Source organism: Agelaius phoeniceus, chromosome 14, assembly GCF_051311805.1.
Source record: "Agelaius phoeniceus isolate bAgePho1 chromosome 14, bAgePho1.hap1, whole genome shotgun sequence".
Classification (NCBI taxonomy): domain Eukaryota; kingdom Metazoa; phylum Chordata; class Aves; order Passeriformes; family Icteridae; genus Agelaius; species Agelaius phoeniceus.
The window spans coordinates 16,796,203-16,854,310 of record NC_135278.1 but is presented as its reverse complement, the minus strand read 5'-3'; the positions used below and the strand labels follow the sequence as shown (position 1 = coordinate 16,854,310).

The following is a 58,108-nucleotide window of genomic DNA, read 5'->3' as shown; positions in this document are numbered from 1 at the left end:
ACGTCCAGGGATCCAGGAGCAGCCACAGCTGCTCTGGGCACCTGTGCCAGAGCCTGCCCACCTTGCCAGGAAACAATTTATAATTTCTTCCTCAAATCGACCCGTAAGTCATACAAAAACACACGTGCTTGCAATGAAGCGATTTGGCTCAGGAGGTGGAATGCCGCCATGTGACTGTAGTTAAGAAGCTTAGTGATGGATGTAGGTGCTCGTAGATGTATCTATATATTCCCTACTGCATCCCGTAGCCTTGCTCCATGGCAGGCTCTGTGGATGAGCAGGACACCAGGGCAGTGAGGGATGGTGAGGCCGAGGGGCTGGCGGGTTGCAAGGGCACGGACCCGGGACAATCCCCGGGCTGTCCCCGAACCCCGCGCTCCCTCAGGAGGGTCGGGCGCTCCCCCAGCCACAGCCGCCCCTCTCTCCCTCCCTCCCGAGCGCTCCGCTCCCTCAGGCGGGGCCATCGCTCCTCAGGCGGGGCCGCCCTTCTCTCCCGAGCGCTCCGCTCCCTCCCGCCGCCGCCGGAACCCCCGCAGCCGCTCCCGCCCTTTCCGCCGGCGGCGCGCGCGTGACGGCGCCTCCCAAGATGGCGGACAACCTGCCCACAGAGTTCGATGTGGTGGTGGTGGGCACCGGTACGGGGCGGGACGGGCACGGGGGCAGCGCCGGCCCTGGCAGGGCCGAAGCTCCAAGGGGCGGCGGGGGGACGCGGGTCCCCGGCTGAGGGGCGACAGCGGTGTCTGGGGAGGGCGGGCAGGGTGTGCGAGTGGCTGCTGAGGTACCCCGGGGACGTGTCCGTGACATTGTCCCCAGCGCTGCCCCGGGCACCGCAGCCCCGCTGCAGGGCTGCTGCTCACACTGCCTGGCCAGGCGTGCTTGGAAATGGAGCTGTTACGGAGGGCCCTGTGCGGCTGCCCTGAGGAGGATTTGCCGGGACCCCGGCCTTGTGACCGGGCTCAAACCTCACAAACCGCACCTGAGATCGGGGGCTCCTCTAGTGCCTCGGAAAGCCCGGTCTGACTGACTCTGGCAGCCCTTAGTCCCGAAATCCCATCCTGCTGCTCAGGTTTGCTTTTGTGCAAGGAAAACAGCTCTGAAGAGCTGAAATTCTCTCTCGTTGCAGTATATGTGCTATAGGCTGATAATATATTTTTTACCATATCCTGCAATACAAATAGTTTAAGTTTTCAAAGTTGTTTTTCTAATCTCCGTGCCTGCTTTATAAATAACACAAAACTCTTTGAGTCTTCCTCATTAAAGCACATTTCTCTGTGTATGAATGATTGCATAAACCAGACACTTAATTCTCATCTTTCTGCACTGTCTGTATCCTGTACAACTTCATCCCGTTCAGGTGAATAATGATGGACACCTGGAGTGTCTCACTCACTGTAACTTAGCACAATATAACTACAAGAGAAAATTTTAAATACTCCTTCAGAACTAAGATTCTTGGTGCTTGGGTAGCAAAATAATCTTGAATTATTGGAATAGATTTCTGTTTGTAGAACCCAGTGAGAGTGACCTGGTTCAGATTGGTCTTGATAAGCCTTAAATTCAGCATGGAGCTCTAGTCTTAAAGTGCATCACTGTTTATAGGTCCCAAATTTACAGTCAGATTTGGTTTGCCTTTGTAAAGAGCTCAGGGTGTTGTTTGGAACACAAATGGGAAGGCATTTTTAATGTTACTGTTTGCCATGTGAAATTAGGAACTCTGGTTTTGGAGTTTGCTGATCTGTGAAATTATGTCCATGGGAGTTAAGATTCCTAGCTCTTAGAAATTGAATGAATGAATTTCTTAAAGAAATTGCTGATTTCAGTGTTCAGCAGAAAAAAAGCAATCCCCATACAGTGTATGTATAATTGTTTAAAAGATTTCTGATTTATATCTGGAGTTTTTGAGTAATTATAAAGCCATACTGCCCCCATTGTTTTGACCAAAACTGTGCTAAAAATATCAAATTTAAATTCTTGAGCAAATTAAGAGATCCCTTCTGTGTCCTAACTCTATTCTGTGGAGTGGTTTGCAGTAATGAATCTGACATTTTTTAGATGTGTTCAGATTTGAGAACATTTTGAGTGTGTGAGAAGTTTGGTTAATAGTGAAGCTGAGTATCCAACTGTAAGGATGAAATATTTAACATTGTGTAACTTCTGTGATTTTTGGGGATGATCCATTCTTTACTGCCATGAGGTAAATATGCAGAAGCTCAGAGGTTTATGAAAATGATATTAATGTTAAGCTATTTCTTATTCTAGCCATGGAGGGAACAAGGACTGTCTGTGCCACAGAGAGCAGGTCATGTGCAGCCATCAAACCCAATCTTCCCTGCTTTGAAGTGAGGTGTGATATTGGAGCTTTGGTGCTGCAGGAGGGAGGTTCTCTGAGCTAAATTCTCTGAAATATTGCTGTATTTGGGGGTGTTGATTTATATTCAGGGATGCCTTTTTGCCCACCTGGAGAGAGTACTGCTCTAACTGATTCCAAGATTCTCAGAGTTCTGCACTTCAGGAGTTGTTTTGTCTTTGCATTCCTTTTAAATAAGAGCATGCACAAGTGGTGATTAGCACTGGTGAGTGACTGAGGGTTTTTAATCTGTATTAAATTTCTCAGTGTGGAAGATTGTTCAGAGTAGAACTTTCATCTGTCTTCTCTTTGGGAAGTGGCTCCTGAGGGAATATTTTTTCCCAGTCTTCAACTCTCTTGTTTCTGTTGCTGTCACCAGTGCTGAGTGTACCTATGAATATGCAATTGTCATACCATAATAATTACAATGTTTGTGTTTAATGGGATTTTTAATGCATAGTTGTATTAATTTCTGTATGTGTGGCCTTTTCCTGGTTTTATAACTCGTGCATCTATTAAATTTAGTAATTAGACTGAGTGGTAACATAAGATTTGAATTTGTTTTTATTTCAGGCTCATTTAACTGTTTCCCTGTAGTGAGCTTAGTGCAAATGGAACCTCAACTAAATTTGAGTCATCAGTGCTTCAGTTAATGCCTAGGTTCAATTAATTCATCAGTATTGCTATGGGAAAAGGAAGTTTTCTTTTAGAAGAATTTTTTTTTTCCTTAACTTGCATGAGCAAGTTTAGAGCAAGGTGGATGTGGGTACAAAATTACTTCTGGTGGGTACAGCAGCTGAGGTTTTGCTACACTCATGGAATTTATATCCATGGTTCTAAAGGAAACTGGATTATTGCATGACATGAAACTGATGAGCAGAGCTTGAGGTTTTTCATGGCCAGCACAGCATGAGAATGGAAGCTGTTAGGACATTGTTTTGCTCTGTTTCCTTTTTTGTGGCAGCCTTGAAGTCACTCTCCCCTCCCTGTCAGCTCCAGTCTCTCCCATCCCCGTCCCTGCGTTTGGAGCCCAGTGCTGAGCTCCAGGTGCCCATCAGGCAGGCAGGGTGGGTTGGGTGGATGGTTCCTGCCAAAGCTGATATTCTCCAGCATCATCAGCCCTCAGAGCAGCTCTGCTCTTTGGGGAGTCTCTTCTGTGATTTTTATTGCTCTAGAAGCAGAACTGGGGGATGCTGGCAGACCTTTGTCCAATAGGAAAATCCACAGGCAGAACATTCAGCAGTGCTGAGTTTAGGGCAGAAAGGCCTGGAAGTGCCAAGATTTGCAGCTTTGTGGCCGTGCAGAGTGGTGTGGATACAGGTGCAGGGTCATGTTTGCCTTGGAATTCCTGCAGTGAATTGGATTGTATTCAGTGTGGCCTTCTTGTCTCTGACACTCCCCAAGAGCTGTGTTAACTGCTGGGAAAGTTGTAAAGGATATGGCTCTTTGAAAGGTGTTCTATTGACAAGTTTGTCTGCCAGTAATTCTAATTTTTTTTTTTCTAAAAAAGAGTTATTCTTTATAAAAGCAGTCACAGTAAATATTCTAGTTCTATGCAATTTTCTTTCCATTCTGGTTTTCAGTGGTTATAAATAACACATGAAATGACTTTCAAGGTAGAAAGCAGGAATCCATTTTGAAATATTCTATAAAATAAGGAGTGATTTATGGTTTCATATGATTTTGGCTGAAAGCACTCGGGCTTTGCCAGGTCATCAAAGTCCTGTCAGGAGAATCTATTATTTATTGTTAGATATGCTGGGAGTGGGGTGAGTACTTCATGTTTATCTTATGTAAGTGTAGTGTGTTAGGGAAAATCACTTCCAGATACCAACACAATTTTAAAAATATACCTTACTAGTAAACTAAGCCAAATATTACAGATGAGAATTTTCAAGTAAACACTGAAGATTGATATAAAAAAATAATAACTCCGAAGAGTTTCATTGTTGCAGGATATTTTTAGAATGTGACTAAAATCTTTTGTAATACATCATTTGGGCTGATATTTTGGTTGCATTATCTTATGTAAGTGCACAGTCTTCAGTTTCTATCAGTGGCTGGTTAGAGCTGATGAAGGCTCAATGGAAAAGCAGCTGAAGATGGATATTTTGGATGTCAGTGGTCACTTGGACTAACCCAGTGGCCCTGTCTTGTAATGTTCATGTCTGGCAGGAGGAAATAGACCCACATTTAGTAATCATTTGTAGATAAGTCATTGCCTGTCCATTCAAATGTCAGACACAGTGAACACTGGCTCACAGTCCTGTCCTGTGTCCTCTCTGTGGCTGTCCCCTTCCAGTTTTGTTACTGCTCTCCACATGTAAAGGTACCTTCATCTTCTTTACTGATTTTTTTAACCTGATTGAAATGCAGGGGTTGTGTTCTGGTCTGGCTTCCAGTGTGGATTTGGGGGTGTAGCAGAGGTGCTGTGGGAGGTTTAGGCTCCCTCTGGTAGCTCAGGTTATTTCCCAGATACTGTGCAGTGCCCCTGGCTGCTCTTGTGGGAGAACTCATTGTTCTCTGAACCCTTTGTTGTCCTTCTCAGCCTGTGTTCTGCATCTTTTCCAGATCATATTGCTGATCCTACAGAATCAGAGCCTGTAGGACTCTACTGTGAAAAATACAGAGTAGGTCATCTGCATACCAAGGTGAAAAACTCCTTTAGAAAAAGGCTTAGTAAGGTACTTTGAAATTGCAGTGTGAATGAGGAGCAGTGCAGCTCCAGGCCTGTATCCCAGCAGGAAATGGCTCCAGTCCCGTGCAGGAGCTGCTCTGGGGCTGTGCCAGGGCACCCTGGGGGTCACAGCCCCTGCTGCTACTGCAGGAGGAGGAGAAACTGCCTCAGTCTCCTTTCATGAAATGTTCACAGATGTGCAAGGAGAGCCAGCTCTCTTCCCATGGGGAAGCAGCAGTGAAAGCAAAGATCAGGCTCTGAGCTGTAGTTTGTGCTGGAGAACATTGCTTGGTGTGAGTATAATTTCTAGTAAGAAGTTAAATTTTTATTTCAAGCCTAGGTACTTGTATTCCTTTCCTAAATGTTCATTTACACCAGCTGTGAGATGGAATGCTTTTCATTGCACACAGTTATCTGTGTCTCATCAGAGGAACTTGGCAATTTCAGTGTAGGAGAAGAAACTTTTTACTTGTGGCTTCTTTCTTGACCAGTAACATGTTCTTACTTTTCTTAGTGGCTTGGCATTTCTATGCCATACTCTGTAATGCAGAAGTATTTTCTGATACTGCTCTGCAATATGAGCAAATATTAAACTTAATAAATTTTAATAATCTTTATCTTAAAATATTACATGCAAGAAGTATTTTAATTTGCAATTAATTATGAAATTATTTAAAAATTTCACAAATACCAAAAACACACCACGAGTATTTTGTAGTGAGCTCCTCCAGAGTCAGCTGCTCTTCTCTACTTACAAGTTCAGATGCAAACAAAATGTATTGCAGCTGGTGAACTGTCTGACTCCAGAAGATTGTTTTGAAATTGTCTGTGTTCCAACATTTTTATCTATTTCCCTTCAACATTTTATATTATGAAAAAGCCACTTGTGATTTATTTAGTAGATGGAGTGAAGCAAATTAAACATTTAAGCCTTTTCAAGATGGATCTTGTGTAATTCAGTAAAAACTTATCATCTGGATGCCTGCAAAGCAGTTTGCAGTGAACAGCTCAGCCTAGGGTGCTCCCAGAGATCTGGAGCTGTTTGGTTTGGAAATTGCTCAGGGCAGTGACTGCGTCCCTTGCAGGGCACTGCCAGAGGCAGCACCAGAGCTGCTAAGCAGGAGGCACAGTGTGTAAGCCTAAAATTAACTTTTGATCACACAGAGGTGAGTTATAAGTTTTCATTATTTTGTAAGACTTCAGAAATTATTTGGCTTTTAAAACTGAATTAAAGTTTTCCACCTTAGCGTTTATCTCAAACTTTAATTTTGTTGTATTGGAACTAAAAATAGAATTGGTTTTTTTGATAACTAAATAATCTGTAGCTAATTCCTCTGTTTCTTTTTTACTTCTAAAACACTATTCTAGAAAATGAGAGTATGGCTGATTTTATTTCATTGGGAATCTCCAAAAATTCATGTAATGGGGATTATCTTGGTCAGAGGTTACTGGAAAAAACCGGATGCAGACCTCAAGGTCAGCTTGCAGCAGGCACCTCTTAGAGATTGATGGAGATGAACCTGCCTGGGATGTGTCCAGCAGGGCTGGGATGGAGGCAGTGCTCGGGCAGTGGCAGCGAGGGTGAGTGCTGGGAGGGGCCTGTGCCTGCAGAGGAACCTTGCAGTCAGCACAGGAGTGTCCTGAGCCCGGTGCTTGTGCTGCCCGGGCCGGGCTCCCTCCTCCTCCTCCTCCTCCTCCTCCTCCTCCTGCTCCTCCTGCCCCGGCCGGGCTCCCTCCTCCTGCCTGCAGCTCCTTCCAAGGCAGCCCTGCAGTCTCTCCCAGCGCTTCCCAGGGCGTTGTACAGAAACATTTGATGCAAACCTCAGTTTCCTCTGCCTACTGAAGTGGCCATGCCACCATGTTTGTTTTTTTAATTAGAGCTAATTATTGTTACAATTCAGTCTGCTTGCCACTTTGTTTCTTTCCAATGGGAAGCCTAATGCAGGAGGACGGGTGTGCCTTGTAGTGAGGATCCAAACACATTTCAAAATCTGAATAGAATCCATTTTAGGGCTTTTGAGGAATCGAAGTTCAGATCAGGAGGCTGTTTCCAAGTAAGGACAGTTTCTAAAAGCACACATTCCTCTGTTGCTGGATTATCTGAAGGGAACCTGTTTTGCACAGCTCTGAGTGTCCTGTCAGAGGCAGTTCAGCTTTCCATGCTGTGATTCCATAAACTGCCATTTCTCTAAGCAGGCTTTTCCAAGTTAGTTTTTTTCCTGGATAGAGAAGGACAATGTATAACTGTATTGTAATTGTCCAGAACCCTCTTTCTTGGAAAAGGCTTTTGTTCAGTAACCACCATGCAATAGAGGTCACAGGTAGGAGTAACTTGCATTTGACAAAGCTGCCTCTTTTCCCTGTGCCCTTGTTTCTCTTGGAGAAGAGAACTCAGAAACTGGTGTGTTTCAGAATTCAGAACTGCCATGTGACAGTCTTATTTATTTCTTGGATTTCCTGAGGTGTTGTCCCCAAGAGCAAAGGGTCTCCTGTTCCCAGGTTGTTGGGAGCCTCCCCAAAAGCTGGGATGTGCTGGCCACGCTCCACTCTCACCACTGGGTATGTGGGGGACCACGCTGTCTTAGGAGCACAGGGTTGGTGAAGAAAATTGATGCCAGCTTTCAAGAGCAAGGAAGCTAATTCAGGGAACAATTTCATCCAAGGTTAATGGAAGAACAGACCTCCAGCACAGTATCAATTGGATCAAGCTTAAAGCAATCAGTTATGCCCTGGTAGCTATAACTCGGCCCAGGTCAGCCAGGCAGCACTGGTGATGTTTTACAACACTTTCTCAGTAGCTTTTATCAATAAGGAAGGAGAAACAAGTTTCTCAATTCCATTTCTAGAGTAATACTCTCTGTGCCCCAATGAGGGAAAGAAAAGCTTTTTTGGGAGCTCCAAACACAGAGTAGTTGTAGATTCTATTCCAGATGGTTTATAGAGGGAGCAAAATGAGCCATATATATAAACATGGGGGACAGCTGAGTGTGGAGCCCTCACATAATGACTGTGTGCTGCCAGGGCCTCATGGCAGTCCTGAGGTGTGTGCTGCACTGAGGTATTGTCTCCTTGCTCACAGTGGTCTGTGTTATGAGCTCTTGGTTCCAAAAATTCAACTTTTGGCCTTTCTGGGCTGTGAAACAAACATCCCAGGAACTGCTACAACTCTTCATCCCTCCTTCTGCCCCTGGAGGTTAATTCTGTGTTAAACCTTCACTTGCTGTGAAAGGTCAGCAATGCAAAACTATTTTCATTTTTTTGCTTTCTCAATTCAGCAAAGGATTTTTTTTTAATCTATCAAAAAAGTAATCATTAAAACCAGAAATTTTGAAGGGAAGTTGTAGCTATTTTCCTGGAAAATTTGCCATCCCTGTCTTACACTTCCTTCTTTGTATGGATAGAAATATTTATACTTTTGGACACCACCATGGAACTGCTCTCCCAAAAACTGACCATTTATCTGATTTGGAGGGAGGTCAGGAGGGGCAGATGGTGAGGGGAGAGGTTGCACCTCTTTATTTTGATGATTGTGTTGGACTTTGCTGGTTTGAAGAGTTGGTGAAACTGTGGCCAGGTGTACCCAGCTCCCAGGGGATGTTTCCTAGACTGAAGGTTTATTTGTTGGTGAAGGCCCTGTTCTGTGTAAGGAACAGACAGCACAGGCCTGGATTTCTGCTGGGGATGGTGTTTGTCATGGAGTGAGCCAGAGTGGATTGTGCCCTTCCACAGCTGCTTTTTCCCCTTCCAGTTCTGTCTCTGCAGCTGCTTCTGGTGCTGCTGGAAATCAGATCAGCCAAACACTCCTTGCACTTCTTTAATCTCATCCCTTAATTGAATACATGGCCTAAGTGTCTTTAATACCAGTCCCTAGGATTTTAATTGCTGATCCTGATTACTTGCTTAAACAGCCAACAGATCAGTGAGAAAGAGATTGGAGGGCAGTTGGTGCCACAGAGCTCAGGTGGTGAGCTGTCCTGCTTTTCTGAACCTGCTCCAGGCTCCAAGGCCTGTAACTGGGTGAGCTGTCCTGCTTTTCTGAGCCTGCTCCAGGCTCCAAGGCCTGTAACTGGGTGAGCTGTCCTGCTGTTCTGAACCTGCTCCAGGCTCCAAGCCCTGTAACTGGGTGAGCTGTCCTGCTTTTCTGAACCTGCTCCAGGCTCCAAGGCCTGTAACTGGGTGAGCTGTCCTGCTGTTCTGAACCTGCTCCAGGCTCCAAGGCCTGTAACTGGGTGAGCTGTCCTGCTGTTCTGAACCTGCTCCAGGCTCCAAGGCCTGTAACTGGGTGAGCTGTCCTGCTTTTCTGAACCTGCTCCAGGCTCCAAGCCTGTAACTGGGTGAGCTGTCCTGCTGTTCTGAGCCTGCTCCAGGCTCCAAGCCTGTAACTGGGTGAGCTGTCCTGCTTTTCTGAACCTGCTCCAGGCTCCAAGGCCTGTAACTGGGTGAGCTGTCCTGCTGTTCTGAGCCTGCTCCAGGGTCCAAGGCCTGTAACTGGGTGAGCTGTCCTGCTTTTCTGAACCTGCTCCAGGCTCCAAGCCTGTAACTGGGTGAGCTGTCCTGCTGTTCTGAGCCTGCTCCAGGCTCCAAGCCCTGTAACTGGGTGAGCTGTCCTGCTGTTCTGAACCTGCTCCAGGCTCCAAGCCTGTAACTGGGCATGTGGAACCTGGTGAGTGGGAGCAGACATTACAGAACAGCCCCATTTATTTATTGAGCTCCAGTGGGATCCTGTGTCATTCCAAGCATGTATTGCTGGTAGAGATACCACAGCCTTTTGGTGTGCTTTTTTGCTACATTTTTCCTAAATATAGGGAAAACATACTGATTTGGTAGAGTGTAATTGCATAAGGTGGGAGATTTTCAGAGGGATACCACTCTTAAGGACAATCACAGTCCTTTTGTTCAGTTTGAAGTGACCAGAAATGCCCTCAGGTAATGCCTGTGTGCATTACCAAGGATGTGGGTACAGAGCACCCCACTAAGCTTTGGCTGTCATTGTGCTGGCAATTACTCAATCTGATTATGAGAGCAGCCTGTGGAGAGAAGATGCTGGTGCCAAACTTTAACTCAGCTGTGTTTGCAAGTGGTATGTACCATACAGTTGTTTAAAAAATAAAAATAAAGTTGCATTTAAGAGGGTCAGCAAAACGTTCAAGAGCACAAAATAGCATTCATTATTTTAGTAGCATGAGACTGTTAACAATTTCAGCGACTCAGATTGTAAAATTTCTTTTGTTTGAGCTGCCTGCTTCTGACCAAGTTGTACCATTATTGCACTTTCTCACATATCATTGCATGGTGAGTTCTCAAAGCTGCCTGTGTCATTGCAGGTCTGCCTGAGTCCATCATTGCAGCAGCGTGTGCCAGAAGTGGCCAGAGGGTTCTGCACGTGGATCCGTAAGTTACTCCAGTCATTTCCCTTCCTCAGCCAAACCCACTGCAGGGTTTCTGTGCTCTGTCAGTGTGGGCTGCAGGACTCCTGTCTCTTCATCTGGCACCCAGTAATGTTATGTTTCTGTCTCTGCCTTATTTTGGGGGTGTTATTTCCATCAATAGAGCAGGCAGTTTTTGGAAGCTGGCTCAGGGATTTGGAACATGAGTGCTGTGGTGAAGGATGCTGTGATGGCTCCTTCTTTGCTACAGGCAGGAATGGCTGCAGCTTTAGTGCCCTTGCTTCTCACTCCTGGCAGTAATTATCCCATTCTCTTGGTGGGAATGACTTGTGTTCTTTCAGGTTTTTGTTTTCATTGGCTATCAAAGTCTGTAATAGTGTGGGCCACTGGAACTTTGATTTCTGTTATCCATGCCTGGTTTTAGCTATGATGAATATTACCTTTTAACAAAGTAAATTGTTCCCTTCATTAATGATCAGAATTATTAATTAATTTTTTTCTCAGTGTATGAAGAAATGAGATTTGGGGTTACTGAAATAACCCCAAATGTGATGTGCTACTTAGATGTGCTACTTTGATTAATCTTTGCAGGGAACAAAGGCCTGAGTTAAGCCAGGCACCAGGTATTGCTCACATATATGCATAAAGTCTTTGTTTATAGTTTACTTGCTCTCATTACCTTGTGTACCTTGTTTTATTACTTTTAATCTCCAGCCATGTTTGCATTTATCATAATATACTGCATAGGTGATTATGGGAGATAGTTTTGAAGTGGCCTATTATAAAATACTGAGTTCTGAGTTTGATTTATAAACACTGTCCAAGCATTGCCATCAGCAGTAGCTAATCTTATTCAAAATAGTCACTTCACTGCAGTGTTGCCATAAATTGCTGTAGACTGATTTTAAACTGAAGTTAGCTTCTGCCAACTAGTAATTGAAGGAGCTCTATTTCTCTGTGCCAGCTATCTGTCTCAATAAACATAAAATCTGTGGTTCTTCTCAGAGAGCTACATTTGCTGTAGATATTAATGAGCTGTTGACATGTGAAATTTCAAGGATATTTGTTAAATGATTTAGAAAAGTAATTTGCAATTTAAAATGTGGAGATTGGCACTTAGTTTAAATTTGAAGCTGCTGGAGAAAGGTAGATCAAGACTAAAAGTGGATTACTTGAAGTGAATATGCTTCCTATACTAATTGTACACATGCAAAAGATTTTCTCCTAACCATTCTCTCAAGTTTCTGCTTTTGATTCTTTATTTCTTTGCCTCTTTTAATTCTGTATCTGTAGTTATGCACCAGTTTGGTTACAGAGCATGGGGCAGTTGGGGTGAGGCATGTTTAGCTACATTTTGTATTTGATATTCAGCATCTGGAATACAACACTTGTAGGCTGCAGTTTTATTGTCTACATTCTTCCTCATTGACTTATTTATCTCTCCACACAGAATTTAATTCAAAGGCAAAGGAGGATCAAGATGCAGAATTTTAACTTCTCTGAGAAGCAGAGCAAGCTGGGCAGTTCCTGACCCCTGTTACCTTTCCTATTTTTTTGGCTATACTTTGCCTGTAGAGCACTTGAGTGTTCCTTATGTCCAAAATTTTCTATTTGAGCATCCAAAACTGTGCTGGGCCTTATTCCTGTCCCTCCCCAGTCCAAGATCCCTGTCTGTAGCTTGTTCCACTTCCTGCTAGACAATTTGTCTCACTTTTTTTTTTTTTTTTCCAAACTTGTGAAATATATGTTTTAATAGACCCTGTGTCTTCATACAGCCCTCTTTCAGATCTTTAACTGATGTGAAGTGAGGGAGCTGTGGGAGTACAGCAGCCAGAGAGCAAAACAGGTGCTTCTCTAAGCAGGTCAATTTCTTGCAAGAAAAACCAAGAAATTATTTAATTTCAATAAGGAGAGCTAGGCAAAAAAATTGTTAATTCTGGTACCTTTTGAGCTTTTTTGAAAAAAGTCCTTTTTTCTGTTTCTTTTGGTTTAGGATACAATCTCACAGCAAAGGTGTCAGAGAGTAAAACATGGTCTCACTTGGGCCATGGTAATTCCCTTTGGTCATGTTCATATCCCAGGATATAATATTATATAATGTAATGTAATATAATGTAATGTATATAATATAATGTAATGTATGTAATGTATATAATATAAATAATGTATATAATTAATATAATATAATTAATAAAATATAATATAGTAGCACAAGTGACTGCCACCATCACCCACTCTTTTGTTGGGCTGAAGGATCTCAGGAGCTGTTTGGGTTGAACCCCTCCTGGAAGCCAGGCAGCTCCTAAAGCCCATCACTGGGCCAGACTGGGAATCTCTGATCCATCTGTCTGTGCACTAATAGGTGGCACAGGAAACTTTATGGGTTTGAAACAGAAATCATTTTGTGCTCAGATCCTTGAAATCGATGTGGCAGTAACTTCCTGTGCAAAAGACAGCTGCTCTGATGGCTCAGGACTTCTTCTGGAAGATCAGGGCCAGGACAGTCACATTGAGGCAGCTCTGGGGGAAATCCTGAGGCATCAGCAGCTTCTGTGCAGCAGGAGCAGCAGCTCTGAGTGTCACCCTGGGGGCTGTGCCATGAAGGGCCAGCTCCCCAACAGGCAGCAAATGTTCTGCAGCTCTTGGCTTCTCAGTGGGAATCTCCTGCTTGCACAAGTGGCCAGGTTCTAAAATTGCATCTGTCTGCAGAAGGGCACATGAGATATTGTCTTGGTTCAGGTTGGTAATCAATCAGAAAAACTTTGTGATTTCAGTGTTCACAATTGAAATTTGCCAATTATTTCAGTCCTGGTAACTGAAGTAAAAAGTGAAAAGGTAACATAGGAGAAGAGAAAGGTATTTGCAGAGGTAAAATTGTACTTTAGCTACATTTCCAAAAGTTTGTGAAACTTTTTTCTGCTTTTAGCACTGAACTGCAGATTAGAGATTTGAAAATTATGAAGGGAAAGGAGCAGTGTTGTAATTCAGGTGAAATCCAGGTAACATGGGAGGAGTTGAGCAAATACAATTTAGGAAAGAATGTATGGTAGGGAAGGAAAACATCTGTGCTCCAACTTGGTAGAAAAAGTATTTTCCACCTGTGCTGTTGCACCTTCAAAATGATTCCTGTTCTTAGTTAGAGAATAATTGGATTATAACCCTAAAAAAGGGAGAGAAAATCCATCTTTGTAGTTTGCTAATATAGCAAGAGGGGAGCTTAGGCCTGGAGATTTTGGGACAATATTTTAGCTTTAATTAGGCTTTGATCTTGACCAGTACTTAAAGGAATTCCTCAGTTCATCTTCAGGGCAATTCTAACAGAAATACTTGGTTACAAAGGAGTCCTAATTGTAAAACCATTAGTCAGCTCTTCTCAGAATTCCTCTTCAAGACTTGCTATAAACTTTGCTCATTATGTCAGTAATCATGTCTGCTCTGTCTTCCTTCTGTAGTGTTTTCAGATGAGAAAATTAAGCAATCCTGATTCATCATGTAGTGCAGGGAAACTAATTAAAATTCCAGGATAAAAAAAAAAATCTGGAAGTTGCTACTTGAGGAGATGAATATTTGAGGTGGCATTACACACTTGGGGAGGGTGCTCAGACACCAGGAAAGGAGGCACAGCTGTGGTTCATTTTCCTTTGGAGAGGGCTGTGCCAGCTCCTCACAATGGATGGAGCTCCACACCAGGGTCATGCAGTGCTTTGTTGAACACTTTAGGTTGCCTCAAAACTGGGTAAAACAAATAATTTCGAAGGAAAACCAAGCTGATGAACAGAGGAGTGTTCACATGAAAGATGTCTGACAGCTCACAAACTTGTGTAACTTTCTGTGAAAATAATGTTAATTTCTCTTACTGACTGTTTGAACTTTAAATAGTCTAAATATGCATGACTTAATATAGGTGGAGAATCAAGGAACCCACTGCTAATTTTAGGCAGTTTTTTTCTGGGATTTCTGTGATTGTGGCATTGCTTGCTCCAACAGCTATATATTGTATTCCATATTCAAGAAACTTGCAACCAGAGCAGCACTTTCCTGAAAAGAAATCTTCATGGCCATGGTTTTTGGAAATCCCAGAAATGATAGCTAATACATGGTTATTGAATTTTTTATTCTGTAGAATCTGAAGAAACATGAAAAAATTACCTTGCACCATTGACAGCTTAAACAAAGCCTGAAGTTACCATCCCATGCAACTGTCAGTGTCTTTTAGAGATTGAAATCTGACAGAATGGGGCATTTCATAGATTTAATCCTCATTGCTTTGTGTTCTGGATGGTTCTAAACAGCAGTAGCTGTGGAGCTCACCATGTCAGTCACACAGAGTCAGGATGAGCTCCTGTTGCAGAGGGTTGGAGTTCCTGCTTGGGAGCATCTGCAGGAGGAGCTGTGCTGCTCAGGGCACGGATTGGTACCACACAGAACTCAAAGCAATGGGGATTCAACCTGCAGGAGGAGCTGTGCTGCTCAGGGCACAGATTGGTACCACTCAGAACTCAAAGCAATGGGGATTCCATCTGCAGGAGGAGCTGTGCTGCTCAGGGCACAGATTGGTACCACACAGAACTCAAAGCAATGGGGATTCAACCTGCAGGAGGAGCTGGGCTGCTCAGGGCATGGATTGGTACCACACAGAACTCAAATCAATGGGGATTCAATCTGCAGGAGGAGCTGTGCTGCTCAGGGCATACATTGAATCCCCATTGCTGTGTGGTACCAATCTGCAGGAGGAGCTGTGCTGCTCAGTGCATAGATTGGTACCACACAGAACTTAAAGCAATGGGGATTCCATCTGCAGGAGGAGCTGTGCTGCTCAGGGCATAGATTGAGTCCCCATTGCTGTGTGTTCTGTGTGGTACCAATCTGCAGGAGGGGCTGTGCTGCTCAGGGCATAGATTGAGTCCCCATTGCTCTGTTCTGTGTGGTACCAATCTGCAGGAGGAGCTGTGCTGCTCAAGGCATACATTGAATCCCCATTACTGTGCTCTGTGTGGTACCAATCTGCAGGAGGAGCTGTGCTGCTCAGGGCATAGATTGAGTCCCCATTGCTGTGTGGTACCAATCTGCAGGAGGAGCTGAGCTGCTCAGGGCATACATTGAGTCCCCATTGCTGTGCTCTGTGTGGTACCAATCTGCAGGAGGAGCTGGGCTGCTCAGGGCATAGATTGAGTCCCCATTGCTGTGTGGTACCAATCTGCAGGAGGGGCTGTGCTGCTCAGGGCATACGTTGAATCCCCATTACTGTGCTCTGTGTGGTACCAATCTGCAGGAGGAGCTGAGCTGCTCAGCGCTGCCCACACTGCAGTGCCAGGCCTGCCACACCACCATCCCTGCTTGGAACCACCTTTATTCAGTGAATGCTGCGTTCTGTTGTCTTTGCAAAGATGTCCTATTTATGTTCTTCACTCTTGCCTTGCAGGAGCTGAAAGACTTTTTCAGGTCAGTTTGTAGTCAGGAGCAATTAGGCAGTGCTCAGCAGACATCTGTCCTTCATATGCTAAGTAAGCAGCGAGGTCCAGAGCGGCAGCCCCTGGTGCTGAGCGGGGCTGACACTCCTGTGAAGTCTCTGTCAGTGCAGATAAGCCCTGTCAAAAGCAGCCCATTGTAAATCTAGTCAGGAGAATCTAACCTGAATTTAGCTTTTCACTGGTATCACACTGATCTCTACAATTTAAAAGTGGAGGAGGTTATGATAAGATTGATTTAACAGCCTTCACATTATTCTTTAAAATGCAAACCCTATCTTCCTCCCTATAGCTATCTGTTCAGGAGGGTATTTTTGGTATCTTTGAGGCTTCTGAAGTGCCAGTACACATTGCCAGAAAATAGAGTTAAATCCTGAAATAACTTTAATTTTGCAAGAACTGGTGACTTTTTAAAATGTAATTACTCTATTATTTTTCTTCTCAGAGTTGTTAAGTATTTAAGATGTGCTATGCATGACAACAAAAGCCAACTAATCCAACAGATGTTTAGAGAAATATTGGTAGAGAAATTCTAAAAAGAGAGAGCAGAGACTTTCTTTTCTCAACAGCAGAACTATTAATTTTCTGTGATTTAAAAGCAGTAAATAATCTTTTTGCAAGCAAGAAGGTGGCAAATAGAAACTGGGAAGTGCTCAGGGAGGGATGATCACTTGGTACAAATCAGTTCCTTTGGCTCCACCTGCAGTACATGCAGTTCAATAAGTGTTTTGCCAGAGCAGCTTCACAGTCTGTAATAGGCAAAATCTGTTGTGTAAGCAGTAGGTAAACAATAAACTGCACTTTGCTGTATTTGACATAGTGGATAAGAGAGCCAGTGTTGGCCAAAAAGCAGTATTATCTCTATTTTCCTTTTCTTCACACCATCACATGTGTTGTTCTCAGCATTATCCATTTACCCTGCAAATAATTTGATTTTGAACTATAGTGTGTTTGGTCAGAGATGCATGCAAGAAGGAAAATGGAAATTTTGCGTTTCATTAAGAGTTGCAGAATACTGATTTTTATCTATTCTGCATCTGAAAAATCTTGCCATGTGAAATGTTTTGAATGTATCATACTTGGTTGTTTTTTTCTTTAAATCTGGGAAAGTTGTTTTACCTGTCCAACAGGTTTTCCTTTTGTTTTTTTCTTTACAGGAGAAATTACTATGGTGGAAACTGGGCCAGCTTTAGTTTTTCAGGATTATTGTCCTGGATTAAAGAAAATCAGGTAAAAATTTCCCAAATTGTTTCTTTTAGGCCTCCTTACCATTGAATCTCTGTTGTTTGCATGATTTATTTCAAGACAAATCACCTCCTTGCTTTTGCTCTTTGGTAATTTGACAGATCAAAGAGGTTTGTAGCTCCCAGCTTTGCTGGTTGGGCCTCACCCATCTGGCCTGGCAGCTCTGATGTGCTGCCTTGTCAGTCTGATTGAGACCAGCCTGGTGCTCAGCCACACTTCTGCCTTCTTGAGCTTAAAGAGAAGCAACTGCACCATTGTTTCAGTTCCTTTATGATAATCTGGTCTTTTTATTTCCTCTTGGATTATTTTCCTCTCTCTGATGTTTCAGCCCTTTTGTTTGTCTCGTTTGTATTCAGATGATTCTTCCTTAGAGGCAGAAAAGTGGGTGCTGGATCCTTCCATTGAAATGTCCTGTAACCAGGACAAAAAGATGAATGCTGATAGTGTATTTTTCAATGACCAAAGTTTATCTGATTCATGGCAGTCCACTAGGAATCTTCCAGGGAGGATATTTATTGAGGAGATGGAGCACCAGGCCTGCATTAGCAAGTGCTGCTCCGTTATTTACAGAAGTGCTCAGAGCCTGTTGGGCCGTAGAAGATGGAAGTTCCTCAGCTCAGCCTCAGCCCTGCTCTTTACACTGTGCTGCCTCCTGGCATAAGCAGGGCACTTGCTCAGTGCCAGAGCTTCATGTTCTGTGAGCTGTGTTGGATGATTTAGAGATTCCTGTGTGCACAGATTAATCCAATCCCCCAGATCACCAGCTTTTTCCATATGGTTTCCATTCAAAGAGTTTTATCACAGAATCTGGAACTACCCTGGCTGTGGCAAACCTGTCTTTTAGGAGATTGTATTCCAAGTTACATTCAGCTCTCTACTAAAGCCTTTATTTCATTTTACACTGTATTTCAGATTAATAGAGCCAGTGCTGTAGTACAAATGTTGGCATGGTGTGATAAAGTAACCGGCTGTAACTGTTTTAACTCAAAAAACATAAATAGAAAAAAACATTAGGACAGTTAACAGGGTTTTTTCCCCTTATATTAGATGGTACATATTATTTGTGTCTAGAGAGATTTATAGTTCAAGAACAGCTTGCACAGTACAATATGTAATTTTATACTTGTTCTTTTAAGCAAAAGACAGATCTCAGTGATGAATGTGAGGACTGGAGAAAACTGATCCTTGAGGATGAAGAAGCAATTCCTCTTAGCAGCAAGGATAAAACTATTCAACATGTAGAAGATTTCTGTTTTGGAGAGTAAGTAGAAAAGTAGAAATTCATGAGCAATTTTGTATGCCCAGGGTAAATGCTCATATTGTGCTTTGGTTTTAAGTGTTTCACCATGTGCCATATTACACATTGTCTCAAAAAGCAGCCCTGGCCTCTGAAATGATCTCATGTCCTTGTGCTTTGTTGAAATCAATTCACTGAAACAACCTGATCCTTCCTAAATGACCTCTCTGGGTGCAGTGGAATTTGTTGGCCAACTTTGTGAGTTTGTGATTTACTTCTGAGCAGAAAACAGAAGTGTTGCATTTAGATATTAGCAGTAGTAGGCAGTTGTGCACTGCCATCAATTAGGTTTTCCCATTCTTAATTTGCCTAAAAGCTGCTGTTCTCATAGTCAAAAATTAAACCCCTAAATCCATGTAAAATGAACCACATACAAAAGAACAGCAACACAAATGGACAGCAGTTCTATAACCATGAAATACTTGTGGTGAAATGATAAAGTAATATTTGTCCTTTGTCCTTTTTATATGCAATGAATTTAACTTACTGAAGTTAAATCCACTGAGTATAAATTTAACTAACTGAACTGTGTATTTATTTATTCATTATTTTTTATCTTCTGGATTTTGTACTGAACTGAACATTCTCCAGAATTCCTGAGAGGAAATTCTTTGAGATAGTTCTGTAAATTTAACCTTGAATCCCTTAGAAAATGCCATAGGTAGCTAAATGAAACATCCTCATAAAGATGACACATCCTCGTAAAGAAATACAGATTTCTGTCTGTAAACACCATAAGTAGGGGAAAAAAGGTGTGAATTGCATAAATACAATCTGAAGGTCACAGACTGAGACTCTTCCAAGGTTCAGTGCTGCACAGTAATGGTGCTTGACTGGATTGCAAGTAAAATGTAATGCTTATTTTAAAGCAATAGCACTTGGATATTTTAATTGTCATCCTGTTGTCATAATAAATAATGTTCAGAACCAGGATTAAATCGGATGGAAAGGTTTTGTAGTCTTTTAAATTTGTGTACAATTTTTGACTGATAGCTGGCTCCCAAATGAGTCCCTGAGATTTCACTGAGATTTCACACTTAGAAGTGAGATTATACTTGGGTAAAATTAAGCTTTTAAGCATTCAACTTAGCTCAGTACAGTGCTGTCTGTCCTGGTCATCACCAAAAAAACCCCATTTTCCCCAAGGAACAAGGAGAAGATTAATAAACCTGGCAAAGAAAAAGTTCTCCAAAAGAACTTGAAACTTTCTGAGAGTCAATTACTGCATTTCTGAGAATTTACATGTTCTGCCTAGATTCTGTTGCTTTTGCTTAACTTTTGTAACTCCTATGAAGTAACCATTAAACATTTATTTTGAAAGAATAAACAGCTGGGTAGCAGTATAATATACACAGTGCAAATCTGAAATGAATGGCCTTAGAACAAAGTGCATCCATCAAAGGGAGAGAATACTGTGTCTACAACAAGCTGGATTGAAAAAAGGCAAATGGCTGAAAAATAAATAGTGAACACCTGTGCTGAATAAATTAACCAGCTGGTTGGCAATTTTTCATTTGACCTATCTGAAGGGGTTGCTGTTACAAGGCATTAATAAGACACATTCATTTTAAGATATTCCTTTGTTAGTACCATTAATTGATGAATGGTGGAAGATAATATTCTAAATTTACACAACAATTTGTCTGCAGATGTATTATTTTTTTCTGAATTAGGAGAAGAATTGTCTGTACAGAAGTTCAATTTGAGTCATTTTTATAGACAGTTCTTACATTATTCAGGGATATTTGGTCCTATAGGAAGGATGTCATGAATTTAGATTATATACAGTTTTTGGGCTCTCATTATAAAAACTGTGGAACTGCAAATCATGGAGATTTACCCATTCTTTAATGGAAAGTGAATAGAGATTTAAAATATGTAAATATTTCTGTTACTGCTTTTCAGAGTGATACAGAAAAATACAGTGTATTATGATATGAATCCAAGTTTATTTTGATTTTAAAAAGTAATAATCAAGTATGTTTAAAATAAGATGAACTGTTCATTGAGATTGGGAGAAGTTAGAAACAAAACCTTATTCTGAAATTTTGTTTTATAAAGGATGACTTAAATGAAAGCTTCATTCTTAGTTACTGAATTACTGGTAAGAGCTTTTGCAGTTTTCACAAACACTATGTTCCAAAATCCTAAAACAAACCCAAAATCTAAATAGAACCCTAAAATTTAATTGACTTTCATTTTTCTTTGTAGCAGAGATTACTTTTTTGAACAACATTTGACAAAGTACTTATCTCTTTGATATTTTATAGTTACTTAATGCTGGCAATCTGAAGCAAAAAGACATAATTAATGTACAGAAACAGCCTTGTCTCATTAGTGCTTCCTTATAGCAGTTCTGTATTTCCCAGGGCAATATTTTACCCCAGTCATGAGTTAAGTGCTTCCTGGTGACTGTGCCCAAGCTGGGAGAGCACTTCCAGACTTTTCATGAGTCCATGTGAGCTCCAGCAGTTCATAAATGAGGGGCAATTTTTAAAGGATCCCAGGTTTTTGTTCCTTTTTGAACAGAAATCCTGCTCCTGCTCCCATCTGCAAGGCTGCAGGTGTGTGAGGGAGCATTTTGGTGGTGATGCTGAGCAATTCCTTGCTGCTCTGGGAATTTTAACCATCCTGTTAATACTCTGTGTTTGCAGGTCACCTTTAAAATCATAGTTCATTAGTTTTCAGGCAAGATTAAATAGTTTATTCAGTGCATTAATGGCTTGTGGTATAAAGATTAAAAGATAGTTTGGAATTCTTGCTGAACTCCTTTCACTTGCAATGACACTGATTTGATTCATCTCAGTGGTAGTGTAAACTAAACCAAGTTCAAAAGTCCTGCTTCCTAAGGCAGGTGTCACTGAAGTTCAACATAAAACAAGAAGATGAGATTAAAAATGGAGGGCTGCTTTATAAGGGGAATTTTAAAGAAATGTTGTGGGCAGGAAATGAACTGTGCAGAGTGAATGTAATGTGGGAATGTCCCTCCTGTGAGTGGCTGCCTTCGTGCCCTGTGCATGGATTTGCAGCACTTGCATGACAGCATTGCTGCTTGAAGGACTCATTGGAATGGAAGGGCAGAGGGTCAACAGGAATTTGGAAGTTTTACTTCAGCTTTGCATCCAAGTGTCTGGTCCTCAATGACCCTGCTGGGATCATGGCTGCTGAGGAGCTTGGTTGTGTAAAGCTTGTCTGTTTTCTTCAGGACAGTATCCCAGCTTCATGGCCTTAATGCATATTTGCTTTTCAATTTCATGGGTTTTAATCCCTAGGGAACACCTGATCAAGTTACTGGTTTTATTTCAAAATAGTCCATTTCTGTGGTTGATGTAGCTGTGTATTGTTTCACCATGAGGGCCTTGATTTTCATTTTGAGATCCTTCTATCCTTTGAGTATATGTAAAGTAAAACCTTAAATTTTTGTTGGTTTTTTTTCTCCTTAATAAAAATAGTCTCTTGAATGATAGCTTTGCAGCCAGAGTTTGTTAGTGGGTGGAATACCTGAATGGGCCAGGATAAAGAAATTCTAATGCTTTTCCTAGAAATACTTGAGGTTTCTGCTCTGGCACTAATTCAAAACTTCAAACAAGTTTTTAAGACTCTTCAAAAAGACTTTTCCCCCCTCTTTTTCCCCTCTGTGTTTTTAATCAGTCAGGATTCAGCTGAAGGTGTTGAAGAAGCTGGTGCACTGCCAAAGCTGCCTGTGTTTGGAGCCCCTGCTGCCCAGGGGGAGTCCCCAGGCCCAGAGAAGGAGAGTCCAGCAGCAGAGGGGATTCCTCTGGGAGCACAGGAGAGTCCAGCAGCAGAGGGGATTCCTCTGGGAGCACAGGAGAGTCCAGCAGCAGAGGGGATTCCTCTGGTGTCACAGCAGAGCCCAGCAGCAGAGGGGATTCCTCAGGGATCACAGCAGAGTCCAGCAGCAGAGGGGATTCCTCTGGTGTCACAGCAGGGTCCAGCAGCAGAGGGGACTCCTCTGGTGTCACAGCAGAGTCCAGCAGCAGAGGGGACTCCTCTGGTGTCACAGCAGAGTCCAGCAGCAGAGGGGACTCCTCTGGTGTCACAGCAGAGTCCAGCAGCAGAAGGGATTCCTCTGGGATCACAGCAGGGTCCAGCAGCAGAGGGGATTCCTCTGGTGTCACAGCAGAGCCCAGCAGCAGAGGGGATTCCTCAGGGATCACAGCAGAGTCCAGCAGCAGAGGGGATTCCTCTGGGATCACAGCAGAGTCCAGCAGCAGAGGGGATTCCTCTGGGATCACAGCACAGCCCAGCAGCAGAGGGGATTCCTCTGGTGTCACAGCAGAGTCCAGCAGCAGAGGGGATTCCTCTGGGAGCACAGCAGAGTCCAGCAGCAGAGGGGATTCCTCTGGGATCACAGCAGAGCCCAGCAGCAGAGGGGATTCCTCAGGGATCACAGCACAGTCCAGCAGCAGAGGGGGGTTCCCCAGGGTTGGAGACAGAGATTCCAGCAGTGGAGAGCCCTGGAGAGGAGCCCCAGAGCTGCTCTTTGGCAGCCAGGGCAGCTGCAGGGGATGGGGCAGGAGCAGCCCCTGGCCCTGGAGCTGCTCCCAGCACGGCCGCAGGCGACTCCGCTCCGCAACCGGCAGAGACAGAAGCTGCACCCTCTGAAAATGCTGCTCAAGAACCAAAGAAAATCACCTATTCCCAAATTGTTAGAGAAGGCAGAAGGTTTAATATTGATTTAGTTTCTAAGGTAGGAATGGAATGACGTTTTTTTGTGTAAGTACATTTACTTTGCTTAAAATGCTGACATTTGTTTTAAAATCCTTCACGTTGAGGCAGCACCTTTGAGGCAAAATAACCACTCTTGAGAATTTAGAATTGTTACCACTAAAACAAATATGAGTCATTTAATATGTGACCTTAAGTGTTCTTGAAATAAATGTCATGAAATATAGCACTTGCGTAGTACAGGCAAAATGTCTCATTTTAAATAGTGCCATTTAACAATTGTATTTTTAAACAAGAAAAAGCAATCTGCATGCAGATTTTTTATCTTTTTAAAAAGAGAAAAATTGTTTTTTACAGCACAGGGAATTTTTTTCAAAGTTGAATGCTTCACTTTACATATTATGCCTAAAAAGATTTTTCAAACCTTTGGAAACCAAAAAAGAAACTCTCTTCACGAATTCATTCAATTCTTGTGAAGACACTGCAAAATCATTATTGCAAACTTCATGTTCCAAATATGGATCCCACTTCCTAGCATCCTTGCAATGACATCTTGAACACCAGTCAGTGGGTGGTGGTTAAGCAGATAATGCTATTTTGTGTCCTTTTTATACTCTGGCTGTCCCACTGTGGGACATGGTGTTAACTGCAGCAAATCCCAGAAATTCAGACACAAGAGTGGTCAGCAGGGCAAGGCCAGGAGTTTGTGCTGGGGAACATCAGCGTCCCTGTAGTGTCCCTGTTTGTGTCCCAGGAAACCTTTATCCAGAAAGCTCCTGTGTGATCTTGCAAAGTCTGTTCCTCAGGACCACGAGACTTTTCAGTCCAGACAAACATTTTCTGTTCATAGTTACATTTCTGGCCCTCCTGTATTTCATCATATATTTGTAGCTTCTAGAAAGATAATTAAATTATATATGACAGAATCTTAAATTGGGAGGCATGGAATTGACCTTTGCAAAGGTGCCTCTTGCTTCAGGGGATTTGGGGAGCAGCTGGTGAGGATTTTGTTGGGTACTTCATTGATCTCTTCACCCACCAGTTCCTCTCTGCTCCCTGTGCAGTTGCTTTACTCCCGGGGCCTGTTAATTGACCTCCTCATTAAGTCCAACGTCAGCAGATACGCGGAGTTCAAAAACGCCACGCGCGTCCTCGCCTTCCGAGAGGGGAAAGTAGAGCAGGTACCAGAAAATCGTGTGCTGCATGTGTTTCATCTCATCTCCTCAAAGTCAAGAAGCTTTAAATTGGTTTTTGAGTGTTTTTTTCCTTAATTATGATTCTAATTTAATTTCTGGAAGAAAATATGTTTGTATGTGTTATCTAGAAATACGAAAATAAAATCAAACCGAACTAAAATAAGGTTGTGCAGTCCAGCACATTGACATAAATCCTTACCTCAGGCTAACTGTTTAGGCCATGACTGATTGGCAGTTAATTCTTGAAAATTCAGAGATTTTAGGTTTTAAGATTGTGACTAGACTTGATTTGTCTTTGTTACATACAAGAGAAGTCAGTGTGATAATAGCAACAGGAGATATTGGCACAGTTAATACAAACTCTAGTGATTTTCTCTGCAGTTAGAGATGCAAGTGAAGTTGAAGGGAAATTAAAAAAGATTTTTGAATATTCTTATTTTAGAAAATTGGTAACTTTAGTTTCAATAGAAATTAGGGGACATAAATATATAAGAAAATAGCTGTAATTGAAAACAGTAATTTGTTATTTAATCAGACTGTTATTGCTTGATGCTTTTACATTCAGAGTGTAGAAAATATTTGAAATTATTAAAAAATACTTTGCAGGTGCCTTGTTCTAGAGCAGATGTCTTCAACAGCAGGCAGCTGACCATGGTGGAGAAGAGAATGCTCATGAAGTTTCTGACATTTTGTTTGGACTATGAACAGCACCCTGAGGAGTACCAAGGTAGTGTCCCATTGAGCAAGGCCCACTCCCTTCTGAGGGCTTCCCTCAGGGAGGCACAGTTCTGAGAGCTCTCCTGTGTTTTCACCTGGTTTATTTTTACAGATTCATTTTCAAAGTATGCTTTGACCTTTTTGTGACCTTTTCACTTCAGCGTTAAATTCTTCTACTTAAGCACTTGCTCTTCTAGTTCCCACATCATTTATTATTTACATTTTTCTTTAACAGCAAAATTATATATTACAGCAAGGTTGCAAAATGCTTTTTGTCATTTTTAAGTGTTTTCCTCCCTTCCCCCAGGTATTTTTTAAAAGAATGTGATGTATCTGAATTTTCTGTCTGTTTTTTTGGATTACTAGGTAAACCTTTACAATGCTTTACAACAAATCAGAAATGGAGAAAATGGAATTTTTTAACTATGAAAGTAAATGTAATTTAATGCTCTTTAGTTGTAAAGGGCAAGTTCAAAGTGCTTTTATCAAGTGTTGGCTTATTTAGATGAGAGGAAATCAGAAGAGATTTGAGCTATAATGTGTGAAGAATAACGAGCATCGGGTCAAAGAGGGAAATCAGCTCAACAGGAGGAAGGTGCTTTGGGCTTGTGCTCCTCAGGGTACAAAAAAATGAAGTGGTGTCCTCAGTTCTTGGAGTCTAAAAGTAAATTAAGGCAAAGAGAAAAAAATCTGTCAAAAAGAAATAGTGAGGAAAGAAGAGTACAAACATCAGAGAAAATTATTAAACACATGCAGGAGAAGAACAGTCAGTATCAAGATCTGGTGAGATTAAGAAAAGGAGAGTCTGTAATGAACTCCAGAAAATCCTGAAGGGGGAAAAACTCATTAGGCTGAAGTGGTTTATTGATTACAGGTGATCTCAGTTTGCTGCTGCTGGAAGAAATGGAGGTGCTCAGAGCAAGGATATTGGTGGTATTTAGAAAATTTATTAAGTAAAAAAAGGAGATGCCACATCAATTTTAAATGAATCCATTGATTCATGTACCTAAATAACATTAGATTTATTTTACTTACAGAGACAGTTAAACAGTTTTTGTTCCTACATTTTAAAATAGCCTGAGAAGTAATTGAGAATATTTTGAGTCAGATTAGGCTAATGTAAAAACTTAAGAAATGTAAAATTGCTCTTGATGAGATCATTACATTCGTGGGAAGGCAGACTTTTAATAGGAAGAGCGTGAAGAATTTTTTTAAAGCTTTTTTTTCTGTAAAATATGGAATTATATAAGAAGTTTGAAGTGAGGAAAACTTGAGAATTTTTTTAGAATGATAAAACAAAAAAAAAGCCCTTGTCATTTTATAACTTTGTGCATGGCTGTACAAAGAACAGTAAGATACAAGATACAAGTAAGATGCTTGTAATAAAGCAGTGGTTGAATCTTGAACAGAATATATAGCTTGATAATATTGGGCTCTGCACTGGGCTCTGAACTAGTTAGGAATTTATCCAGGACTGAAAGAAGAGCAGATCTCTGAATAGGATGGAAGTGTGCTATTGCTTAAATACAATCGTGCCCTGGCAAAAAATCTTTTCATTGTGAAGATGACTAAAGTTTTTCAGAGATGTATCAATGCCAACATGCTTTAAACATCTCCCAGAAGACTTGTGTTTCCTTGAATTTCAAAATGTGCCAGCAATAATATTATTTTAAAGGGAAGATGGAGTCCTTGATCCCTTTCTACTCTCTGTCTCATCCCCATTTGTTTGTTGCAGCAAGTCATCAAATTGAAATAAATATTGCACCTTCTCATCACAATCTCTGGATTGTGGCACTGTGTGAGGGCTTCTCTGAGCACAGATACCCAGTCTAGCACTGCAGTGGGGATGCAGCACTCCTGTTCTGGAGTGGTGTAATCTGGGTCATATTTTGGGTATTTTACAGGACGCAGCATCCCATGGCACTTCAGTGGATTTTAGTCCACAGTTTCTCACTTTTCTCTCAGGGCTGGGAAATGGAGTTGGATCAAGTCTAGCAATGAATAGGTGATGCCATTGGAGACCCATAAAGTGGGTTTGTGATATTTTGAAATATTTTAATGGAGTGCTGTTTCTGTTTTCTGAGAACTCACTTTCTGGGAGTAGTTCTTCTAACTTTCATTGATTGGATGATCCATTTTCAGCGAGGTGTTTGTTGAAAAACTCCCTTGCTTTTGTTTACTGGGATCACAAGCCCTCAGTGCCTCGTGTGCTTTTCCCCCAGCCTACGAGAGCAGCACGTTTGCTGAGTTCCTCCAGACAAGGAAGCTGACCCCCAGCTTGCAGCACTTCATCCTTCACTCCATTGCAATGGTGGCAGAGACTGACAGCAGCACTCTGGAAGGGCTTCAGGCAACAAAAAAATTCCTGCAGTGCCTTGGCCGCTATGGCAACACCCCGTTCTTGTTCCCTCTGTATGGGCAAGGAGAGATCCCACAGTGCTTCTGCAGGTAAGCCTCACTCAGCCAGACACATCCCAAAAATTGTCATTAAGAGGTGTCACTCACCAGGACACTGCTTTGCAACATTTTTCATTGTATTACAGATGCAGCTTGTAGTAGCTGCTGGATGTGGTGGCTGCTGTAAGTTAATAAGTGCTAGGAAATGAGAAAGCCATAATTTAACCCATATGTAGCTGCCCCTTTTTAAATCTGACAGAGGAGACTCAGGGATATCTGTCCAAAAGGGTGACTGTGCATTTGAGTAGGTTAAAAAATTTTGTATGTGAGTCTTCCCTGAAGCTGCAGGAAGATCCATGTTGTCAATTTGTGTTACTAATTAATGCTGAGAATTCATTTACAATTCACAGGTGTATATTTAATAATGAACTGGATTGTTCTGAAAGAGAATGGTGCCATGTGTCCAGTTTACAATTAGATTTAAAACAAACCTTTCTACATCACAGACTTTTATACAAACAGGGCAATTGCTGTGAAATCATGACATGATTTTGTAGCTCTCTCTAGACTGAAGGTTCCAGCTCCTATGAACTGAGCAGCAGAGGAGATCCCATGCAGCTCTGTTTCACTGTGCCACTGCTACATTCTGACATCCCAACCAGCAGCCATATGTTCTCCACTCCTTAAGCCTTAGAAAGCAAGTAAAACAAAAAAGGCCAGATTATTCCAGGATAAAGCAAGATCCCCTTGGGTGGCAGTGCAGTCCCTGCCCTGGCTCCTGAGGTGTCCCTGGCCCGTGGCTCTGGCACAGAGCTGGTGCTTGGTGCTTTTGGGTGCAGAGGGTGGGTGGTTTTCATTTCAGTTGTTTCCAACAGTTCAACTGCCTTTTAAAAGGCTGAGGGTTTTTTTTTTTTCATCTTTGCTTTTGCTGGCAAGCAGCCTTTCCATCTGCTCAATGTGGGTTTAATGTGGTAACCTGTAGGTCTGAAGTAAACATTAGCTCTGTTTAAAAAAGCAGCTTTGCCTGGTGAGGCCAGTTTGTCTGAGTGATATATTTGTTGTACATCAGTCCCTTAAATAGCAGTGCAGGGTCTTACCTGCTTTCTTTGGTGCTGGACAAGTTCTGCTTTTTACATGTGTGCTACTATGAAGTTGTGGTTTAGTGCAGGTTGTTGGGTATTCCTGTTTGTCTCTGTGATAGATTCCATTTCTCTTCTCCAGAACAGTCCTTAAAGTACTGCCAGAGGAATGGCCTCAGCAGCTTGATCCTGCTGGGCTGTGTAAAGGGTGGATGCAGTTCTGTGTTGATGGAAACATTCTGGAATAATTGTGCTCCATGGAATAGAAATGTTATTTGCTACCATCTTTTGTCAGTACCTTTCATCTGCTCCTTGAGCTGTATTTGTATGGTGATTTAAAGTGCAGACCTACATAATTAGGTGATTGAGCAGATAATTTGTGAGCAAGAATTGGGCTTAGGTAACTACTCTGCATACAGTCATGCTACAGAACTTGTGTTTCTGGATTTTATGGGTGTCTTTGTGTCTTTCTAGGACTTCATGTGAGGCCAGGTACCTGTATGTGACCAGAGATTAATAAATCACAGTGTTATCAGAGCCATTGAAGTAGTACAATTTTGGCAGTTCAACCTTCCTTGGCTTCAAATATCTGGGGGAAAAAAGTAAATTTAATAATTAAAATTAAAATTTTGCTTGCTTGTTTTCCTCTGTAGATTCTTACCCATGTAATTTTTTCTTATATTCTCAGAATCCCTTTGGCTTAATTATTTTTTATTTAATAACCAGCACATGCAGTTTTCTGATCTGTTACAGCAGTGTATTTCAAGTTAGCAGTAGAGGTGTCTAGAAGTATTATAAATATTCTTATCAGAAAATCATTCTGTGATGACAGGAGTTCTTCAGATGGCCTGAACTTTCTATTTCAGATCACTGGTTGCTGCATTTTAGGGTTTTTTTGCTAAAATGTATAACTTCTACAACAAAGAGGGTATTTTACTGTATGGAGCAAATTAATCTGTCAAACCAAAAAGTAATTACACTTTTGAAAGGTTTGTATTGCAAACATTCTAATACAAAACTTTTTTTAAAAATTGTCTTTTCTTTGTGAGTGAACAATCTAGGAGGCAACCATAATATTTTTGAGATTAATCACAATTTTTAAAGGTGTTCTGCCCTCAGGACTGTGTCTTGCACAGAGTGAGCTGTGTCTGAAGAATGCTGCTGGGGCTGTGGAGTAAAGAGGCAAAGCCAGAGCCTATAGATCACAGCCTGCAGCTTTTATCACCAGCTTATCAGGGGAAGGTGTCACCTGGCCTGTGATTTCTAACCACTGTTCTATATTCTGCTTTAATGTAAACCTCTTAAGCGTTTCTTGCAGCCAGTTACACTGTGTGTTCTCATCAAGGCTACTGTTATAAATGGCACACATGCATATTGATGGAATGAGTCAAAGACATTTGGAAGTCACATCCTTGCATCCCAAATGAATCCTGCATAAACACCACAACCTTTTGGAGCTGCTGACGACACTCCAGTGAGCAGGAGCGCTCTTCCTTCTTTATTGGTTTAAGCAGGGATGGTTTAGGAGAGAAAATTAAACTTTTATATCACTGTAATGTACATCCCAATATGGTGAGGTACAGATGGGAGGTTTCTGTCTCCATCAGTTGAAGTTGTGGAACAAGGAAGGTCATTGGGAGCCTCCTGCTCTCCTGAGCTGACAAAAAAAAGCAAAACTTTACTGGCCCTTAACAGCTTCCTTTGCTTCCTTCTTGGTACAAAACTGTTCTGACTCTTCCTTTCTGATGATGTAGCAATAGTCTGGTGTTAAGTACAAGTGAATATAATAATATCTCATTCTTGAGGAAAATCCAGATAAGCTTTTACATCTGCTGCTGTGTTTGCTTTGTGAACACACTGAATTTGGGGCAGAGCAGGCAAAGTTTCACTTCAGTTTGGTTTCAGATTCTTTCCTCTGGACTCATGCAGATATGGACATGCCAATGGAATTGACTTTATGAGAAACAGTAGTTTTCTGTGAACTTCTAGAGGGAATTAGTGCCTGTCCCCTGTGTCATGTCACAAAGGTTCTCCAGGGACACTTTGTGTCTCTTGTGTCTTTGTTATCCAAAGAATTGAATTATCCAAAAGCTGACAGAGGCAGCAGGTGCTGGAATATCCTTGGCTGCTTGGCCAGAGGAGTTGGTGAGTCCCTGTTATGGGCAGTTGGTTAATGAACAGACCTGGAGCTTTCCCATTGTGTATTTGGTGGACAGTGTCACCCTTTGTAAGAGTTCCTACAGATTCTGGCTGAAATTGTAATTTCTGTCTCCGTGACAGTGACAGCAGTAATTTAGTGATGGAGCAAAGATCTGATTAAGACACTTCCATCTCTTTCAGTGCCCATATTTACAGGAAGATTAAGAGGCCAGGCTGAGATAAGATGGATAGTGTGATTGATTCTGAGGGTTCCTGTATATATTTAAAAATGAATAATCAGTTTTACCTTTACATGTGCACTATTATCTGCTAGAGATGTCAGAGCTTCTGGGGTAGTCTCAGGTCCTTTAAAATTCCCAATTATGTCCCTTCCCCAGTCTAGGAAGGTTTTACTGGTCTGAAATCAAGACTGGACTTCAATAATTTATTAAAAATTGGGCACACCATGTTTTTCAGCTAAATCTATACATAAGTATTATGTCTCTGCATGTCAGCAAGATGCAGAACTTTTCTGTGTGTAAATTGCATGATTTAGCATGTTAATGAGAAATTAATGAGAAATTCAATCAATGTGAATTCCTGGTGACAATCAGGTGTGACAGATTTGAGTGTCAGCACATGTGAAACAATCACAGGTGATTTAAAAATCATAGTGAGGTATGAGTTCAGTCCTCCATTTCAAAATACCTAATTTTCATACTTATCTATCTCTTATTACTTATAATTATTCCATTTCTTTGGATCAGAAAATATAATTGGAATTACTGACAGTGTATCACTATTCCTTGAGTTGTGCTGAAATACTGAATAGTACCAGTAGCTGCAGTGCTGCTTTCCTCTAATTGTTTTCACTTGCATTTCAGGGAAATAATAAAACTTCAAATATAGTTTGGCCTTTAAAGACAAACTTGATATATTTCTTCTCACTTTGTTGGCAGATGAATGCAAAATGGGCAAGCAGAGTTAGCAGGATTGTTTGTAGGAGCAGTTGTTTGTTTTTCCCTCTAAGGAGAAACTCTTTCTTGGGATAAACATGAGGGAAGTGAGATAATCCATCATTCTGAGACCTGCTCACTAGTGATGGATGGATAGATTGGTAAAGTAACTCAATAATCTTCATTTTTTTCAGGTTATTCACAGATCAGTGAGCCTTGTCGTTAATACAGCTGTGGAATGCTTTTGTGTCCTTGCCCACAGTATTTCTCAGAATTTGACAGGAAAAGACTTTTAATTTGGAAATAACCTTTGTTGTAAAATGCATTACGTGGATGAAACTTAGAGAATACCTTCCCATTTTAGATTTTATCTTCTGAGTGAGTGTTTGTCAATTCTTTGTTTAAAAAATTACTTGCAAACATGAGAGCTGTTCTGCTCCTTGTTATTTCTGACTAGAAATTGTGTTCTGCAGGAGTTTATACCTGGTGAAGGCCTTCAGCCATTAGAATCTATCACATGGGATGCTCTCAATCATGTGGATGCTGTCAAAGTGTATTGATTTCCCATCCCTAACTAGGCAGGGAAAAGTTTTCAGTCAAGAAATTGTATTGTCATTGTCCTACTCTCATTCTTGATCATCTTGATCCATTTTAAAAACATATTTGGAACCTAAAAGCACAAAATACAAAATGTTATTGTGAGATGGCTTTTTCAGGGTTTAATAATTAGGGTAATGGTGATAATAGGAGGGAAATGTATCTTGCTATATTATTTGGAATTACCTCTTACCAGTCCCTTAGCAAGGGAGTTCCTCCCTGCTTGTGTGGGGATGTGCAGGTTGTGCCTTACAGGGTCTTCCTGAGAATTCTCACTCAGACATGTGAATATTTGCAGCATTATCAGGAGAGCTGTGGAAGTGACAGGATTGTTTATTACTGGAGCAAATCTCAGATGAGGAGGCAAATTGCATTTAGCAGAGTCCTTTTTCATTACACCAGAAGACAGAGAAAGGTACCTTCCTAAACATGACAGAATTAGTAAAATGGCCTTGAATTTCATTGAGGGTTAAGAGAACTGGAATTTTTGTGTCTTTTCTGGAGGCAGAGAACACAGAAATGGGTTTTAGAACTAATGTTCAGTGACTGCTCCCAGTGCCTGGCTTTTGTGCCTTGCCCTGCAGTCCTGCTCTCCCCAGCCCCTCTGGGAGGGCAGAGCTGTTGTGTGATTGCAGCTCGATGACCTTGGCTGAGGAGCAGCTGCTTCTCCTGGAAGGTCCCTGGGGTTTGGAGCCAGCTCCTTCCACCTCCCCAAGAGGAGCCTTGGGAGTGCCTCTGCACCTCCCTGCCCTCACAGCAGCACAGAAACAGCTGGACTCTTCTATTCCCTTTTTCTTCTTTTCCTCTCCAGCTCTGTAGCAATTTCTTACAGTTGCCACAGTGCTTTAACCACAATTGCTAGGCCACTTAAACACATTGCCTGATGGTTTCTCACCTAACCTTCATAGAAATCATCAGTTTCTTGAGTTTAGAATCCCAGAGAATGATGCTTAACCTTGATTCACTAAAGAGTAGTGTTAATTGCAATATCATTGAAAAAATGAGGTTGATAATGTGGTTAATTTTAAGAAGCAGCACTTTTCTATTGTGACAAGAGTCATCAGGAACATGGCACTTTTATCAGCAATAAGCTGCTGGTGCTGCATTTGTTGAAATTACTAATTACTAGTTGAAATGAAAAGACAGATTAAACATGGTCTCTTTTTTTGTCAACAGAATTTCCTCAGCTTTAGAAACACCCTAAGAAATCTACACTGGCACAAAGCAAGGCTGAAGTATAGGAACATAAAAATATATTTTATAAATTTAGATTTTTATTGCATTATCTTCTTACATTTGAATTATGGAGCTGGAATTGGGATCTTGGGCCTGTAAAAGGCAGCAGTGACTTCCCCAAGCCCAAAACTTGTACCTCACATAATAGGAACTCAAATGCTAAAACTCCTGGAATAATTGTACTGCAGTGCAGTGTGGTCATTCAGAATCCATGAACAATAAATACCAACCCTTGCCAGACTCTGATGAAATAGACTTAAATTACCCCTGTTTTGTAATTGTGGAGAGAAGTGCACAGAGGCTCTGTGTAGGGTCAGGGATCAGTAGCTGGAGCTTTGTGCTCTAAACCAAACCAAGCCCAGCAGTTTTTATCTTGTCTGTTTTACTGGCAGTGTTCACTACCAGAATATTTCACAGGATGTGAGTGGGTATTTCTGTATATGCAGTCTAAATCCCACACAATCAAAAGGAGCAATTTCTTAGTTTTAAAGTTAAATTTGGTACCCCAGCAGTGCCATTCCAGCTCCTCTTCCTGCAGCATTTCCCAGTCCCAGCCTGGGTTCCCAGAGGGAGGGGGAGATCTGGGGATAGAAATCATCTTACCTTGGGCTCCAGGCTCAAAGTGCAGTTTGTGGGTGAGCTGAGTGCTGGGGGGAAGTGCAGGAACTTTGGCATGGGTGTAGGATTGTCGTGTTGCTGATGGATTTAAACCATAGGCTGCTTCTCTGATCTCACAGGACCTTTTTGAATTTCACAGGAATAATGAACACAGCCTGCAGGAAAAAGTCAAAATATTTGACTCTTCATCTGCTTCCCTAAGCATTTCTGTCACATCTTTTCCTTTCCATAGCTCTCCAAATGCCAGGACAGTTCAGGATGACATTGATTATTTTTTTATTAGTTTTTTGGTGCTTTTTTTTGGGGGGGTGGATTTTTGGTGTTGCCCAGGTGGATGCACACACCAGGTTTTGACTTTGGCATGGGAACTATGTGTTGGGAGGATCAACCATCATTTTTTGTAGCTGCAGCTATTTTATTTATTTGATTTGTGTCAACTCTACCTGTTAATGTTTTTGGAACACAGCAGCACTGGAGGAAAGGCTGACATTCTAGGGGCCTTTCAGGAAACAGACTTTACATAAGAACCAGGTCACAGCTTGCTCTGTGTGTTAAAATAAACTGAAAGGGAACAATTCATTATCTCAGCACTTGCCATGTTCTTCTTTGATCTTTCTCCAAAGCTTGCAGTGCTGTACATGGAGTATTCAGCTTTAAGGAGAGAAGCAAGTAGTTTCTGCTATAGAAAAAATGCACAGTTAAAAAATAGTCAATTTTTAAATTAATCACAACGTGCATTTTAGAAAGCAGAGGACAAATTACATGCTAGAAATAAAAACTAGATCTTGGTGTAAAATTATTAGATACAGTTTTAAAATTCTTTCAGAGTGAACTAAGGTTAAGTCTGTAATGTGAGTGTTTTTGTGGTATCTCACTGTTGGAAATGGAGATGTCAAATGGAGAGACATTCTATTTTTGTTCAATTAATATCACAGAGCATTACATCAAAGCACTAAACTCCTCTTATATCAACAGATGCAGCAACCCTGCAGCCTATTTCCTCTCTTGTTACATTAGTGTTTAATTAAAGAAAACAACTAGTTGGAGGCAGTTACTTTCTGTGAAATGTAATGAAGATTTATTTTGTAAGTGACCTTCACTGTATTAGCTGAATCAGTAATCAGTAAAATTAATAGAATAATCAAATTATATACAAACTCATAAATCACTGCGAATATGCTGTCAAAAATGCAGCTTTTAATATGTCCTATTGTTCCACAGCTGTATTAAAAATTGCAGCTGCTGATTTCTGCCTTGATGGGGTCTGAAATGGCATTTAAAGGCTGTGTATGATGGAAGGCTACCAGGCCAGAAATTTTCACAACTGTTAATTTAGCTGTAATATGATTTGATGTCAGCAGGCCAAAGTTGAAGCTGAGTACAGTGTTGTTGCTATCTTTCAGCAAAACTTGAATTATTGGTGCAGGCAGTGGCCAGTTAATTAGAGTAATATCAGTTTAAATGTCTGTCATTTGGGGTTAATGCTATCAAAGAGTTGCCCTGTACTTCAAGTGCAGTCAAATCATCTTGAATAGCCCATTGTATCAAAGTAATGCCAGCACAATGATTTTTCTTTGCCATAGATTATTGGGGTGCCATTTAGTTGAATATTTCAGTTTCTGTATTTAAATAATTTTGGCAAGTCCTTCCTAGCTGTGTCATTTTTCATGCTAGGCTGTTCTAATAGGTGTTTAGGCTGTTTGTGATTGTTCAGCAACACAATCCAAATTCCTTTCCATTTTCATTTTAAAAAAGAACTTTTCTGCTGGCCTATGAAAACTGGTCATGCCCTCATCCCCTGGATAGCAGGCTACTCTTGGAAAGAAATAATTCACATTTTTGTGCAGCCAAGCAGCAAAGTTCTTTCAAAGCACACTGGAAAAATAAAGTGTGTATATCAAAACCCCCTGGCTGTGGTTGAAGGAAAACTGTAATTAATGTTTTTAACTAAGGAATCCAGTTCTAGTGAAGTTAATAGTGCTATTCTTAAATGCAAGATATGAGATCAGCTCCTCTGAGTTGGTTTGAAAGATGCTGATGGCTGCTGTGTCAGGCAGGAAGGAGGCTGTGGATTGCAGCATCAGAGATAATAAACCCATAGCTCTAGGTTCTCTAGGAGTTCTTCAGTGGATGTTTAACCTGTGGTGCATCCTCAACAACCTCCAAACAGCCAAGGCTGGGATTTTTGGGATGTATCTCTGGTTTTCCATGAGGAGCAGGGCTGTTTTTAGGGAACTGGGTGTTCCAGGTGTCCTGTGGTGCTGACAGCTCCTTGGGCTGTCCCTGTCCTGCAGGTCAGAGGGGGTTGTGGGCCTGGCTGTCTGTGATCTGCCTCATCTGACACTAGAATGACAGAATAATGCCAGTTTTGGAAGTTAGGTTTGCAAAGTGAAAGTTTCCAAGTTTGTCACCTGTGAAGAGATATCAAAATGCTTTCACTTCAAAATCACAGAATCAGAGACTGGTTTGGGTTGAAAGAGACCTTAAAGCTCAACAAGTGCCACCCCTGCCATGGGCAGGGACACCTTCCACTGTCCCTGGGTGCTCCAAGTTCTGTCCAGCCTGGCCTTGGACACATCCAGGGATCCAGGGGCAGCCACAGCTGCTCTGGACACCCCGTGCTGGGGTCTGCCCACCCTCCATATATCCAATCTAAACCTACCCTCCTTCAGTTTGAGGCTGTTCCCTCCCCTTGTCCTGTCCCTCCATCTCTTGTCCCCAGTCCCTCTGCAGCTCTCCTGGAGCCCTTCAGGCCCTGGCAGGGGCTCTGAGCTGTGCCTGGAGCTTCTCCTCTCCAGGTGAGCCCCCCCAGCTCTGCCAGCCTGGCTCCAGCCCTGTGCCAACTCCGTGACCTCCTCTGCACTCCAGCAGCTCCACATCTTGCTTCTGTCAGTAAATCAGTGTTACCAACACCTCAAAGCTTTGCCTTGCTGAGCACTGAGACTGATTGCAATTAGCAGAGCTGCACTAATTACCTCTGTTTCCCTGTTGCAGGCTGTGTGCTGTGTTTGGGGGGATCTACTGCCTCCGTCACGCCGTGCGCTGCCTGGTGCTGGACAGAGCCTCGGGCCGGTAAGGGGCACCAGGAACTTCTGTTTATACACAAAACACAGGTGAAAAATGTCTCAAGTCAATTGAAAAAAAAATGATTCTTCTGAGATCCTCCTTGGTATTAATAACACATCAACCTTGATTAAAAGTAATTTGTGTATAGGTCCTCCAGAACAAGGAAAGTGGGTCTAGGATATAGAAACTAAATTAATTTCCCTGTGATATTACTACAGCTCCTGATCACCCAAGCTTGGAAGACAAATCATTTCAGCTGCCGGGGGGCTGCTGATGAGTGATGTTAGTTTTCCTTGTGGCCTTACCTACTCTAATTGATTTTCATCAGATGACAACAAAGCCCTCTGTTATTGCATTTTTAAAAATGGAGCTCACCTAAAGACTCATCAGATTAATCTTTGCTGATAATGCATGTCACTCCAAGAGAAAAGACTTTAATGAGTTTGTAGGTAGATTGTTGTCATAAACTATGCTGCCCTCTTATTCCAGAATAAATTCTTCTACAACAATATCTGGCCTGTAGGCAGGCTTAAAGTTGAGCTAAGAAAAATCAACGCAGAGTTTTTTCCATAGTGGCATTTTTCACACCTCTGTAAATTACCATATTTCTGTTATACACATTTTATCAGGTATTAGTCTAACTGCAGGCTTTGGCTGTCCTAAAGACTCTGCAGCTCAGTGTGTATAATTGAAAAGTCCAAGATGTTTTGTAGAAAATTTAGAGAATTCATTTAGAAATGATGTAGTAGCAATGCATTAGGAGAATGAGCAGTTAAATGAGGGGGTGTGGGTTTACTTCCCAGTTGCTCTGCAATTCCTGGAGCACAGTCCTTGTAGCTGCATTTGCCACATGGTCAAGTAGTAGCTGTTTTCCCTGAAATTGGATAAACTCCAGATTTTACCTTTCTGCCAGTTCCTGAAGATTCTGGAGCTCATTGCACAGTTGTAGACTTTGAGATGTAAATGTGCTTCAGCAGGTGTGTTCTTCAAAATGCACAAATCATATGAAAATTAAACTGTGCCCCTTTCAGAAACTGTTAGTTATTTTAACAGTGATATTTGAACTCTTGCTGTAGGAAATTTTTTTTATTCCAACAATGTTTAAATGCTTAAATTGCTCTTGCAGGGGGACAAAGCTTTTGGTTGGAAGCAACTTCCAAACCCCACTCTGTGCAGGTCTTAACTGGTCAATGGCACTGCTTGCCCCAGTTTCCAGCTTCTTCTGCACATCCTGAAGACTTTGAAATCAATGTTTTCTTTGTAAGGTTATCTGTGTTGCAGAAGAGCTGGAGTGCTGATTTTCCATTAACCTGCCTTTATGTTTTGAATATAGTTTAAAAAAAAAACAGCACAAGTGTCTTTTTTTAGGCTGTTTTTGGGGTTCACTTGTGCCATTTTAGAATGATAGATTTTTGAGGAGCAGAATTATTGAAATACTTCTAAAGATTTTACCAGACTTTCATTACTCCAAAAACATTGAGCTTTTAATAATGCCATTATCTGATAGTGAATACGAAGGAGCACAACACATCCAAGATATCCATTTCCTTTATCTCCTGTTTCATTCTTGCTGTTATCTCCTTCCTCACTGTGGATTCCCCCCCTGCAGCAGCTTGTATTTCCTCTTGACTTTGGGCTTCAGTGTTTTGCCTAATAAAAATCAGCTATCAAGTTGTTAATGAGGCTATTTATGAGTTACTGAGCTTTTGAGTCAACAGACCATTAATAGTAATTGGTAAGAGGCAAATTCATATCTGGTTGTCAGTGCAGCTGGCTGGGTGCTTGCAGAGGCAGCTTCCCCAGTTACAGATGGCTCACTCAGCACTGCAGAAATGCATTGTGCAGTGCTCATTACCACTTTATAGCTCCTTTCACAGCTCTCCAGGCTGCATCCATGCCTTGAGGCAGGGATTTTTTTCTCTATTTTTAATATTCCTGGTTTAGTACACATAAGGAAAATGCATACTTCTACCTACAGCTTTGATTTTCTTCTAAAATTTTTTGTTAAAGTTTTAATTAAAAGTCTCAGAATATCACCAAAGTTTATTCCAGCATTTTTCTAGACGTGGCTAACATTGCTTTTTCACATTTTCCTACCCATGCCTGTATCTACAGAGAACAGTAGATTTTATACCCAGCTCTACAATTATTTTTAACCTTTTTCTGTAGGTCTTTTTATAATTTTTGAAAATAAGATTCAGGCAAGACAAGGTGAAAGAACAGAAATTTTAGACATCCCTATTTTAAGGTTTTAGTAATGCACTTGAAAATATCTGGGTTTTATGTATGGTAAGAGATCTGCTGTTTTAATAAGTTTGTAGAACATCCTGAGATCTTGGTCGAACTGTGATGCTCTATTAGAAAATAAAAACCACATTGTATTTCTGAGGCTGAGGAAAAAACCCAAATTTAATGTATGATAATGTTGTTTTTCTGTGTTTATTGTGTGTCACTTTTTTGGGTGCATGTAGAATTTCATCATAATGGTGGGCATTTTATATTGATCACAATTCACATATGTTTCCAATTGCATAATTCTGTCTCAAAATGGAAGAGATGTGATAAATGGCCATTTATACATCTGTGATAAAAAGATAGAGCAAACAGGCAGTAATTTACATATCTGCTGAAATACTGCAGCCTGGCTTTGTCAGTGCTGCTGAGTCCATTTCAAGGATGTCGCCCTTAGTCCATTAGTTTGGATAATGAGCCCTATAAAGTACATTTATAACTCGTGGCACTGCAAGGAGATGGATTCTAATTTTCATCCTTTTATCCAGACACATTGAAAGAAGGTCAATGGAGGGTTGGCTGTGATTCATTGTCGCAACACAGATCAGATGACAGAGACCTGATAATGTCAGTGCAGGAGTGTTTGCTGCATGTGGAAGCACTACTTGAAAGAAATCTTCTCAGCATCACCCTTTGAAGTAAAGTGGGACTGAAATGAAAAGCTCTCTCTCTCTCTCAGTTTAAAATCTTATCACACATATGACCTGCTGCTATTCCTGAACAAAGGAGAGGAAACAACACTTAGCAGGAAAAGAAAATGTGTCGTTGCTTTCGCTGGCTTTGAGTGATGCAACATGACATTTAATCAACCTTTCCCCTTCCAGAATGTTTGGGGGGTGGTGGGGAAATTGTTTCATAAACAATAAGAAAGGTTATAATTAGAAATGAGCTGCTGCAGCTCGACTTCCTTGTTTATTTGCAGTATTCAAATGAGAGCTCCAGGATGAAATCACTGGCATTAACAGTTAGGAAAACCTTGTTAAAGTTGCAAGTGAAACACACATGGGCTAGGATTTGAAACTGAAGAATGTTGGATGTCAAACAGTGCTTGTACTGTTGTCAGGTACCTGTTGAATTTGAAAATAGGAATATATGTAGGGACCAGATGCCTGGGAGGTCAGCATTAGAAGTCAGTGTTACAAAAACATGTTTAATAGTCATAAACCTATTACATTTACAGATGAGGACTGTGTGTCTCCTTTTCCAATTCTCATCTCAGGTTATAGGAACAACTGGTTTACCAGAGCTGGTGGAGCTGATTGCTGTTACTTATTTAGATTGTAGATGTGGGTTTGTAGATCATTATAATCACAGAAGCTGACAAATAGCTTGAAGTTACAGAAATTGTTCATTCCTAAGGCATAACTTGCATGTCAGGTATTCCACAGATAAAGCTGCACTATGATAAAAAGATAAATCTGTACATGATCTCTGGCTTAAGCATTGTGTTCTTTTGGATGCTTCCCTGTGCATGCACACATGTGTAAGCGTGTGTGAGAAAATTTGAGTGAATTAAATCACTGTGTGTTAAATTGTTGGAACACTGATAAAGTTATTCAGAAAAGTTTAATTTTAAAAATGGTGTCATTTTCATGCCCCAAGAAAAAGTCCAGTAAAGCTAATTTACTTTATTTCTTTATGCAGTAAATGTTCTGATAGTGTAGAAGAGAGCACAGATCATGGATATAGAATCAGCAGCAGAGGTGCCTTTACTGAGTATCTGTGGGCAGCCTCCTTTTTCTTTGTCTCATATGCATGATGTAGCTTCATACATAAGTGAAGTTTGTCCTTTCACAGAGAATTTTCCCCCTTAAAATCTGAAATTTGTCTTCTCATTTAAGCTCACTGAATGGGTTCATTTCTGTGGTTTGCATTTCTGTCCCACTTCTATTTCTGTCCTTGTTCTATGGAGAACATTTGTGTTCTTACAACACCAGGACTCAGTTAATCCCTTTGTGTGTCACTGAGAGATAAAGGGTGTATTTAGTCACAGAGCAACTCACTCTTGGAACAGTCTGATGCACTCATTTGTCAGGGAGCTTGCCCAGATCTCCTAAGTTAATTTGCTATTTAATTTGTCAAATATTATTGTCAAAACAAACTTGGTTTAGGTGAAGGTGTCTGTCTGAGAAAAAAACCCCACTGCAATGGGGTAGTACCTCCAGAATAATTTACAATTTTATTTTAACATATTATGAGGAGAGAAATGTAGAGCTAAATGCCAGTGCTATAAGCTTATATTTTCTGTAAAAAGTGATCAGTTTATTAAAGTTGGGATGTCATTATCTATATTGGCATTGTGTGTGTAAATGCATATACACCAGGTAGAATGTGTCAGTCCAGGATTTGGTGATCAGTTGAATTGGTTTAGGGGTTCACATGTTCAAGAAATACATAGCTAAATTTAATGAAAGATACAAATATTGTACTGTATAATTCAATTTTAACAACTTATGCATGCTTTTGTTACCTACCAAAATTTCTTACTATGGTTTGTTTTTTTTAATACAGGTGCAAAGCTGTTGTGGATCACTTTGGACAAAGAATAAGTGCCAACTATTTTATTGTGGAAGACAGTTACCTCTCAGAGAGCACATGCACAAATGTGTGTTACAGGTATGTGGTAAAACAAAACACACAATTTCTTTAAATAATGGTGTGTGAAGTACCCTGCAAGTTAAATTGAGGAGCCTCCTGTCTACTCCTTTATTTTTGCAGTACAGTTCAATTCTGTGCAAAGTATTTCTCTATTAACTGGAGGATTTACTGTATACTTTCTATAGTTAGGTTTTCTTCAGTTGTCATTGAAATCAGATTCCCCCTTTCCATATAACAAATCCAAGAGCTCTAAATATGTTGGGAATTCCATATTTGCTAAAACGTGTTTGGAAGGTGAAGGTGCCAGTTGCTGTCCCTGCTTTAAATTTGTTCAGCTTTAGACAAGTCCTAAACTTCCTTGATTTCTGTGATTTGCTTGGTGCTGCAGAAGCCCTGGGCTTGTCCTGCCTCTGTCAGAGCAGGGCAGGGAGGATCAGCAGAGCTGTGAGGACAGGGCAGGATAACGCTGGGCACTGCAGGAGCACCAAGTGCAGTGAGGAGTGAGCTCCAAAAACCCTGAGCACAAAGTGCAGTGAGGAGTGGGCTCCAAAAACCCTGAGCACAAAGTGCAGTGAGGAGTGAGCTCCAAAAACCCTGAGCACAAAGTGCAGTGAGGAGTGAGCTCCCCCCTGCTGCATTTCCCCTTCATCCCAAGGCTCCTGTGCTGCTTCATGTGCTGCTGCTAATCCTGAGCAAATAGGCAAAAGAACTTTTTAAAAAGCAGAAGGAGGCTGTTTGATCCAATTGCACAGATTCATTTATTCATCACCTGTTTTGGTCATTGAAAATACTACATTGGTGTTCCAGGTGTGTTTCTGCTTCAGCAACAGGCAAAATATCCCACTAAGAGTCATAGTAATGAGGGTTAGATAGTGACATGGCCCTGGTATTACCAAAACTATGATTCTGAATTGCTATTTTTACATCTTTGTTTTCATTTTGCAGTATTGAATTTATTATATCATTATTTTTGCATAATTCTTTTATTGAATTGCAGGCAGATCTCCAGGGCAGTCCTCATTACAGATCAGTCTGTACTGAACACAGACTCAGAGCAGCAGGTACACACCAATTCTGTATCACTTGTCTTTCCCTCTGGCTTTGGCAGCTCAGGCCCTGTGTTAATATTTAGTTGTTGGTAGGAATTAAGTCATTAATTCAGTTTTGTTTGTGCTTGAATCAAGATCTTTAGTCAGCTCTCTGTACTGGTAATTGTTTTGTTTGTTTTAGTGTCTATAAAACTATTACAAATTTTAGTTCAGTTTAGTTCAATGGCTGGGATTTTCCTACTTGGTTCTAAACTGCTGTCTTTAATTTTAATTTTGCTTGCTTTTTAATAAGCTGTTACCCTTACTATTCTGTTAATTATGTATATTGTCTAAACTTTGTTAAAAGTTCCTTTGTTTTTCTTAAACGTTCCTTTCTGCTGTTTGAAGTTCTCATTGTTCACTTTAAATTGCATCTGCTCTGTCAATCTTTGCAGTTCTTCATTTTAGAGCATATTAATCAGAGTTGTGTTTGTTCTGTCATAGTAAACTAGAAAACCAAACTGTAATTGCATTTCTTTTGGCCTGTGGTGAGGATGGTGGTGCTGTCACATCCACCACAGGCCCTGTGCTGTCCCTGTCACATCCACCACAGGCCCTGTGCTGTCCCTGTCACATCCCCCAGGTGTCCTGTGCTGTCCCTCAGGCTCTGTTTCTGTGCCCAGGTGTCCTGTGCTGTCCCTCAGGCCCTGTGCTGTCCCTCAGGCTCTGTTTCTGTGCCCAGGTGTCCCTGAGCTCTCCCCCATGCTCTGTTTCTGTGCCCAGGTGTCCTGTGCTGTCCCTCAGGCTCTGTTTCTGTGCCCAGGTGTCCTGTGCTGTCCCTCAGGCTCTGTTTCTGTGCCCAGGTGTCCTGTGCTGTCCCTCAGGCCCTGTGCTGTCCCTCAGGCTCTGTTTCTGTGCCCAGGTGTCCTGTGCTGTCCCTCAGGCTCTGTTTCTGTGCCCAGGTGTCCCTGTGCTGTCCCTCAGGCTCTGTTTCTGTGCCCAGGTGTCTCTGTGCTGTCCCTCAGGCTCTGTTTCTGTACCCAGGTGTCCTGTGCTGTCCCTCAGGCTCTGTTTCTGTGCCCAGGTGTCCCTGTGCTGTCCCTCAGGCTCTGTTTCTGTGCCCAGGTGTCCCTGTGCTGTCCCTCAGGCTCTGTTTCTGTGCCCAGGTGTCCTGTGCTGTCCCTCAGGCTCTGTTTCTGTGCCCAGGTGTGCTGTGCTGTCCCTCAGGCTCTGTTTCTGTGCCCAGGTGTCCTGTGCTGTCCCTCAGGCTCTGTTTCTGTGCCCAGGTGTGCTGTGCTGTCCCTCAGGCTCTGTTTCTGTGCCCAGGTGTGCTGTGCTGTCCCTCAGGCTCTGTTTCTGTGCCCAGGTGTCCATCCTGACAGTGCCTCCCCTGGAGCCGGGCAGGGCGGCCGTTCGTGTCATCGAGCTCTGCTCCTCCACCATGACGTGCATGAAGGACACCTGTAAGTAAAGGAGATTTCCCCTCTGGCTCTGGCAGCTCTGGAGCACAACTGAAAACCTCTGGGTGTTGTTCCTCTGCTGCACAGAACACAGGGAGCCATGGCTTCCTGCTATCATGGAGCTTCATGGACTCATTTTCACCTACACAAGAATAAATCCTCCTTCAGGAGATAAAAATAATAGTCCAAAGCACATGGATCTTCCTGGTAATCTGTCATTTGGTTTTTTTTTGAAAATGGGCTCCCTTAGCTGAAATATTAAATGGAAATACCTGAAATACAATGTATTTGGGAGCTTTTCATCTTCTGAAAGGATTCTGTTGTTGGTATTTTATGTAAACTTGAAATAATTGAGTAATAATATGTTTGTTTGGGGTATTTATTAGAATAGAATTAGAGGTTACCTTCCCTGATTCTTTTTAACAAGAAAGAACTAACTGTAATAATAACCAATTTATTTTGCTGTTAAAAGAGGGTTGAACTAAGTTCTTTGCATATGAAAGAAGAGTAAAGTAAATGATTAAGTCATTCAAAGTTATATCTCCTACTAAATAATAATAAAAAATATAGGCTTGTAATTAATTAATACCTTAGTGCTATAAAGCACATTGTTAATATTTATCATTTAAATAGCTGATTTCTTTTTATTAAGGGTTCACAAGATATATACAGCAGGAAGTGAAACTAATGAAAGATTGATGTTCCATGGATCTAAAGTATTAGTTTCAGGAGGATTTTTATGGTGCTGAAATATTAAGGTTTCTGTTATTTACTTTTCTCCATCAATTCCTTTCATTTCAAAAGAGAAGGTACTGCCTTCCTTAATGAAATTTGTCTTCATATATTGAAATAATAAAGTTCTATATTAGGCATAGCTGGGTTCCAGTTATGGGACATATTTCATAATTTTTTAAAAAACTTTTACATCATTATCTGTAAATGGTTTTTAACCTGACTGATTTCTCCTTGGAACAATTATTTAAGATAAGTATACAAATACATCTACTCTTTGATCACAGTGCACAAATGACAGGCACATCATCTGTATTGCCACTTGAGTGGAACCAAACTCCTTCACTTGCCCTAAAAATGGAGACTGTAATGATGAAATCAGGAACTGAACTCATCGTTCTTCCTGCTGGGAGAATTACTTGAAGACAAATGTTGGCAACCACTGTAACTAATGCAGTTATACCTGAGTAAATCAAATATAATCAAAATATATACTGATGACTGTGACTCATAACCATAACCTTAAAGATAATAAAAAAGATTTTATAGAAAGTAAATGATGTGAACTTTAGTGATTTATAGCTGGGTTTTTTGAGGAAAGAATAGATTTTATTACAGTGTTGGGGATTGGAAGCATCTAGGTAAGGTTAGGGGAAGACTTTGATTATCACCACCCTTTTCCTTATTTTAATACATATTCCTTCAGACAGAAGGTTTGGTCTGGGTTGAATAAAAAAATGAATATTAATGTTTGAATAGAATCTGTGTGTGTGCAACCTGAAAGCAGAGGAGCAGGAAGGGTTAAATTTCTGTTCCTGACAAAACCAGGGTCAAGATCTGAGTGATGTACTGGAAAATAATGACAACAAATACAGCCAGGCTTCAGAGAGAAGAGACAAAAATGTCATCTAGGTTTAAAATAATACCAGAGCTGGGCACTGCTTTTAAATGGATCAGAAATTTACAGTACTGAAGAAAAATCAGTTTAAACTTTGCACAGTGTTAAATTCCTTCAGGATTCTCTGATGGAGACTTCTCTGGTGAGAAGTTTCCAGGAGCAGATGAGCCCAGCAAGGTGGTTTTATGAAAAGCTTTAAGGTGAGGCTTTTAAATGAATGAATGGCTGGAAAACCAGGTGGGATGAAGCAGCTGGTTCTGTATCTGAGCAGAGAACCAGAACAAATAAAGGAGTAGTTCAGCAATAGTTCCTCCCATCTCAGAAGTGGATGAATAAAATGTTGTACAAAGGATTGCACAGTCACAGTGTGCATCATGGGAGCAGCTTAAAGAACTCAGGTGTTCCCAGAGAATTCTCTGTGTGCTGTGTATACACTGTCTGTCCATGGTACTTCCCTGGCTTAAAGGAAGGGATTTTATGAAGAATTGTGATTTCTAAAAGCCTGCTGTGTCTTTTAAAAGTTGTAAATGTTGTTCATCTGTCTGTGTGTTGGTGACTGGAATTAGTTTGTGTTCTCTTTTCCCAGATTTAGTCCATCTAACCTGTCCATCAACTAAAACTGCAAGGGAAGATTTAGAGCCTGTTGTACAGAAGTTATTCAATCTAAATACAGAAAAAGGTAAAAATAAACACATGAGGTATTATGATACTATTTTTCATAAATACAATTCACTAAAGTAGCTGTTTCTGACTGCTTCAGCTGTGGTTTAACTCCAGTATCCAAGGACATGACCATAAGTGTCTGGGACCTTTTTATTTTTCACACTTTCTTTTTTCCATGGAACATATTTGCTGTTCAGCACATCCTTGAAAGGTGCAGTAGTGAAATTAAATATTTGTGAAATGGTAGAAGCTTCTTGGGTTGTTCTAGCCTCTTGTCTTCAATGTTTCCTTGTTTGCTGTTTGAATTGAAATTTTCTGGATTCTACTCTAAGCAGTGGAACCATAAAGTTGTTCTATTTTGTAATCACAAAGATAGATTTCCAATAATCAACTACTTGGCCCTAAGTTCAAGGAAACTTTGGATACATTTTTGAACTTTGGCCTTGAGATGGACAATCCCACACCCCAGAGGAAAACAGCTGCTGATGGAGCTGAAGGAAATTGGTCCTGAAATACCTGGGCTAATTCCACACAAGTTTTTGAAATTTAATCCTGAGATCTTGACTAGAACCATATTTGTGGTAAATATTCACAGAGTAGGTGATGTGCATGTGGGAGATGCTGCTGTGTTCTAAGCCTGGCAGGAGCAGTTTAAATACAGTGTGCCCCTGCTGCAAGGCAATAAATCACAGTTGTGAGAGAAAACAGTGCTCAGCCCCCACTGACAGGGGCTTTGTTGGTAGAAATGCAAGTTACTGAGACGTGGGAGTACTTTATAATACTCATAATTGGTTTGCTTGTAATATTTAGAAAACAACTTAGATTTGTAAATAGAAAACTTTATTAGACTGGAGAGTTGCAAACATTTCTCATTTGTAGCTGTTTTAACTTCAAGCCTGCTAATTTTCACCTTTTAATATTTCACTTCTCTCTTCAATTTTCAAGACAGTGCCATGTGTTTCAAAGGCCTGGTGAAGAGAAGATCAGCTTAGTGTCTTCTAATCATTTGGGGAGGGGTAGCATTAATCTTCATGTTTGAAGTGATCCAGGTTGGAAATGATAGATTGTTTAGAAGCTGACTGAAATTCTTCTGTAGGAACTCTGTGATCATTGGGGTCCTCAGGTGCACTGAGGCACTGAGAAGCCAGTTTTCCCTGACACATAGGCCTTTTTATCATCAGGATGAGGTAGTGGTCGTATTTTAATTAAAATGTCAGAACAAATACTGTTGGAGTTATTGAAAATGAATCACCAGATAAAGTGAGCACTGGGCCATGGCAGGTCAAAGAGGCAAAGTCACCTGGAGAAGAGGACTCCATTCATTTTCCTGCCTAAATGAGGAAGAAGTAACTTTTATGAGCAATGTGAACTTTTAAATATATTAAAGAGCATCTTGCCCTGTATTAAGCCTCAGACTTTCACAGGCTGATGAATTTAATTTATATTTCAAACTGTTCAGTATGGGTAGCACCTATTTTTTTTTAACTATTTGACAGTTATAAAAAGATACTGAAGGAATAGCATAGATTTATCTCTTTTTTTGTAATTCAACTGCTTTAAAATACTGTTTTGAATGCCATAGTTATCAAGAAGTTTTTTCCTTGGAAAGAAGTAAATCTCACAAGATCTTTGACAAGCTTCATTTACTTTAGAGGAGGTAAAATACAAGAAAGGGGACAGCAAATATTCCAAACAAATAGTATCTGTTAAGCTCAGATTCTGTGTTGTGTGTTCCTCCATTGCACTGTGCACTGTTAAAAAGTGACCTTCATCTTTCCAGGGGTTTTTCTGCCTGTGTGCAGAGGGATCACAGGAATGTGAGGGTACAGCAGGGAGGGACAGAGTCTGAGCAAGGAAGTTGAGTCTGTGATAATTCTGTATTCTTGATGAGTATTGCAGCACAGTGCAAGCCTCAGTAAGTGTAGATAAATACAAATTAGACATTTATTTTCATTTAGCAGCACTGCCCCAATTAGAGATTCTCTGTACAAAGCTAAAGCATGAACACATGAGAGTGTCTGTGCACAGGGAGTGCAGGGCCTGTGAGCTGGCAGAGCCCAGGCAGGATTTGCTGTCTGGCAGTTTATCCCAGGGGAGGAGATAATGTCAGAGGTGTTAAATTTAAGCCAGGCTTCTTGGTAGGGTGCTGGCAGTGATACCTGCTGCTGGTGTGCAGGGAGAGTAGAGTTTGCATAGCTGTGCTTGGAAAGGAAAGGGAAAGAATGATGAAGGAGAATATCAGAAAGTTAAATTATTGGCTTTTTGAAGAAAAAAAAAACTTTATTACAGTAATTCCATTAAAAATTTGATTTCTAGTGTGCTAGATCACATATTTTCCTTATCACACAACAACACTGATTACTGCAAACACTTTTTTCTTTTCAGAGACTGAAAATGAAGAACTGGAGAAACCCAGAGTCCTCTGGGCAGTTTACTTCAACATGAGAGATTCTTCAGGAGTTGAGAAGAGTTCCTATGCTGGCTTGCCCTCCAATGTTTTTGTCTGCTCTGGGCCAGACTCTGCTTTGGGAAATGACTGTGCTGTCAAACAGGTTGGGCAGAGCAGATTCTGGTTGCAGAACTTTCATTCTAAAGACATAAGTCCAGTACAGCCTTTTGTATTCTGCTATACAAAAATATGCGTGGTAACTCTGCAAACTTATAAAACTAGGTAGATGGAGACATCAGGCAATAGTCACAATCTTTCACCTGGAAGGTGCAGGAGGAGGTACAGTACAAACCAAAGCCAGAAAATCCTGTCTACAGTTCAGGTGGGAAGGGGAAAAGCCCAGCACAATTCCTAATGTGGTACTTCAGGCCTCCTGCCTCAGCTTTCCTCATCTTTGCCTTGGTATCACTGTAATAAAGAATTTTCCTCTCAGAGATCCCCTGGATAAGGAAGGAACAAATTCCTGGGCAGATCTGCCCCAGCAGCCCCTGTGGTGTCAGGGCACTGTCAGACAGGAGAACACTTCACAGCTTTGGAGCATTCAGTGTCACCAGGCATCTTTAAAGCTGTGTTTTTAATAGCCATGTTCAGACAATGTGCATGCCATCCTCTCGCCAGTTGCAGGATTTTTTATGACTAAGTCATAAACCTCTTAAAAATAAGGTTTTGAAGTGGAAAGGCTGACATAGCCTGAACTGCAGGGTCAGAATAGTGTCATTAAGGGCTAATAGTATCCTTCATTTTGCTTTACAAGGCAATAATTTGCCTCTCAGAGGGATAAAGACCTGTAAAGACAAAAAATAATGCAAGACAATTATTATGGTAGCAGTTTTAAATTGTAAATGAGTTCCCTTCTAAATTTAATTTTTTCAATCTGTTATTTGAAACAGGGCATGTTCTGATTTTAACATTTCTAACATTCAGGTTTGTCTTCCCTTAAGAGGTTTTCTTCTTATCAATGAACAATGATGGAATAGATCAGGCCTTATTTAAGTATTCTTGGTGCTGTAATTCAGCCTTTATGTTCAATCTGTTGGCCATCAGTGAGGTAGATGCTGAGCAGATCTCTGAGGAGGAGCCCTCAAGAGCCTAAATCCCTGCCTTTTGACAAAAATATGGAGAGGCTGCATTTTTTTGAGCCTGACTTAAATTTTGAAATAAATGCTTACAAACAAAGTTAAAGTGGAAAATATTTCAGTGTAAACATGTTTATAATTGGAAGTGGTGTGTGAGAGCACAGTGAAGAAGAGGCTGAAGATGAAGCAGGAGTCACACCATGCAGGGACCTTGCAGACAAGAGGAGGAGGGAAATAGCTGTCAGTTGGTGTGTCTTCCACTCCCAAATCACTCTCACCCTCCCAGGAATGGGATGGGAATCTCCAAACAGGAGAGATTTGCAAACTCATGGATCAGAACAGCTTAAAAAAGCCCAGTGTGTGTATTAGTGTTAAAGACAGCTTGGGAAATTATATCTGATTCTCTAATCATTTTGGGATTAGTGTTTTAGTGATACTTGCTGTGATTTATTTTCTTCATTACCATCAGTGTTACTGAATTCTGTTTGTCATGCTGTGTGATTGCACTGCTGATCCATTATTGGCAAGGCAGGACCACAGCTCTTACAGACATCTCTCCATCTACACCTCATTTACAAGTGACTGCCCTCTTATTCTATTGCAATTCTGTGTTCAGTTCCTGGAGTGATACTGAATTAATGCTGATGGTTGCATTTACTTGCCCTGAGGACAGGCTAAATGAAATGAAGATGCCATTTATGATCTTTTCAAACTCCCTAGGTGTGGATCTAGTAAAGCATCTGGCTTCCAGTTTTCTGTTTTCACTGCTGCAACCTGACATGAATTATTGGGAGCTAAAGTAATATATTCCCTGACATATTTCAGACTTCTGAGGCATCTTCATGGTCAGGAGAGGATGTACTAAAACTGTCAGGCCAATATTTGTCCTTTAACCTGTTTATTTTCTATATCTGGAAGGATTTCAGAATTAATCTGGTGTTAGTTCTTTGGTCCTGGTCCCTGTAAAAGTTGCTGTGAAAGTTCCCAGAGTTTATCCACAAGTTGGGATGCAGAAAAGCAGGAACAGAATTGAGTTTTATTCAGCTCCAACTTACTGGAGTTGCTGTGCAAGGGCTTTACATGCCTGTGTCTTAATGCTGGGTTCAACTGGACACACATTTCTCAGTTGATACGACTAAATATTGAAGAAACTATTGTCTAATACCTTGGAATTATAGACAGGAGTTTTAAATGAACCACAAATGTATGGGGATGTATTTTCAGTGGCAATGTTTCATTGGATAAGAGTAGTTCTCAGCTGGGTAACGTTTAAGCTGTTCAGAAAAGGAGAAATAGAAATTTTCTTGCAGTTTTTTAATCTAAGAAGGAAACCCATCTAGCCATGATATGGACTGTTCATGTGTACAGTTCCCTGGGTTTCCTTTGAAATGGATCCCCCTCTCTGGAAAGAGCCAAGATCTTTCCCATGCTTTGCAGCTGGGGATGGTTTTATGTGCAAAAGATCAGTTTGCTTCCAGAAAAATCCTCTTTCTTGTTCTCAGTGCAACACAGAATGACCAGCATTTTTTACAAAGCCCCATGCTGTGACTTCCTAGTAGAACAATGTAAAAAGATAAATTGCTTTTTCTCTTTTGAGGTCTGCTAGAAGAAATGGATTTCCCATGTGTTTACAATACTGTCAAAGTCCTAAATCACTATTGATTTGAAAGAACGCAGGTTAATCTTAAATATCTGTAAAATATTGCCTCAGGCTGTTACATTTCAAGGTAAAGTTTATGTTATTCTTCTTTTTCCTGAATAGGCTGAGACTATTTTCCGAGAAATGTTTCCAGCAGAGGAGTTTTGCCCCCCACCACCAAATCCAGAAGATATTATTTATGTTGAAGATGAGATTGAGCCAGAAGAGTCTGGATTGAATAATTCACCAGAGACAAAGCCTGAAACCTCAGCTGAGGAGAGCAGTAGTGAAGGGGGTGCTGCTGTTACAAAGGAAGAATGAATGGATGGATGGATGGATGAATGAATGAATGAATGAATGAATGAATGAATGAATGAACGAACGAACAGTTTTCTCTTAGGAGAAGAGGAGGTGGACCCAAACTAGGACATAAGGGAGGAAGGGTAAGAAAAAGAGGTTTAAAACCCCCAGAGATGTGTTATTTGACATTGCCTTACTTTCTTTAGCTTGGATCATTTTTAAAGTTGTTTCATTTGTAGCTGAGACATTTCTAAACAGTCATAGGTCCACCAGATCCAGTGGGGTTTGTAGCTAAACAAAAAAAATACAGAATGAAGCATGTGAATTCAAAGTGCTAAAATAGGATTCGTGATTTATTGAGATTATTTGGTTTTGTTTTACATCTTGGAAAGAATCCTCAATCTTTTAAAGAGGAAGTCAAAACTAAGCAAAAAGAAAAATTGCAAGTTTGTTTGCCAGTTAGAAAATGATTTCTACTAAAATTCCTTGGATCTCTGCTAAGTAAACAGCTGAAGGTGAGGCTCACCATCTGTCCTTCACAGTGGCCTTATGAATGGAATTTAAAGGCAATAATATTGACAGTTCTGCAGTGGCTTTATTGTATGATTTTGAAACTGATGCCATAATCAAGTAGGAAATACAATCCAGAAGATGTTCCTCACATGGAACTATTTTACATTCAGATTTTTTAGTAAGACCTAACACATGACACATTTTCTCTAGTGACTTCATTTACTGGAGTCAGGAAAATGGCAGAATTTAAACTTAATGCCAGATTTCCCAGCAGAATTCAGTCATAAATGGAGCATTCCTGTTCTTAGTCTCCCTGGATTTGTTGCTCTGTTTGGGCCTTTAGTAAGCCAATAGTTACTTTTTGAAGTTGAGGATCTGAGAAGTTTAAATGACCATCAGTGAGGGGGTTTGCAGTGGAGAGAAGGTTCAACTGATAAATCCAAAGGTTTGTATTGATCCCAGTTAATAGACTAAAATTAGTGTGATAGCTGTAAACTATGCATTTTCTAATGATAAACCATGAAGCATTTATACAATAAAATGTATTGAACTATTTATAATCCTAGTTTGTATGAAAAAAAGTACAAAATGAGAAAGCTGCTGTAAATGACCATGTTAAACTTGCACTTCTTCTGAACCGTGCTTGAAATCAGATATGAAAAGTATTTCTCATGTACTTAAAGATTTACTTTAAAATGCACAGCAAGTAGATCAGTAGTATCTCTAGAGTTGATGAGTTGGGCTTTAAACTTCTTCATAAAGGTAGAGCCAGTTCCAGGAGTGCTTAAATACTGTAAGGAAATTAAAAAATGCCATTGAGTCCTGAACCTTGAGCTCTGCCTGGCCATGCCACAGCCAGGCTTCTGTACAGTCCTGTGGTGCCTGTGCCTGCCCTGAGCCTGGCTCCAGGCCAGAAAGGGGAATTTATTTATTTTTTTACAGCATAACTGATACTGTTCTCTTAGTCCTGCATCTTGCCCACTGTTCAGTCTGCATTTCAGGGTTGGTGTTTGCACCCTGTGTTGGACAGGTACTGGTGTGTGTATGTGTCTGTGTGTGCATAATCCAGAGTACTCAAACAAAGACGTGGCTGGAATGTTCCCAGTGTTCAGCAGCTGTAACCTCTGGATGCTTGTGATTGAGCAGTTATTTATATATATAAATATATCTATTATTAAGCAGGCTGCCTCTTCATTTAGCTGTAATTTCTCTGTGTATTGGGAAGCATGAGTGTATGATTTTATTTAACATCTGCAGATCTGTAAAAGAGCTGACTGGAGGGACCTATCCCTGTCTCACAAAAACAGGGATCATAGTTGAATCTCTCATCTGTGTTTACAAGGGAATCTCTTGATGAAAATTAAAGGTTTGCTTGCAAGTGCATGGTCCTGTGTTTTCTTTCAACTTTTTTTCAAAGAAAACCAGTTCACTTTTAGCTGGGCTTTCCTGAGGATTCTCTTGGCTGCTTCCAGCACGAGGACACCTGTAATTGCCAATATGGGTACCTGGTTATCAAGTTTATATCAATTCATGTCTGAGTGCTCTGTGTCCATGTGAAGCCAGGTTTGGCAATGGCTCAGATTGGGTCTGAGATCTGATGGAATGATGAACTCGTTGGAGGTGTGACTTTACACTACATTGATTGCTTAAAAACTGTTTTCATGTCTCTTTCATAGGGTGAATGGAAACATTAAATGTTTTTCCTATGGTACTTGAGTACCCAATAGCTCACTTGCAGGAGCAGTAGATCAGACTGTTGATGCTGGTATTTTACAGAAATCATGCTCTGAACTGCATTTTGTTCTTTCTTTAAATGATGTAAGCATGCAAAGTGAAGGTTAGGCTTATTTGAAGTCGTTTTTAAGGCTTGTCATACAGGATGTATTCAAAAGATAACATGACTTTTTAAAAACTGGCAATTTATCTGTAGGATTATTAATAAATCAAGTTAAAGAAAGATAAGGTTAATTGAATTTTTAAACAAGTAGCTGTATTATCCTTCAAGCACCTTGGAGCTCATACAATATTCACACCTTTTTTTTCCTAAGGAGTGCTTTGATATGTTTGAATTCCTTTTTTAATGAGTACTTTCTTTTTAAGTTGGTTAATTGAATTAACCCTTCATATTCAAAGAGTCCATTTTATGCCAGTTTCCTTTCTGTGGCATTGCCTGGGCTGTAGGACTGCAGGTGGTTACTGCTCCTTTGGAGGCATTTCCAGCCTGGAAGCTGCTTCGTCTGCTTTTTCTGCTGCTGATGATGCTCAGGGCCATTTGACAGGTAATCATTAGAACTTGGATCCTTGCAGACTATGGGGTCTTTTCTCCCATCATTGCAGGGGGATTTATGTGGGCAACTCCTATTAATGTTAATGGGACTTGCATGTGTAAATCCTCCTTGCATCAATGGGAAAATTGACCCCTGGAACAAAATACCTGCCTGTTAGACTTGCTGATTCAGAAACATGCAGGCACTGCCTCTGCCCTGTGGAGATGTGCTGGGCCCTGTGCTGTTTCACTGGAATGCTCTGGGGCAGTTTTCAGCATTTTCTCTTTTACATTGTATTTTATATTTTCCATAGACTAAATCTTGTCAGAGTTGCCCCAGTGATTCTCTTTGTGTAGCTGGGAAATGCAATTTCCCATTCCATCCTGAGCAGCTTGCACAGCTCCTTGAATTGGATCTCATTTTATTTTAGTCCTCTCTCTCTCCCCTCTAAATCTTTTTGCTTCAGCAGTGTGAGTTGCAACAGCTTAATTTCAAGAATAATTTGCTAGTGATGTATTGATTAATGACAAGTCAGAAGTATTAATGTACTGTTTTCACACAATAAGAGACTGGGTCACTTACAATCCATAATCTCTTCTGCAGAAAGGATAAAATTAATTTCCTCAACACTCATATATGTGCTTCAATAGCTAGGCAGCAAAATGAGAATGTATTTTATCTGTGGATAAGTTTATTCATTCTAGATTGTGTATGGTGTCGTTCCCACAGTTATTTATATAGATATTTTATATAATCTCTGCAGTGCATTTTTGGGTTTCACTTATCTGGTGATTTTATATCAGTAGCAAGTCGTCCCTTGGATGTAAAAAGTCTGGTGTGGAACTACAACTACCCTGAACTGCTCCAGAGATCTCTCCTGGCTTTCCTGCCTCAGTGAGTGCTCTCTTCAGCCAATAATTACCAATAAGCTCTGCAGATTCTGGTGGGTTGTCTTCTGTTCCTGTTTTTTTATTTTTCCTGAGGATGTTTTGCTTGCCATTAATGCAGCTGCTGATTTTCCAGCAAGGGCAGCAATTGATCACATCATGACACAGTTGATCTGTGTGTGGGTCTACAATTCCTAACAATTTTTCTTCAATGGGTGTATATATGAGTATTGTATGACAAAATTATTAATTCATGAAAGTTTATCACTTAAACCTTTGCAGAAACCAATCACTACAGAACATCCAAAAGTTAGAATTGCCTGTGTTGCTAAAATTGTCCAAAATATGTGGGAGAGTTGTGGTGACAGAGCAGTTGCCTGCATTCCTTGGGTAAGCAATAATGCCAAGTACCTGTGGTAAGATGGAGAAGTGGTTGTGACACTGGAAGTTCCAGACACTGATATAAAATACTCATTTATTGCAAACCAATTTAATAGTAAGCTCACTGCAATGATCAGATGGAAATCTTAGCTTAGGTGTGCGATTTCAGGAACTTTAATGGGATCAAAAGTTGCCATAGAAGGATTCTTTGAGCTGCAGAGGTGAGTGGTAGGAAATGGTCAGCCATGTGGAATTCATGTTGTCAGCCTCATCTCCAGCAACAAAACAGCTCGTGGTGGAAATAGAGCTTATTAGCAATTCCACCATTATGTTTATTTACAGGCTGCCAGCTCCTGTTTGTAAGAGTGAATGGTTCTTCAGAATCTGGCTGGGGAGCCCAGCAGGAATGTTGTAAATCTCACTGACATCTGAGATTTAGAAAGTTGACAGCAAAGTATCAGGAAGATGCAGTTGTTGACTGCATGGGAGTTCTGATCAGAGGGGACTTTAATAGAAAATATTCTTCCTGTCACAATTCCAGCAGACAATTTATTTTACTCTACTTGCATACATTGGCAAAAGAGATGGAAAGAATCAACCTGAGTGTATATCAGACCCAGATGGATTTGACTGAACAATCCAGGGAGCCTCAGAACACCCCCAATTTTAGATGGAGATTTTCAGGATCTCATATTGCCTTCTGAAGTGCCACCCCATAATTCATTGTCTATTTGGGGTCTGGAGAAGGCCTTAGTGCTGTTCCTACATTCTGTAGGGTTAAGACTTCATGAAGTGGGGCAGGCCAAGCCTGTGGACCCTCCTGAATCAGCACAGGCCTCTCTGCTGGTGTCAAACCATGCACCTCTGGCTTTGAGAGAGCTCTTGTGCTGCTCCAGCTTCAGGAAACTCTCTCAGGAGCTCTGTCTCACTCTTTGGGGTGAGCATGAAGCTGCTGTGGGAAGGGCTCTGTGGGGAGCAGTTGTTGGCTGGATCCTGGAGCTGAGGTCAGTGAGGATAAAACATCTGGGTGCTGCTCCAGACTGCAGCCCACCAGCACCTCAAAACCAGGTGGGTCACAACCCATAAACCAGTGTGGGTAATTGTACCTGAGCTGCATGTCCAGAGTGAGGAACAAGTTTTGAATTGCTGGAAATTTGAGTCTGAGAAAGGACACAAGAGTCTTCTCTGAAAAACCAAAAATTTTAAAATCCCAGATCCAAAGCCTCCTGGGCCGTTTTAGACTCTGTGCATAAGAAACTCAGTCCCAGCTAATGTGGGATTCTGCATCTCTTCTGCCTCAAACCCAGCTGATTTCTGGAGCTCACCCAAGGGAAAGCCATTGAGTCATGAGGAGAGAGCAGCTGTCAGCCCAGTGCAAGCAAACAGCTCCTGCTCTGGGAACCTCTCCCTAGCATGAAAGTCACTGCAAGTCATGGTGGATTCCTTTGTTGTGAATAAATTACCCAGTGAATTCAGCCTTTTTTTCTTGTGCAAAAATCTGTGTAAGCCCCAGCTAAGTACCTTCAGTGAATCATTTTTAGACCATAGATTATCCAGGGAGAATCCACTAGGGGATTCTTACAGCAATTTATTAGCTTAAGTCATGGGGTATTTCCCTGCTCTGTGTTTGGAAGCTGAAATAGCACATAATAATGAATACACAATTTTAAAAATCACATCAGACATTTTTAAGAAAGCAAAAATGGCTTTATAAAAAATCTAATTTTAAGGAAGCCTCTGTAAAATGAAAAAGCAAAAGCCACCCTCTTATTTTGGTGACATGATGTGTTTTCTTTCCATGGAAGTTTTAAGCC

At 41.0% G+C, this 58,108-nt stretch overlaps 1 protein-coding gene across 1 annotated transcript; it reads left to right on the top strand.

Annotated features, from left to right (window-relative positions):
• The first annotated feature begins 505 nt into the window (after positions 1–505).
• CHM (CHM Rab escort protein) lies at positions 506–54,137 on the top strand. Its single transcript, XM_054641342.2, has 15 exons — positions 506–635; positions 10,349–10,415; positions 17,037–17,109; positions 18,261–18,385; positions 22,073–23,132; positions 24,175–24,291; positions 24,913–25,033; positions 27,246–27,471; positions 37,040–37,117; positions 41,915–42,019; positions 42,999–43,062; positions 44,396–44,492; positions 46,706–46,798; positions 49,168–49,334; positions 52,070–54,137. The coding sequence occupies exons 1-15, from the start codon at positions 587–589 to the stop codon at positions 52,265–52,267; spliced, it is 2,640 nt and encodes an 879-aa protein (XP_054497317.2). The 5' UTR covers positions 506–586; the 3' UTR covers positions 52,268–54,137.
• The last annotated feature ends 3,971 nt before the right edge of the window (positions 54,138–58,108 follow it).

Bases quoted from the DNA above. Each gene is read 5' to 3' on its own strand.
- CHM (XM_054641342.2), top strand. From the start codon at position 587: ATGGCGGACAACCTGCCCACAGAGTTCGATGTGGTGGTGGTGGGCACC. The intron at 17,110-18,260 runs GTAAAAATTTCC...TGTTCTTTTAAG, and splicing joins CCTGGATTAAAGAAAATCAG to CAAAAGACAGATCTCAGTGA. The intron at 43,063-44,395 runs GTACACACCAAT...TTCTGTGCCCAG, and splicing joins ACACAGACTCAGAGCAGCAG to GTGTCCATCCTGACAGTGCC.